Below are 72,089 nucleotides of genomic sequence, written 5' to 3'. Positions count from 1 at the left end.
AGGATAATTTAGTTTTAACCACTACTCATTTTCTTAATCCTTGTGAAAATTGCCAAAGAACTAATAAATTTAAAAGCTTAAATTGATAAGTAAGGTCCAAAAATAGTTTTTATTATTATTTCACGTGAATGCCCGACTTATGTATAACCAGTGGCAGAGTCAACCAAATACTCAGGATTCAATAGACAAAAATTTAGTAAGAAACTGATTTTTTTTGGATCTCAACGACGGAGACATTGATTCCAATTTCATCGTGATGTCAAAAATTTCACAATTTCTTCAAATGACAAATATAACGACATAATTATTATGTTTACACGAATAATCCGTTAGTATATATATATATATATATATATATATATATATATATATATATATATTTGTTATTTTCTCTCTGGAGCTGGACCTTGCTTGACCTTTTATATGTATGTCACTGTATATAAAACAAACTCATCTTATAATGTGTTAAAATTCTATTAGTAAATATAATTGTCAAGATTTAAACCTTAAGAGGCTTGATATTATGTTGAAGAACCAATTGACTAAAATAAAATTTATTATTATTATTATTATTATTATTATTATTATTATTATTATTATTATTATCAATCTATTATATACCCGATATGCAAATATGTCCAAATCCTTTTTTATTATTATTTGTTATGTGTTGAAATTTTATTAATATTGCAGAATTGGTTACCAAGAAGAGTAATGAATGCATAGAGGATAGCAGGAATAGTGCATTGTTTGGAAGGATGGAATGTGAACGAATGCGGTAGCAACCTTTTCGATGTCGACAAAGTTTGGAAAGCAACTCTCAAACACGGCTTTAAACCTCTTGTTACTCCTCCTGCTGTCTCTCCAAAACTATTCTAATATCATTATCGTAATATTATTATTATTATTATTATTATTGTAATATTATTATCGTAGTTCTATTAATTATTCTATTATTATCATAATACTATTTTAATTGTAGTATGCAATTATCTCTAGTTTCTTTTTCTATATGTACCGATGTTTATAGATGGGAAACTTTCTTTTATGATTTATGAGCAAATTAGTAATAAACCATTCAAGCGGTGACACATTTATATCACTATTGATGTGTTAACTTTTAAGTGGTTGAGAATCAATTGATTTCAAACTACAGTAGAATTTCTTAAAAGATGTGTTCAGTGGCGAATACAGAATTGCTCGGTTGGGGGGGACCGACTTTACATGTGGTGCGTATTTTTTTTCCTAAATTGATGTCTAATAAGTAAAAACGCTATCACAAGAGAAAACTCTTTGAGCCTATACTAGTAGAGATGGAGATTTTGATTGGTGTCATCATCGACATATATAATTACTTACAATAAATATCGGTGATGGGGGCAGAAATATTCCCGCTAATAATCACCTACACATTCTAGCAATGTGTAGGTGAGAGTGTAGATGATTTCTAACGGTTATTCCGACAAAAACATTCGATGTTCCATTCTATTTGTGATAGCGTTTTTAATTGTACTGTTTGTACAGGTTCCTTTTGTTCATTCATTTTTTAATTATTTAATTTTCAGAACTAAAAGCTAACAATTTTTCTCCAAGAAAAACATACAATTTATGATTAATTGGCTAAAACGTCAGAAGGAAAAAGAAAACTAAATACTAACAATTCAGCTCATAGTTGTTAAAATAAGACCGATTTAAAAAAAATAAAGAGTTAAAATTTTATTTTATTTTATTGGGTAGGAAAATGAAAAGAAATACAAACAAAACAACCCCACAAACCAACCCGGGATTAGCCAAAGGAAAGCTAACCCCCACAAGATCATCTGAGAGTAAAGAAAGGAGGATCTCCGGAGGAAGCGAGAATGTTGAGACCCCTAACATCCTCACATGGCCCTCCGCAGCAAGGCGGTCAGCAACCCTGTTCTGCTCTCTGAAGACATGTCCAAAGATGATGGACTCGAAGAAAGGACATAATCTTTTGATCCCTTTCACTAAATTTTGGTTACCCAAACACAAAGCCTTGTTATTAGAGATGAAATTAACCGCCTCAAAGTTATCAGATTCCACCAGAAGTCTTTTCACACCCAGACTCTTGGCAAGCCTAATCCCAGAGAAAATCCCCCAGAGATCGGCAGTGAAAGAAGAGCCCACTCCTAGATTCTGAGCTAAAACATTACTAAACTAAAACATTACTGAATTGAAATATTAATGAACTAACACATCACTGAACTGAAATATATTGAACTAAAACATCATTAAACTGAAACATCATTGAACTGAAACATCACTGAACTGAAATATTACTAAAACATCACTGAACAAAACTATTACTAAACTGAACTATTACTAAACTGAAACATTACTTAACTGAAACATTACTGAATTGAAACATTACTAAACTGAAACAATAGCCAACTGAAACATTATTAAACTAAAACATCACTGAACTGAAATATTACTGAACTGAAACATCACTCAATAGAAACATCACTGAACTTAAACATCACTGAACTGAAATATTACTGAACTGAAATATCACTGAACTCAAAGATTACTGAACTCAAAGATTACTGAACTCAAAGATTACTAAAATGAAACATTACGGAACTGAAACATTACTGAACTGAAACATTACTGAACTGAAACATCACTCAACTGAAACATTACTGAACTGGAACATTACTAAACTCAAACGTTACTAAACTCAAACGTTACTAAACTAAAACATCACTCAACTAAAACATAACATAACGTAATGTAACGTAACGTAACGTAACGTAATACGACATAATGTAACATAACTTAACTTAGCATAAGGAAACATAGCATAATGTAATGTAATGTAGCATAATATAATGTAATTTAACGTAACCTAACATGACGTAACTTGACATGACGTAACGTAGTGTAACATGATGTAACGTGACGTAACATAGTGTGACGTAATATGATGTAATATGACATGATGTTACGTAATATAACGTAACAGAATGTAACGTAACGTAACATAACGTAACGTAACCTAACATAACATAACATAATATAACATAATGTAACATAATGTAACGTAACGTAATATAACCTTACTTACCAAAAGGTAACATAGAGTAACGTAACATAATGTAATTTAGCATAACATATCTTAGCGTAACATATCGTAGCATATCGTAACTTTGCTCAATGTAAGGTTACATAACGTAACATAACATAGCATAATGTGACGCAACGTAATGTAGCGTAACATGATGCAACGTAACGTAACGTGATGTGAGGTGAGGTGATGTGGCGTAACGTAACGTAACATAACATCATGTAACGTGATGTAACGTAATATAATGTAACATGACGTAACGTAACTTGATGTAAGGTGACATGACGTAACGTAATATGATTTACGTAACGTAACATAAGATACCATAACATAGCGTAAGTTAGCATAAGGTAACAAAGCGTAACATAATTTAATATAATGTAACATAATGTAATTTAGCGTAATGTAACGTAGCATATCGTATCTTTGCTCAATGTAACGCAACTCAATTTATGAATCCTTAGGATTGTAAGCACAATTTGTAAATACTTAGCTTTTTTATTTCTTTAAGCTTTCCATTATTTATAAACAATCATTAAGCTTACAATCCCTAACATAATGTAAAGTGATAAATATAAGCTCAGATTATAAATCTTTAGGATTGACATTGTAAGCTCAATTTATGAATCTTTATTATTGTAAGCTCAATTTATAAATTCTTAGGATTATAAGTTCAATTTGTAAATCTTTAATTTTTTTTTATTTCTTTAAACTTTCATTTATTTATAAATAATCATTGAGCTTACAATCTCTAACGTAATGTAACATAACATAACGTAACAAAATATTATATAATTTAACGTAACTTAACGTAAGATAATGTAACGTAACGTAAATTATGTTTAAAAATAGAAGATTTGCATAAAGTTCAAAAGTTTTACATGAAAGTATCATTTTTCAGGAAAATTAGTGATTTTTTTTTGTAAACTAACAACTTACGTAAATTCAGTCAAACTTTACGTAAATTCTGTCTAAATGGATTACTTTACATATTTATTATTGTCATTAATATGACATCAAAATTGTATGCATTCTAGGGATTTAGGGATTGTAAGCTTAATGATTGTTTATAAATAAAGGAAAGCTTAAAGAAATAAAAAAACATAAGCATTTACAGATTGATCTTATAATCATAAAGGCTTATAAATTAAGCTTATATTTATTACATTATGTTATTTTACATTACGTTAGGTCGCGTTGAGTTGAGTTATGTTACGTTAAGTAATTAGAATAATTTAGGAGTGACAGAGGCGGCATGCATAACGAGAGGCTTAAAGCCATGTCGGAGAGTTGCTTCCCAAACTTTATCGATATTGAAAATGTTTCTACCGCATTCATTCACATTCCATCCTTCCAAACAATGCACTATTCCTGCTATCCTCCATGCACTCATTACTCTTCTTGGCAACCAATTCTGCAACATTAATCAGTAGTTCAAATTTAATTAGAATGAAATTCCGGGTTCTCTAAACTTAATTCAAAAAACCGATTTGATATCGTGAACTTGTTTAATATAGCATGGTTAGTTTCTGATTTCTATGTCGCAACATAAGAGGAGATTTGGCTAAATTGAAGAGCATATCACTTTAACCAAATTCAAAGGGTCAATAGGTCACTTTAAACAAGTTCAAGGAGTTAATCCATCGCTTCAAGTAAGTTAAGTGGTCACTAGGTCACTTAGGCTCTGTTCTTTTTGACTGAAAAAACTGAACTGAATCGAACTAAACTGAATTCTACTGAAACTGAAATAATAATATAATCCTTTAAAAATAGCAATAATTAAAATAAAAAGTTTATAAAAATAATAATGGTTCTAATAATAATAATAATAAATTATAAAAAATAATTATAATTATTATAAGTAATGGTAAGTTACTGAACTGAACTGATTGATACTGAAAGTAATAAAAAAACAGGGACTTAAAGTAAGTTTAACAAGCGCAAGGACTGATTTGGGGGGCAATGGCGGAACCATAACCAAAACACATACACAAAAATCGATTAAAAATCATGACGGAATAATACATAGCTAATTCAGCTGGTATTGCTGAAGTTGTGTATATGTAAGGGATGTAAGAGGGGGTTTGAGCATCCACTGGTCGATAAATTTAGAAGTCAAATCAATTTCTTCTTGAACCAGATTTAGAGATCCGTAATATATTTAGACATTTAATTACCTCACACGAATCCACATTTTCAAGAGATGGAGGAGCTTCCATTGCTGGTGTGGTGTAGTAAAAACAGTCCTTGCGGAATTTGTTTGGAGGAAACTGAGACATGGGAATAAAAATTGTTCCTTCTTTTGCCTTATTTTGCTCCTCGTCACTTAATTCATCCCCGACTAGCCATGTCTGTTACCTCAAAATATTTAATTCATATTAAATTACGTATGTATAAATAATTAATTAAAGGATCAATAAACATCCTATATTAAATTTAATATATAATTACACATTTAAATTTATAATAATTTTCGATTCCCATGTTCAATTTATGACGAGGCATACTTATTCGAAAGAAAATTTATTGCTTCCAATTTTCGATCCCCTTACATGTCTCCTACTCAATTTATTACGTATTATAATAATTTCACCAAACTTACTAGGGCTAATATGATAAATACATCACGTGTCATAAATTGAATAAGAAGGTCCTCCATAAATGGATGAACCCACACATCTTTTGACATGTGCGTGGTTAACTCACTAATAAAAAAACATGAAAAACAATGTAGGTCCACCGTACAAATGTAAAAAAAAAAGGTGTGAACCTCGTAATAATTTCTCTATAAAGATAATAGAAAATTCGTGACATCCGATTTTCTTCCTACTTATCCTACTTTAACCCAAGTTAATAGAGTTAAGATTTAGAGTTAATAGGGTTAAAGCAAGATAAATATGTCACGTGTCATAAATTGAATGAGAGATACATAAAGGGTAGATAATTAAGGACAATATATTTTCTTCCCTATCAAATTATTACACGTCTAAACTTGTAATTTTTGCCGTTTGTCACCACAAACTTATCAAATTTCGACCTTTGAGACTTTTATTTGAAAACTTGGCAAACTTACATTAAAATAACATTACATGTGCCTAATCAAATTCAAATGTGCCAAATCAGTAAATAATAAGGATGTCATAGTCCTAAAATTGACAAGTTCGGGATGTGAAAATGGCAAAAATTTACGAGTTTAAAGTGCGTAATAAATCCAAGTATAAATACAAGGTGCCAAATGGTAAAAATTTACAAATTTAGATTAGTAATTTATAGGCATAATTGACTCATGAACTTTAAAATGTGACAACTAACCCCCTCAAATTACTTTTTTTGGAACAAATAACCCCTCTCATGCTATATGGTAACGTGTGATTGGAACTTCAAACATTTACAACTAACCTATAGTTGCGACAACCTACACTACCAATCATACAATGCCACATGGCATTTGAGAGGGTATTGATTCCAAATAAGCAAGTTGAGGTGGTTAATTGTAACATTTTGAAGTTCATGATGTTAGTTGTACTGGTTTGGACAACTTCAGAGAGTTGTAATGTATTAAGCCTAATTTAAATTAAACATCTTAATTAATAAATTATTTATGATTTAATTAAATTCTAATGATGGATTCAAAAAAAATTATGGACTTACCTTGAGAGAATAATTGGAGGAAAAAAGTAGATTGTTGCTAGAGTTATCAGTTCCAAATGATGCCTTAAGTTTCTCATAGTCTTCCTTAAAGGGAGTTGTTACCTGAAAGAATTACATTCGTTTTAGTGTCCGTTTGTTTTCATTTTTCGAAACTACTTTTACTTTTAACTCTAAATAGAAGATAAAAATGTGTTTAGTAAAATTCCGAAACCACTGCTTTTACCAGAAAAAACAATTAAAATCTGATTGGAACAACAAACAACAAATAGCAAACAGGAACAGATGAACCAAACAGACTCTTAGGTAGTAGATAAATTCCAAAATTTCCACTGTCTTTTTTTTATGAAATACGAATTTACCCATAACGTATGAAATGATATAATTTTTACCCTTAACATTTTCAAACAAACTCAGTTTAACTCCTACATAACGGGGAATTTAAACAGAGTATTTACTATTATTTAACTCGTTATTTAACTGTCAGGCCAGACCTTTCGAACATCAATTATGTCTAAAATATTTATTATGTTATTAACATAGTTACAAATAACTTGTCATAGTGTCACTACTTAATTCTGTCAGATACAAGTTAATCACAAAAAACTATATAAAAATGTTTATTATATTATTAAAATAATTATAAACAACTTGCCAAAATGCACGAAACCGCTTCATTTATCCATAAATTTATTTGGAAGATCCAATGTGGCAGTCGAATAACTATCAAATAAGTCTATTAAAAAAATATATTAGGTATGTGTAAAATTGATCTTGTTTGGCAACGGTAGTGATAAAATTGCATTATTTCATACATTATATGTAAATTACACTTTCTAAAAAAAAGGATAAATTTCAAATAAAACCCATGTGGTTTCACTAATTTTCAGATAAAGGATTGTGGTTTACTTTTTGTCAAAACGAGGATTGAGGTTTTCAACTTTAGCAAAATAAAGACTTTTTCGATTGATACTATTAAAATCATCATTGACGACTTCAAAAATGACATATTTTAAGAACTACTAATATTCTAAGCAACTTTAATTCTTCAACTTTTTTATTTTGAGATTATTTAGATGATGTTTGGTAAAGAGAGAGAAAGTTAATGTTTAGAAAGAGAAAGTTCCAAAAAAGATGATTTTCGAAAATCGGAAATGTAGTTCCATAAAAAATATGACATTGAACAATTTTAATTCTTGAAATTTTTTATTTTAAGGTTGTTAAAGATGGTTTTAATAGCATTAATCCAAGTGCGAAACCTCAATCCTCGTTTTGACAAAAAGTAAACCAGAGTCATTTATCTGAAAATTAGTGAAACCATAGGGGTTTTATTTGAAATTTACCCTAAAAAATGATAGGAATAAATTTGTATCTTATCTCTAAGAAATTATATTATTAGGTGTCAAGATCATTAAAGAAGGTTAAACTCATGATATAAGAGGTTAAATATTTTTTACCGATAAAGAAAGTACGTACCTGAATTTTTCTCCGACACAGGCTCAAGACAACAGCACAAGCAACCTTAGTAAGCTTCCCCGTAAGAAGAAGTTGAGTTGTTTCTTTAGGAATGCTATTAACCACAATCGCTACTGCTAAGCTACTTCCATCCACGACCTTCGTCTTCAACCTCAGATGCCTCTCCACATATATCTCTCCATGTTTGTTCACCTCTTCTGCCTGATTTAACAGTCCAAGGCTCAATACTTTCACACCATTTTCGTCGGCTTTAAGTATGGCTTTCTCTATCATGTTATTGATGGGTTCATTTTGCCATTTCATGTAGTACTGTAGTGCAACATTTAAAAAAAATTAAATTTTAAAGTTAATCTTATAAATTAAAAGAATTAATACATCCACTACATGAAAATCAATTTTTTGACAACCGAAAATGTCGTTGCAAAAACTATTTTTCGAAACGACATGTTATATTTTGCAACAAGTTTTGATCGTTGTGAAAAGTTCTGTTGCTAAAGAGATTTGCAACGGATTTCTGTTGTTGCCAAAAATACATATTTGGCAACAACATGCTTGTTGCAAAAATCTTTTCGTTGCCAAATATGCAATACATTGGGAAGATGAAAGTTATATTTTGCAACAATATAACAACGTTGCTATTTATTTTTAACTTGAGCAACAACTTGTAATCGTACAAATAATTTGATTGACCATCTAAACTTTAGAAATATCTAATTAGTCCTTCAACTTGTTTAATGTAAAATGATTAACCACTTATATTATATGCGTGGCCAAAACAAAATACTCGGGGGTCAACAGACAAATATATGTTAAAAATTACATATCTTTTTGTAACTAAATATCATCGACGAATATTTTCATTTTAGATTTCGTCGTGATGTCAAATTCACACAATTTCTAAATAGGGAAATTACAGCGAAAACTACACATTTAATGACAAAAATTTCCGTAAAGAATAACAAATTACGAACTCTTAGTGATGGTCGTATATTAAATTATACTTCAAGTAGGACGCTCGTATATTAAGCCTAAAAGAATTGATGATCATACTTGAATTTTATACTTGGGTATAGCCCAAGTTTGCAATCTGAGCTTGTCAAAGCGATGCCTCTCAACGAGAAACGTTCGACCATAAACCCATGTCAAAGCCATGGTCAAGAGGGTAAGAGGCCACAATAACCAAATGTACCATTTGGAACAGAGGGGATTGGAGGCAAAGTGAGGAAATCCAAAGCGTAGATGGTAAATGGACTCGGGGGTTGTCAAATGGGTAAGGTGAACGACGTCTGCTACATCCTCTTGTCGTTTCAAGGAAATTTGAGAAACAATATCACTAGACTTGTCCATTGTCCCGTATATGTAGTCGTAGAAAGGCATGAATAGAGAGTAGTTGGTGCGGAATTGTGTGTGGTGCATAGAATGGAACCTGCAAATTAACATAGTATAACTATGTTACAAATAAACCGGAATAAAAATGGATATGAAAACTGAAAGGAAAATGAAAATCGGAAAACAGTATTTCTAAATAATATAAAAATTAGTTAAGCATAAGTATTTCAGACGAATTTTTTGTCTAAAAACTCAATCCCGACGGAATCTAATTTGTCAAAACAGTTCATGCCTCGTGATGGAATTTCATCTAAATCGTCAGAACAAATCCGACACAAAATCTTCAGAGTTCCTAAGAGCATCACCAAGAGATTCTTAGTACACTCTTTAAATATAATATAAACAATTATTTTTAGTTGACTAAGGGGGTGTTTGGTTGCTCCTTTTCAGGCTCCTTTTGCCTTTTCACTTCAAAAGGAAGAGTTTTAGGTGTTTGGTTAGTGACCTCATGTTCGCCTTTTACAATTGAAAAGCAGCATTAGGTGTTTGGTTAGTGGTCTCCTGTTTGCCTTTTACACCCGAAAAGCAGCCTTTTACAAAAGCAGAGAATCTCTGCTTTTTGGAAAAGCAGCTTTTTCCAACACCAAACAACAAACCGTAACAGCAACAGCAAACAGCAAACCGTAACAGTAAACAGCAAACAGCAACAGCAAACAGTAGGTAAAACAAACGGGCTCTAATACGTATCATCTCCAATAATACTCATCATATTCACTCTTTATTTAGTATTTTATCATTAAAATTAGTAAGTATCGTTATATTTACCAATAGTAAGAGGAGATAGACTACTCAATAATAAATTATTAATAAAAAAATGAAATAAGGAGGCACTAGGAGCTCCTCAATAATAGAGAGAGATGAAGATGCTTTTAGCGATTTGGTAAGTCGCTAAGAGGCTGTTGGAGTTGGTTTTTAACACTTTTTCTTCAAATTTTAACTTAAGAGTCCAACTAAGAGAGTGTTAAAAACCAACTCCAACAACCTCTTGGTGATTTAATGAGTCACTAAAAGGCTGTTGGAGTTGGTTTTTAACTTTCTTTTTTCAATTTTTAACTTAAGAGCTCACTAAAAATAAGGATCTTAAAATTAAAGTCACTAAAAGAATTTGTTTTTGAAACGGAGACTAGGGTTTTTTTGCGACAAAGTGAGGTTTTTCGCTTTACTAAAAATAAGAATCTTAAAATTAAAATGAGTATTGACGACCTCAAAAATGAAAAATTCAAAGACTTATTGTATTTTAAGCAACTTTAATTCTTAAACTTTTTAATAAAATTGAGGCCATTGAGGTCTTGTTTGGTGAGTGGAGAGAAAGTGAATGTTGAGAGATAAAACTCCGAAAAATGATGATTTTTTTAAGAACGAAAGTGATGATTTTGAAAAATATAAAATTTGGTTTCATAGTAAATGTGGGTGTAAATAACTTTAATTCTTGAAATTTTCCATTTTGAGGTCGTTGACACTCATTTATATAGTGTCAAACTTAAAGATCCTCGTTTTTAGCAAAACGAAAACCCCATGTCCAATTTGGACAAAAAAAAATCCAGACGGGAAAGCACATGTGTTTTTTGAACTTTATCCATAAGATAATCTAGAAAACATTAGTGATTTAATTGAATATAAGATTAAGATTTATCTATTTCTAAAATCACATTACATCTTAGGAAACGAGTTTGTTTCGAGACCTACGAAGGGGTGTAGATGATGTATTTGAGCGCAGGAAAGACGGTGAAAAGCCACTTCGGTATGAGCTCGAAATTGCAGTGACCCATATTGTTCATGAAATCAATGAAAGTAACGTAACCAAATAAAATAGACATGGATGAGGTTCCTGTAAATACTGTTGTCAACAATGGTATGGAGAAGATAACAAAGTAGGCTATGTGTTCTGCAAAAGGATGAATCACAGCTGCATCCAAAATAGACAACAATTAGTACTAAATAACATAAGAATTAGATTAGGTTGAGGGACGGATCCAAACGGTCGGGGAGGGGTTTGAGTATCTACTGGTCATTAAGGGGTGGATACAAATAGGGTTTGGAGGGGCCAGGCCCTCCGCCCACTGGAACCACCCCCTACCATGGATGGTTTCGGCCCCTGAATATCCATAATATGGATCATTTCGGCCCTCTATTTCAGAAACATTAAGGTTCGGGTGGTTAATTAAGTCATTAAGTTTGTATTTATTTACAAAATCCAACTTGACTAATATATGATAAATGATAAATTTTCCTAATTTCATTCAAAACGATTTAGTCTTATTTTTGTAATCAAATCTAGCTTAATTTTGAGAAGTTTTTAGTGGCATGTAAAAAATTGGTCCTCACCACTCAGATGATAACGTGTATATATAATAATAATAATAAAAAATTGAGTGGGCGAGTTTGATTTAGCAATTTTTTTACACACGCACGTGTAAAATTGCTTCCCTAACTGACCAATCATGTATTCGCCACTACTGTTTGTTGTATGTAAATATTCATTGAGCTTATGCATAAACTTTAAAAAATTTAGAGTAAAAAGTATCCAAAGAATTGTTAGGTCTCCATAACCTCATGAACTTGTTTAAAATGACATGATTAACCTCCAAAGTTCAGGTGAGAGAGAAAAAGATGATTTGGAAGAATTGAAATATATATCAGCTTAAGCAAGTTCATGAAAAGGCTAACGAGATACTTTATAAGTTCAACGAGCCAATCGTTGTTTTTATCAATGATGGAGCACCCTTATTCATGAATCGTGCATCCAATGATGGAGCCGGAATCGAATACTTGGAGGGTCCATGGATGAAAAATTTGTTAAAATTACATGATTTCTTTTGAAATAAGCATACCGACGGATAATTCTATTGCAAAATCTGGTCAATTTGTGACAAAACCTTAATAGAATGTAATGACAGATATTTTCGTCGGTAATTATTTTTTTCAGACTCAATGGGACATCGGACCCCTGCCCCCTTTCCCTCAGAGCATGCCTGATGGATCCGTCACTGTTAGATTGATGTAGTTAATTAATTACAAGTAATGGGCTCGGTGACGATTGAGGAATGATGGTGGGAATGGTATCGGGAGTAAAGGAAATGGTGGTGCAAAAGACGGTGAAGCCAGTAATAAAGAAACTCCATAGGCCCCACATGTAGTAGAAATACTATGATTACGCCATCCGTTCTCCAAATGGGAAAATGGGTGGCCAATGAAGGATATGTCGCTATAACGGTGTAAAATATGATCCCGGAGAACAATATTTGATCATCCCTGCACCGAAGTATTTCCATTATTTATACATATAAAAAATCATGAAAGAAATGAATAAAAATAGGGATAAAGTTCAAATTTGTTCTTAACGGTTTTGAAGAATTGTGTAGATATATCTTTAAATTAAGAAATAATAAAAATTTATCATCTGATTTTTGAATGTGGACTAACAGTGGGTCCCGACAATACCGGAGTCAGCCATTGACTAACTAGAGAAGAAAAAAATAAGCTCAACCCATACGGGTTGAGCTATTTTTCAAATACAGACCAAAATGACGTCATTTTGACATGGACCAAAACGAAAAAAATGCACAATGATTCATCTGTTGAAGTGTAATTAACACTTTGCAGGTGAAGATCACAAGGTAAGCAATGGTAGAAACCACCCATTAATCACCCTATAAGTTAAGTTCCCGATAACCAATGGTGCATCCACACCTCCATATCTTTTGCCCTCGTCTCTGAACCCTGGTAAAAGTCATGTTTTATGGGTTCTATTATCTGAGTCCAAAATTGCTCCGAGATTTATTTTTTGGTAAGAAAATTCACTAGTAGAAAAATGGATATTTGCATCGACCTTTATAAAGTGCGATGCAAGAGGTCTATTTGCATTAGCTTTTTATTTGGGGTCGATGCAAATATCAATTGAATCATTTGCATCAGCCTTTTAATACGGATCGATGGAAGCCCTTTTAAAAGGGCCAATGAAATATCAATTGAATTATTTGCATCGGTTCTTTATAAGAGAACGACGTAAATGTGTTAAATAGAAATTTGGATTTTAGGGTTAATGTTTATGGTTTGCAGCCGCCTCCCACCTCCCTCTTCTCCTCACAATACAGAAACACAGCTCCCTTCCATGGCTAGGTTTTCCACCTCCGACTGCCTCCCTCTTCTCCTCACAATACGGTGAACCCAGCCCCTACTTCAACCATTTGCGTCGGCTTATTGGCATCGAGAGCTTTTTCATCGCTCAAAAACCGATGCAAATAGCCCTAAATGCCCGATGTGAATGGTCTTTTTTTTTTACCACTAGTGATTGCTCCAAGTTGAAATGCAAAATTTTACCTTAAAGATATATTTACACTTTTCCAAAAAACATTATCCCGTAATTATATATATGTATGTATATACTGACTGACCAATTTTTTTCTCGGTCAATTTGATCAAACTCAATCGGCTTGTCGAGAATCCGGTTATTCCCTTTAGCGGTTCTATAGCGAGAAAGGCTAATCCATAGTTGATTGTGAAGCATCCTCCACAAAATGAGTGGAAATATTAGAAAACTTGAAAGATCATTTTCTCCTTTAATCAAGTAAGAGTAGCCATGCCCAATCACCCATGGAGCTAACACTATATGCTGCATATTCATGAATTCATAATCATAATTCTCACTAATTAATTTATAATTAATACATTTGCTTCCTGAACTTGTTTAAAAAGATTGATTGGCACCCTGAACTTTCCAAGTGTCTCAATGGCCCCTCAACTTGCTTAAAATGCAATCAATTAGTCACTCGGTTGCGAAGAAATACATTGTTTGCTAAGGGAATACGCATCGTGAAATGTTTTTACATAATTTACAAAAGGAACTATATCTATTTGGATCCTCAAACTAAAGTTTCAAAGTCCTAAACTATCAAAATCATCAATCAGGTTATTGAACTAAGCAAAAATCATCAATTGAGTCCTCATCCTATCCTAAAAGCAAAAACTATGGTTATTTGATATAGACTGTAATAATTTTTGGTTCAAAATGAGTTTGTGGAAGAGGGTATGAAACTGTTCAACCGAATGATTTTCAATGAGACCTCAGTTGATTATTTTTAGGAACTCAATTGATGAGTTTTTATTAGTTGAGGGACCTGAATGATGATTTCGATAGTTTAAGGTCCTAATTGACTTTGAAGCCTTAGTTTAGGGGGCTAATATTAGAACTTCATACCCCGACATTAGTCGTTTGACTTTTCTAAGGCGCACACAATATACCTTTCATATGCAACTTACTTCTTTGATACCAAATAATTAGTCGATTATATTTTAAGCAAGTTAGGGGATGATATTAAAACTTCATACCCCTACCTTGGTTGTTTGACGTTTTCAAGGTGCGTACATCACACATTTCCCCTGCAAGGGTACTAGTATACCCAGACATTTTAGACAAGTTGAGGGAACTATCGGGACAGTTTGAAAGTTTAGGAGACAAATGATATATTAACCCTAACATATAATTAAATCGAGATAATTACAAGAGATGTAGATTAGTTAAGGAGAAATTAAGCAAACCTTAAAACTTCCAAGAGGTTTCCATGGCCATTCTGTGAGAATTCCAGGAGTAGTAGCCATTTTAAAACTACTAAATTTGTTATGTGTTTCTACTATTCTTTTTATGGGTGTCTATATATAATATTTGGAGACATCCTCGTACCTCCATCATTAATTAGTCATTATTTGGATCAGTTGGCAGATGCTGAACCTACATTTGGTTGAGTCCTGAATCTACATTTGGTTTAAATTCAACAGACAATAGATCCGCAATTATCGTATTATCGTGTTCATATCGTCATTTTCAAGTTCTTCCAAAAACATTCTGTTCTGTCACAATCGTGTTAACCTATTCGGGTTAGTGTCGATTTCGTGTCGTGTTTTTGGGTTACATGTAATTTTGTTATGCATATATATTGATGATAATTTTTAAAATTATAAGAAGATATGGTACTATTTTTTATATATTTTATGTCATTTTTAGATAGTATTTAACAGTAACCATCGAAAAGTCCGATTTGGGGATGATGTAATGTGTTTATAACAATTTAGGAGTTTGAAGCATATTTTTAAATAATAATTATAATTTTATTATCTTTATTAATACAATGATATATAAAAAAACGAGAGAATATCATAATAATTTTAAATATTCGTGTCATTTCGTGTCTTTTTCGGATTAGCGCATATCAACCCTAACACAATCCAAAAATTTGCATGTTAGTTTCGTGTCAACCCAAAAATGACATTACCTGCTAAGCTAAACTTACTAAAATTATGTGTCAATTCCGTGTCGTGTAATCGGATCGTGTGTACTTTTGACACCTCTAATAGAGAAGGTTTTTGTTGTTAGGAAAGAATGTATATAAATAATAATTTTGGATGTTATTTTTGCGATAATGGATAAATGAAGTTTAGAACAATTTGAAATACCTCAACGTATTTTATGTAATGCTATCTTTTTAATAGTATATAATAAGTTAAAAACGGACAAGTAATGAATGTGATATTGATATTCAAAGTGTAAAAAAATTTCGAATCACATCCGGATCTGATGGGGATTTTTCTTTCTTCTTTAATGTAAACGCATTGCGCAAAAAAATTTTTAAAAAAAAAGTGAACTAATAACAGTATGAATTTATGGGAAGATACTTTGAATGTTCAAGTGTAAAAAAGTGACTAGAATATCTTAATTGTTATATTATTTTACTAAAAATGTTTCAGTAAATATTTTAGAATAATTATAATTTTTATTTTAGGGTTAAGGTATAAAAATATCCCTAACGTTTTGGATTAGGAGCAATTTTACCCCTGACATCTAAAATGATGCAATTTTACCTCTAAGGTTAGAAGCCAAGAGCAACTTTACCCAAACATTAGGTGCAATTTTATTCTGCACCAATTGCATAATAATTCGTTCTAAAAAAAGGATTTTATGTTTTTTATAATTTAATAATAGAATTAGAGATTGATATTTATAAATTCGGTGATTTTTTGAATTTTTTTTATCTAATTCGTACAAAAAGACGGTATATTTTTTGTTACTTTTTTTTCGCATCTTAACATATGTTTGTGATTTGTTACTGATAAAACAACGCACATGTGAAATGTAGACGACAAGATTCATGACCGAAAAGACAGTTTGATGAATTATTTCTGAAATTGACTCAATTTATCAACGTTAGGGGTAAAATTGCTCCTGATCCAAAATATTAGGGGTATTTTTTGCACCTTAACCCTAAAATAAAAATGGTTAGTATTCTAAAATATTTACTTACTGAAACAGTTTTAGTAAAATAATATAACAATTAAAATATTCTAGTAACTTTTTTACTCTTTAACTTTCAAAGTATTTCGATAGTCTCTTCAACTTATTTAAAATGTTTGCATAACTCCCTTAACTTGCTTAAAATGCAAGCAATTAATCACTCGGTTGTAAAGAAGAAAGTTGCATGCAAAATGTGTGTCAGAATGTTATTACATAATTCATAGAGTAGATTAAAACATATTAAAAAAAAAGTTCTTACTTGCTAAACTATAAAACTTGTCATCTCTGGTATTAGAACATCATACTACGACCTTGATCTTTTTACTTTTCTATAACGCGTGCAACACACCTGATGCATTCATGTGGCTTACTCATTTGCAACCAAGTGATTAGTTGATCGTATTTTAAACAAGTTGAGGGAACTGTTAGACTATTTTAACCAAGTTTGAGGGGCAAATGATGTATTAAATGGAGAAAACACATTATAAAATAAGGTTTATGAAATCGATTTTGATCACATACACCATAATAACCATGCAGAATTTGGTCATTCACCTTCAGATCTAGATATATTAGAATCATAACGGAGATTCAAATTATTTTGAAATAAAACAATATATAATAATTTGAAATAAATTTATATCCATACACACAAGTCTAACTCAATGTTGACTTTTGGTCCAAAAATACAAAAAGCATATAATAAAATTTGTGGGCGACTATATACCGCCCCTAAATTCCGGTTCACCGCACCCTATTGACCATTTTGCCCTTCTCATTAGTTCAAACAAGAATTTTGAAAATTCCAAATCCTCTCTACTTCTTTTTCGTTTTCAAAAAACCGACCTAAAACGAGATGGCACGAAAAGTAGGTACATGGGTATTACGGTAAGTTTTTCCGTTCAAACATTTAACGAATTAGTGATTTTAAGGGCTGAAAATCGGGATTAAAATCCCAGATTTTCAACCAAGCAGGTGCGACGCACATGTTCCACCTACGGTGGAACATGTGCGCGACGAGCGATCCACCGTATGGTGGATCGCGCGGCGCACGCGCTCCACCATATGGTGGATCGCTCGTCGTATGCGTTCCACCTAAGGTGGAACGCGTACAAGACGTGTGCTCCACCTTGTGGTGGAGCGCACGTCGCGCCCGTTTGGCCTACGGGCCAAACGTTTGCAGCGCACTAGTCGGCCCTAAGGCCGACTGGTGCGCCGCACCCGTTTGGGCCTTAGGGCAGGTGGTGTAAGCCACCCGCCCAGGCCAAAAAGGGCCAAATTTTGATTTTTTTTTTAAATTTGTACGGACCGGGCGTAGGCAGACCCGAACATATATAAAAAAAATTATGGTAAATTGAATATAATAAATAAATAATATTACAGGATCAGGAGGGATCTGACCCCAGACACACGTCTTCACGTCCTGTTACTGCATCTGCTCGGCGGGAGCGGGCGGAGCAGCAGCGGTTCATGGCGGACGCCCGGAGGGCACATGCAGCACAGGCGGAGCGTGCTGAGGGACAGGATGAGGCGGCTGATATAGACATGGACGGGGATGCCTCTATGCATCGTCCTAGTTCTGATACTATCCCCATACATCGTGGCGTCGTGACGAGGGGTCGAGACGGACGATTTTCTTCTACCGCAGCATCTTCTTCTGGTAAGAGAAATTTAAAAATGTGTTTATTTGTATTTGTTTTAATCGTGATTATTGAAAAATATACCAAAAATTTAATGTAAACCGTTTGCTGTAATTTCAGGTAGCAGCAAGCGATCGAGGAGTGTAGAGGATGACTGGGTTGTGAAGGACCCCGTACCTGGGGGTCCATTTGATTGTGCTGTGATCCCGAGCTTTCTGGGACATATTGCATGTGCTATCTGGGCCAGTCAGGATAGGGGCGTCCTTAGGTGTCATACCAGATCAGGGTATTGCTCGAAGCTGAGATCATGGTACAGTGGTTCTTCCAGGACGATTCAGTCGCGTATCGAGTCATCTGGCATGTTCCATTTACCTGGTATTATGCACAGTCACATAGATGCTGCTCTGATCACGGCATTTGTAGAGCGGTGGCAGCCAGACACGTCATCATTTCACATGCCACTTGGCGAGATGACCATTTTGATGCATGATGTGTGGAAGATATTGCGCATCCTCGTAGATGGTGCCATGGTGACTGCTGATGCGACTATTGATGAGCTTAAGGAGTGCGTGATGGATTTGTTTGGGATGACTCGGGTTCAGTTAGATGCCCGTCATTATTCTTCTGGTGGTATACGAGCCGCTTCCGTCATGGAGCACTATGGAGGTGATCGGATTCCTGAGACCCAGGCTATAGCTTGGACGTGGCTGATGCTCGGTTCCACCTTGTTCATAGACAAGAGTGGTGACCGCATCCGACCTTCTTGTTTGTTAGAGGTGCAGGACTCGGCGGCTGGAGCCGTTGGACTTTCTTGGGGATCAGCTGCACTAGCATATCTATACCGTCATCTTGGTATTGCTACCAGAGGAGATTGCGGGCAGATGACGGGTTGTATGACATTGCTCCAGTCCTGGATTTACGAGTATTTTCCTTGCTTCAGGCCACATCGAGAGGCAGTTACAGTTGACCCGGATCTTCCTAGGGCTTCGTTGTGGCCATCTATATCGATGGAGAAGAGCGATGAGCGGCTGAGAGCATTTCGTGCCCGGCTTGATGTGTTGACAGCAGATGAGGTATACTTGCTATATAATTATAAATACTGTTCAATTAAAACAAATTTGTATTACTGGTATGTGTTAATGTAATTTTATACATCTGTAGGTCATGTGGATGCCGTATGGCCCTGATGCCATTACGGAGACCCCGAGGACTCTATACGCTGGATGGATACGGTATCGGGATGTGATCGAGCCGTACATGCCGGGGTGATGCCTTCGACAGCTTGGACATGTGCAGACCATTCCTAGACCGATATTGCAGCCTTCTAAGGCTGTTCGCCCGTGGACCAGTTTGAAGTATCGTGTAGAGGTGCCAGCTGTGATGGTGCAGGGTATTTGGCACTCTTTTCCCCAGTCGTCCGTCCTTATATTGTCTGTATTCACTCCAGCACATACTCCATCAGATTGTGAGGATCAGTACATGCATTGGTACACCCGTCACTCACACCCTCGTCTACTTCCGGAGATTGTTGCACCCGGACCGACTGTTTATACTCGCTCGAACAGTGAGATTGTAAGTTATTTTTGGTTTTTCTTTACTGGTCTACTAATGTGAAATGATATTTACTGAAATGTGAAGTGATATTAACTTTGTTTTTTGTTCCTTACTTTTTACAGTGGGTTAGTCGATTAGCTGGCTGGGGTGAAACTGTGTTGGATCACATGAGTCATCTGGACGAGGATGCTGCGATTGTATATAGGCAGTCGTTAGAGCAGATTATGGGTGCTTGGCATTTGGCCAAGTGAGTTATGACTGTATTTCGAAGTATTTTAGTACTATTATGACTGAATTTGGTATTTTGATATTATCGTTTTTTGTGTGGTACGTTTTGTTATTATTGCAAATTTAAGAATACATTAGAACGACATAAACGGCATAAACTGGAAAAATACATTACAACGATAATCAAGCATCTTCGTCGTGCAATCAGACTTATTCAAAGTTGACACTATGCTTTTCTCGGGAGGAAAATTAGGGAACTCATTGGTAAAATCAGATGAAGCCATTTATGTTTGAGAGTTTTCGTTGAAATGAATTTAAAGAGTAAATGTGGATAACTGAAGTAGAAAAATTGTTTAATTTTATAGATGGAGAATATAGCCGTTGGAATATATCCGTTTGAATATAGCCGTTGGAATATAGCCGTTGGAATACTATGCTGTTCGAATATATTAATCAGAATTAACCTGTAACATTACAGAACAACACAGAATTAATCAGAATTCACCTGTAACATTACAGAACCACACAGAATTAATCAGAATTAACCTGTAACATTATAGAACCACACAGAATTAATCAGAATTAACCTGTAACATTACAGAACCACACAGAATTAATCAGAATTCACCTGTAACATTACAGAACCACACAGAATTAATCAAAATTCAACCTGTAACATTACAGAACCACACAGAATTAATCAGAATTAACCTGTAACATTACAGAACCACACAGAATTAATCAGAATTCAACCTGTAACATTACAGAACCACACAGAATTAATCAGAATTCAACCTGTAACATTACAGAACCACACAGAATTAATCAAAATTCAACCTGTAACATTACAGAACCACACAGGTTGAATCAGAATTCAACCTGTAACATTACAGAACCACACAAAATTAATCAGAATTCAACCTGTAACATTACAGAACCACACAGAATTAATCAGAATTCAACCTGTAACATTACAGAACCACACAGAATTAATCAGAATTCAACCTGTAACATTACAGAACCACACAGAATTAATCAGAATTCAACCTGTAACATTACAGAACCACACAGAATTAATCAGAATTCACTTGTAACATTACAGAACCACACAATATCAAATACTAATATCCCCTAAGTTTGGCCAATCTGGTCCACTGTGTCACCCTATCCTGATAGAAGCGCTCCCATCCTACCACGCTTTGGCCTCGGTGCACAAACCACCAGTGTACTATAGGGGGCACCGGAAAGTTAGGCGATAAATTTAAACGTATGTAGTGATGGCAGTGATTCCCTAAATGAGCTATACAAATCTCACGTGATGGTCTTGTAGTAGTGGATGCGGCATACAATGGTAAGATAGTACCACACAACGCTAATGTGTCCCCACCTGAGAAACCAAATAACATGATAGCAGAATTGTACATTGTAGCAACCGGCCACAAGTCATCCCAAACGATCATCCAATAATCCGGCGTACAACCTGCACCGTCCCAACTTACTCTACGAAGAGCTGCATCAACAGTATCAACAAACACTCTTTGATACAGACAACGGTTAGCAATTACTTCATTTCGAATGTGATGCCTAACTGTCTACCACGCTTCTTCGTCACCAAAAATGTAAGTTGCTACCGTACGGAAACCACAATTTCCATCACCTACAACGTCGTAGTATGATTCGACGTATGGTTTAATTATGCCAACTATTTTATCGGAATGTACGAAGTCAGAACCATAATACGTTTTTCCATCTGCATTCATGTATATTAGTGTAAAACAACTCTATATTGCAAAATAGTTATAAAAAAAAGTTAGGTTTATCAGATAAACATTACCTGATGAGGCAGCATTATGTACCGAGGATGACGAGCTAATTCTGCCACTTCTACCACGACTCCTAGATGAACTAGTAGAACGAGCCCGTCCACGACGAGTTTCATTGTATTCCCAAGAACTCGGCATACGTTTTGTGGATTTGCTCACCTTAGGTCGCCCTCGCACGTTAATTTTGACATCGGGTTCGGTGTACTGAGCTTGATCAGGGTGTAGTTGATCATGGATAAACATTGAAATATTACGCATTAAGGATGGGTCGGCTTTAGAGACTTGGTCCACTAAGGACTTAAAATATCGCTGCTCCTCGTTCAGATCATTACGCCCGTCATTTTCATCAGTGTGACCATGATTGATTAAAAGTGTTCTCCAAAACACGTGAACACTCTCAGTACTGATCATTTGTTCCAGATCACAAGCTCGTTTCAGCTCACATGCACATGGTATCTGATGCGATGTTCTTAATACACAATCGCAACGCACGTACACTTCATGGCTCAACCCTCTGATGCGCTCTAACTCTTGATTCAACAACTGCAGACAGTAGTGAGAGACTTTGAATACAAGTTGGCTTAATGGGCGTCCGGTGAAAGTGACTGCTTGACGAAGCCGGGACTGCTCAAGCATGTACCTGATACGAAGACAAAATTATTATTAGTTAGTGAAATGATACAACCATAAATGCAAATTCCAAAATTGCAGTAGAAGAAATTGCAAATACCTTATATTGGTTTCTTGTGATTCAATCTGCTTGTGAACCTTCTGCCATACCGTGTCAAGGGACCCAGTTGCCGTATTGAGCCATTGCTTTAGACTAGCATGTTCGCTCTCCACTCGACAAGTAATTGTGTTGCCAAAATGTAGGAACTCCTTTGTCCAAGCAACAACAAACTTCTCCTTATGCACCAACCACGTCTCCTCAACATACGAGATAACTCCTTTGAACCTGCTCATCTTTTCCTTCATCATCATAAGATTGGTCTCGTACTCCTCAATGGTTAATGATTCTAATATTGTTCTCCATTTGCCATTCTTGAATTTAGAGGCAAGGCCTTTATCTCCAATGATTCTATACACACGATCTTCCACATCCTTATTTATATGCCAAGTGCATAGCAAGTGCGCTGCTTGTGGAAAAACTTCTTGGATCGGCTTTAATAACCCAAGCTCCCTGTCACTAACAACAACGGTCGGGTTAAGATCATCCCCAAGTAAAATCTTCAGCCTTTGCAAAATCCAACGATAGCTCCCTTCGGTCTCGTCTTTAACAATAGCATACGCTATCTTGAAGTTATTATTGCATGGCGTCATCCCAACAATCTCAACAAACGGCATTTTGTACTTGTTTGTTTTGTACGTTGAATCAATGCCGATGTACCAGTGGTAAGTCCTGAACATATCAACTGACTCTGGATGTGCCATGAACACATGCGTTATCACACCTGAATCAGCCTGTGTGTAATTGACATATTTGTTCTCCACAACAATATGGTAGAATTCACTAGCCAGGTCTCTACCTTCAAACGCATCCCTCCTCATTTTGTCCCTGTAATTATATATGTGTTTAATTACTGAGTTGTCCTCTGGGTGTTTTTCTTTAACTGCTGCTAAAATAGCACAAGGCTTTGCTTGAGCTGAAGTCATATCACGCACAATTTGTTTAGATGCGATACTGAGTCCGCTCATTTACCGACTTCCCTCTGGATACATACGCATTGTATGGTTATGCATTCCAGTTAACCCAGCCTTAGCCTTTATCCCCCATCCAGAAAGGTCTGCATGTTGATAGGCTTTAATCTGAAATTTATAGCGGCACGCTTTAGTTTAACTTTTCCTAATTGCAGGATCTTCATCAATTTTCACAACACCTCTATATCGTTCACCCCGTGAACATCGCAACAACTTCTGTTTTCCCCCATGTTTGTGCGAAGATATTACAATCTCAAACCCATTCTGAATAGCTATCTTTTTTGCCCAATCAATAGCATCCTGACTTGAGGGGAAAACGGTATCCGTTATGAAACGCGAACTATAATCAATGTTATCGGGGTTCCAATCTTCTATCGGTACCTGAATATACGAAAAATTGACATTAAAATTAAAAAAAAATACTTCGGGGCTATTTCTCCCGTTCAAAATTAATTCGGGGCAATTTCTGCCCATTTTGGCCTGAACGGGCAGGCTGCCCGTTTCACCATAGGTGGAAACGGGCAGCGCGTACTGCCCGTTCCAAAGGTGGAGCGGGTGGCGCGTACCACCCGTTCCATGCGTGGAGCGGGTGGCGCGTACCACCCGTTCCATGCGTGGAGCGGGTGGCGCGTACCACCCGTTCCATGGGTCGAGCGGGTGGCGATTACCACCCGTTCCTTAGGCCGAACGGGTAGTTCATCCGTTCGGCCTAAGGAAAGGGTGGTATGCGCCACCCGCCCAGGAAAAAACCGAATTAAAAAAAAATACCTAAATAACGTTTTTAATAATCATAATATTACCTCGTGTTCGAACTCATTGTCTTCGGGAATGCTTTGATCCATTTTTGTCAAATCCGGGATTTGTGCTCGGGAGAGAAAAGTAGAGAGAGTTTTGAAGGTTTTGGGGAAAAAAAATGAGAAGGGTAAAATGGTCAAAACGGTGCGGTGAACCGGAATTTAGGGGCGATAGCAATACCCTAAAATTTTGGTGACTTCATTTAATTAAAAAGTGTGTTTGATGTATAGTTGGACCATATAAATAAAAAATTAGGTGTTTTTCAAACATGCCAATGTCGTCTTAAGCTCTACAATCAACAATCTCCATTAATGATTTAATTAATTATTTGAACTTTAATTTGTCGGAAACAGGAAATCGAAACCATCAGTTTCAACTGTTGGGCCGGAAGATATTCATATTAGGGGTGTTTCGGCAGCTAGGGGCATGAGCCCTCCAAACCTCCCTTGTCTCTGCCCCTGCTGATGAACCTCGAACCTAATAATAAAAAAAAATTTATAATTTTTTTTAATTAAAGCCATATATAATTTTAATTAAAGCATATAATTAAAGCCATATATGATTTTAATTAAAGCCATAGACTCATCAAGAAGTCTAACTCAATGTTGACTTTTGGTCCAAATACAAAAAGCATATAATAAAATTTTGGTGACTTCATTTAATTAAAAAGTGTAATCGATAGTATATAGCTGGACCATATAAATAATTAGGTGTTTTTTTTTCAAATAATAATTAGATGTTTTTCAAACATGCCAATGTCCTCTTAAGCTATACAATCAACAACCTCAATTAATGTTTTTAAAGTTCCTCAAATATTTTATATAAAAAAAAAGGAAATACGTGTCTCCAAGAAATTGATCCGCAAATCTAAGTGTTCATTTGTTTTTTTTTTCCGGAACTGCTTTTTACTTTTTAATTTTGTTGGCCCGTAAAATAAATTTTATTTTTAAGAAGCATATTATAATTTTATAGTAAAGTATGAAAAATAAAAATAAAAAGAAAAATAAAGTCCCTTCGGCACTCACAGGCCTCCAGCTCGACGAGCTGGAGCCCAACAAGCCCTTGAGAACATTCTGATGGCCAGCTCGACGAGCTAGAATTCCCAACTCTAAGGAAAAAGGAAGAAGAACACAAAGACCCATTTTTCTTATTTTTCTAGCTATACCAACGTCACTTCCACTGAACATTTGGAGCATCAAATAGACGGATTTTTCATGAGGTCAAAAGTTTCAGAAACTAGACATCCCAAGGAATATGGGACATATTCGTGGGCATAATTCGGATCTATATAGAGGGAGAAATAAATTTTGGAAGTTAGAGTACGTATCTCCTGTACTAACATCACTTTAACTGACCTTTTGGGTATCAAACATATGATTTTTTTTTCATGAGGTCGAACATTTCAGAAAGTAGACATCCTGAGAAATCTGGGATATATTCTTGGACCTAATTTGGATCCATATGGAAGGAGAATCAAAGTTTGAAAATTAGAGAATATACCTAGAACATGAGCAGTTTATAGTTAAGTTAGTTGGTATCCCTACTCTAAGTCTAACTAACTTAACTACCTACATTCCTAGCAACTAAATAAACTAAAATAAGGGAAGTTAGTAGTTAGTGGAGGAAAGTTAAAGGGTAGTTGCAACCATAATCAGTCTCTTCAACTATAAATGGAGCCCATGTCCTACTTAATCCAACACAACAAACACAATTCTCTCTTCTCAACTCCTTGAGTCTTTTTCTTTAGTTTTTTGCCTTAGTTTTTTAGTTTTCCCACCTCTAAGGGAGCAATTCTTAGCTTTGTTTCTTTAGTTCATCTATTCCAAGCCCATTTTTACAGTTTTTCATTGTTCAATACTTATAATTTCCGCATTTTGTTCTTCTTTTACACATTCTGCCCAACCATATTTGTGGTCTTATTTTGATCATTTCAAGTCCACTTTAGTCATAAATTTTGCTTTATTCTTTTTTCTAACATCCTGAATTTCAATTTAGGCTCTCGTTTTGCTCCGCCCCGTGTCTAGAAACTCATTTTATACACGTTTTTTGTATTTTGATTTTTCTGTCTCAGTTTTCAAAAATTTGTTTCCATTTAGTTTTGTGATACCAAGTCAATTCAATCTCGAGTGGTCCATGTTGCTTTATTTAACATCATTTATGTTCTCATACTCGATATCCAATTCAAAATCATTTTTCAATCCCCAAACATCCAATTCATTCACTGTCAAATCAAAATCAAGCTTTCGCATTCAAGGCGTTCATATCAATAACCGTTCGTTCAAAACGCTCTTACCACTATGCCAAAAAGCCCTTCAGACGATATTTCAAAACCGGCGTCCTCCAAAAAATAAAACTGTCACAGGACTCGATGCCGTCTGATGGACCTTCACACGACGGTTGGGTTCTATCAGGTGACGGCACGTCATATGACATAAGCCTGTAATGTATAATAATATCAAAATATCCATCCTCTGGATCTGTATACACACACAACTATTATCACAACTATCAACTTAATACATACTTTTCCAAAATCGAAAACCACAACAGTATAAATAAACACAGGAACAAATTGCAGAGAGTCATATTCAATACAAAAATAATACTTTTTCCATATAACGACACTTTTACCTTTTTTTAACGAAACACTAAACACTTTTACAACCATAATTTTTAAGAGACGGGAAAGAGAATCACTGACATTCCATCGCTTACGAAATGTCGTCTAGAGTTCGATCAAACAAGACAAAAAAATCCCAGGAATCCTTCTCCTTCTCTGGATAAACATGCAATGAAATAATGATGGGGGAATGATAATCAATCAAAATGCTCTATCATAGCATCGATCTAAGAACGAAGTAGATGAAAAGATAGCTGATAGTTTAGCTTCAGTACTGTTGTATATTAGTCTTTAATATTGGTGTTGTGGGAATTCCACATGGAAAGAATAAGAAGGAAATCTGTATTTTATATTGTCTAGAGACATCTGTATATTCCAGAGACATCTGTATTTTCTAGAGATATCTGTATTGTCTGGAGACATCTGTATTTTGGATAAAGATAAAACAGTTTTATAACTGTTTGACAACAAACTTTTTTGTTATAAATATCCGCAATCCTTCATACATTTTCACTTACTGTTTTAATTATTCAAATACGTTCATAAGGAAATTAATGAAATTGCTATCATTACTTTCATGTTAGAAAAATCCTAGAGGAAACTTAGTCAGAAACCCAATAGCAATTGATAGTGGGGGCTAATATTTCCTTAAGGACAGTGATTAATCACGTCCCTATTTTATGTTTGTGATCCCACATTTCTAACAATCTTAAGGAAATATTATGGAGAACGCGCTGAAGAATGTTGGTGATGCTGGTAAACTTGATCGATTTGATGGGACGAATTTCACTCATTGGAAGGAGACTATGAAATTTTTTCTGATCACTCTGAAATTTTTTTACATTCTGGACATTGATTTGCAGTCTATTCCAGAACCGAGTGGCAAAGATACTGATGGAATTGTGGCTGAACGTAAGAAGCGAGAAGAAGACGAGGCGCTATGTAGAGGATATATTCTGAACCATCTCTCTGATCGTCTTTATGATTTGTACATTCCTGTACAAAAGGCAAAGGATATATGGATATCTCTAGAGACAAAGTATAATTCAGAAAAGCAAGGGGCAGATAAGTTTATCACTATGAAATTTTTTGAATTTACTATGAATGATTCTGCATCTGTACTTGACCAAGTCCATGAATTTCTTATCTTGGCCTCTAAATTTAAGGATCTTACTATAGACATTCTAGAGAAATTACTTGTGGGGGCAATCATAGCCAAATTACCTCCAAGTTGGAATAACTATAGAAAGAAACTGTTGCACACTTCTGAGGATTTTAATTTGGAACAAATTCAGAAGCATTTATGAATTGAAGAGGAAACTCGAATTCGTGATAAGAAACATGATGTTGCTTCTAGTCTAAAGTTAATTATGTCAGTAATAATTAGAAGGGGGGCAAAAAGAGGAAAGGAAATTATCAGAATAACTCCAACAACAACAAAAGGTTTAAGAAGAATTTATTTGATGTTGTTTGTTATAATTGTGGTGAAAAAGGACACATCAAAAGATTCTATAACAACCCCAAGAAGAAGGATAACAAAAACCAGAATAAGAAGGAGAGTGAGGAAAAAGCAAATGTTGTTGAACATGTTGATAATAATGAAATTATTGCCATGGTTTCTGAGTTGCAGATTGGTATGATCCAAGAATGGCATATGGCATCTCTTTCCATAAGCAATGATTGGTGGTATGATTCTGGTGCAACTACTCATGTTTGCAACAACAAAGGACTCTTCAAGACTTATATTGATTCTTCTCCAGACCATGAAGTTATGTTGGGTGATCATCACTCTTCCAAGGTTCAAGGAACCGAGACTGTTGAAATTCAGTTTTCTTCTGGAAAGAAAGTTATTCTCACCAATGTTCTTCATGTTCCTCAAATTAGGAAGAATTTAGTTTCTGGTTTTATGTTATATAAGAAGGGGTTAAAGGCTGTAATAGAATCTGATAAAATAATTTTGTCTAAGGCTGAAGCATTTGTTGGGAAAGGTTATGTCTGTGATGGAATGTTCAAATTGTCTATCAATAAAGTTGAGAATTCTGCTTATTTTCTTGTGCATGCAATTGAATGTACTTCTTTTCATTTGTGGCATAATCGTTTAGCACACACCAATTATAGAACCATGAAATATATGTCTAAAAATGGAATGATATCTTATGGTAATGATCATGAAGATAAATGTGAGGTATGTGTTAAAGCAAAAATGAAAAGGAAACCATTTCCTAAAATTGAAAGAAGTACAGAAATATTAGAACTTATTCATTCTGATATTTGTGAATTTAATGGAAATTTAACTAGAGGAGGTAATAGGTATTTCATAACTTTCATTGATGATAGTTCTCGTTTTACCTATGTTTATTTGTTAAAAACAAAAGACCAAGCATTTGAAATGTTTAAATGTTATAAAGCCATGGTAGAGACACAAAAGAATAAGAAAATTAAAATTCTACGCAGTGATAGAGGTGGGGAGTATTTTCCTACAGAATTTTCTTCTTTTTGTGAATCTAGTAGAATTATACATTAGGTTAGTGCTCCTTATAGACCTCAACAAAATGGAGTTGCTGAAAGGAAAAATGCTGTTTTAGGGGATATGCTAAATGCAATGCTTGTTAATGCAAATTTGCCACTTAATTTGTGGGGAGAAGCTTTGCTAACCGCATGTCATATACACAACAGAGTACCTTCTAAGAAATTTAAGGTTTCACCTTATGAAATTTGGAAAGGAAGGAAACCTAATATAAGTTACTTTAAGGTGTGGGGTTGTCTTGCATATTACAAGGTTCCAGATCCTAAGAAAACTAAATTAGGACCAAGGGCTTTGAAAAGTGTTTTTCTGGGCTATGCTGAAGATTCAAAAGCATATAGGTTTTTGGATTTGGATTCTAATGTTACAGTGGAATCACGAGATGCTGAATTCTTTGAAAATAAATTTCGTGGCGATTCCACAGGAATAGAAACCTCAATAGCACCACAAATTTCTTCAAACTCAAATGGGAAAAAGAGTTGTGCCTGATTCTTCTAATGAACCTAGAAGAAGTGAAAGAACTAGAAAAGAGAAGAATTTAGGTCCAGATTTTATTAATTCTCAAGCTATTCTCTTTCTGGTGGAGGGAAATAGAAATGATGTTACTAATAAAATACCAATTATACTTACTGTAGAAGATGATCCCAAAACTTTTCAAGAAGCAATGGCTTCTAGAAATTCAGCTTTTTGGAAAGAGGCAATCAATGATGAAATGGATTCATTGATATCAAACAATACTTGGTATATTACGGACTTGCCTCCGGGGTCCAAAACTGTTGGATGCAAATGGGTATTTAGGATTAAGTATAATACAGATGGATCTATAAATTCTTTCAAAGCTAGATTGGTTGCACAAGGCTTTACTCAAAAAGAAGGGGTAGATTATTTTGACACTTATGCACCCGTGGCTAGAATTACATCCATTAGAGTACTTATGGCTTTAGCTTCTACTTTTGGTCTATACGTACATCAAATGGATGTGAAAACAACTTTTCTAAATGGGGATTTAGAAGAAGAAGTGTATATGAAACAACCTGAGGGTTTTGTTCTCCCTGGAAATGAAAATAAAGTTTGCAAATTGGTTAAATCCTTGTATGGATTAAAACAAGCGCCTAAACAATGGCACAAAAAATTTGATTCTGTTATTTTGTCACATGGTTTTACTTATAACTCAGCAGATAGGTGCATTTACTCTAAATTTACAAAAGATTATGGTGTCATCATATGTTTATATGTTGATGACATGTTAATCTTTGGAACCAATATGAAAGGAATTGATGAGACTAAGAACTATTTGAGTTCATGTTTTAAAATGAAAGATTTAAATGAAGTTGATACTATCTTAGGTATCAAGGCTATAAAACATAGTGGGGGTTTTGCATTGAGTCAATCTCATTATATTGAAAATTTGCTTAATAAATTTGAGCACTTAAAGTTTAAAAAGGCTAATTCCCCTTATGATTCATCTTGTAAACTTAGTAAAAATGAAGGAAGAGGTGTTGCTCAACTTGAGTATGCAAGTGCGATAGGAAGTATGATGTATGCATCACATAGTACTAGACCAGATATTGCATTTGCTGTTTGTAAACTTTCTAGATTTACGAGTAATCCGAGTCATGAACATTGGAAAGAAATTGGTAGGGTTTTAGGTTACTTAAAAAGAACCAAAAACCTTGGATTATATTATAATAAATTTCCAGCAGTTTTTGAGGGTTATTCAGATGCTAGTTGGATAAATAGTATAGGTGATAGTAAGTCCACAAGTGGTTGGATTTTTATGCTTGGTGGAGGAGCTGTTTCTTGGGCTTTAAAGAAACAAACTTGTATTACTCATTCCATAATGGAGGCTGAATTTTTGGCCTTAGCAGCAGCAGGAAAAGAAGCTGAATGGCTGAGGAATATGCTATTAGATATTAAGTTGTGGCCATAACTGATGTCAGCCATTTCTTTGAACTGCGATAGTGAAGCTACTTTGTCTAGAGCTTATAACAAGATATATAATGGAAAGTATAGACATATTAGCTTAAGACATTCGTATGTATGACAGTTAATATCATATGGGATTATTACCGTCATATATGTTAAGTCTTGTAATAATTTGGCAGATCCTTTCACAAAAGGACTTCCAAGGGACATAGTATATAAAATGTCCAAAGAGATTGGTTTGAGACCTGTATGATTACATCAGCAACAACAGAAACCCAACCTATGTATAGTATTATCACTATGTAAAGGTTCAATGTGGTAAAAACAAGTTGTTGATAACTGATTGATATATTAACTGTAATAATAAATTTTATAGTATATGATTATTAGGGTGAGTCTTAGACTCTTAATGAAGCTTCATGTGTTATATTTGAACTTCACCTATATGGACAGAAGGAGTGGTGCCGCTCCTAATGAAAGCGAGGTCTACTTTTATAACTGTCCATGAAGTCTAGGATGAGCACATGGCCATAATAGTGCTACCATTTCTATGAACGTACATTTATATAGAAGTTATGTGTGTAATACTTCTGGTATAACAAAAGGGATTATGGCTCAAAAGCAGCAAGCCGCCATTAATTTCGTTTTTCCTTAAAGGATTACACTAAGTGGAGGTCCAAATCGCAAGATACCAACATTTATGCATAACTCTAATGAGATTTATTTAAACACTAATACGTAAAGCCTAAGTGGGGGATTGTTGTATATTAGTCTTTAATATTTGTGTTGTGGGAATTCCACATGGAAAGAATAAGAAGGAAATCTGTATTTTATATTGTCTAGAGACATCTGTATTTTCCAGAGACATCTGTATTGTCTAGAGACATCTGTATTTTGGATAAAGATAAAACAGTTTTATAACTGTTTGACAACAAACTTTTTGGTTATAAATATCCGCAATCCTTCATACCTTTTCACTTACTGTTTTAATTATTCAAATACGTTCGTAGGGAAATTAATGAAATTGCTATCATTACTTTCATGTTAGGAAAATCCTAGAGGAAACTTAGTCAGAAACCCAATAGCAATTGATAGTGGGGGATAATATTTCCTTAAGGACAGTGATTAATCACGTCCCTATTTTATGTTTGTGATCCCACATTTCTAACAAGTACTCTTCGCACAAATCGTACTGCTTTTCGTTACTGGCTTTCGTTAATGCTTCAGTAATGTTAGGGTTTTAGGAAGGTTTTATGGAGGAGAAATTGAAGAACAAGGCTGTCTGTCTTCTGAGAGATGAAGCGTGAGTAAGAATGTGATGAAACGTGAAGTGAAAAGGCGAGAGAAACCTTTGGATTGATATGATAAGTGGTGTTCTAATTCCAATGTTTAATAAGGGTAAAATGGGTATAAAATGTTTAAGAAATGAGGAAGGAGAGAGACAACCGGTTAAAAGGGCGTTAATAGTTGAAAAAGGTTGATCAGTGGCCACCGATATAACAAAATGTAAAGTTCAATTGCCATTCCGTTAAGAATTGAAGTTCAGTGACCATGGGTGAATATAGGGATATTTTTGCACCTTAACCCTTTATTCAATAAATAAACAAACAAGAAGTACATCCAAAAAAAGTATAAGGAATAAAACCTTACAAGATCCATAAAGGGACTAAAATGACCACAAATAGCAAAAATAATAATAAAATGTATTAAAAACACAAAAGAACAAGAAACCGTATACTTCTCGTAAATCCAAATTCGTAGAAAAGTATCTGCAATCCAATCATCGTCATTTAGGCCATTTCGAACATTCGGATGTGAATCCTTTTTTTCGTTGCAACCACGTAGATCAATTGATCCATAGACAAGATAAACTGTTTCGACTCGTGCTAAATTCGAAAAAGTTATAAACTAAAGAATAATAGAGAGCAGATACAATTCAAACGAATAAAGAGATCAGATTAAATATATGAACATAGACAGAAAAGAAAATAACAACAATAAAAAAAACACAACAAATCTAATCCGGTGGGAGGACGAAGACGGAAGACAAACTTCCCTCTTCCCCTTCAAAATAGATTCACAAAATAAGAAAAGTTGTGTATTTGATAGATGATGAGGCTTTGAGAAAAGAGGGGAAAGAGACGAGAAGAAAAACAAAAGGGAGATTGCAGGTGTGTGTGTGTATGTGTGTGTGTGTATATATATATATATATATATATATATATATATGGGGTGAGATCTAGTGTGACAAGGGCTTATAGTGTGGCAAAGAACTTATAGTATGACATAATAAAACTATATAGTTTTGGTAAAGAATCTCAACACAAAAACACGCTAACCTAAAATGCGGTTCCAACAGAAACATGCCTCCTTCCTCCCTCAGACAAAAAACGCGATTCAAACATTCCTTCGTCATCATTATCGATCGATTTTCTTCTCCTCAGCTCACACAGATCACCGATTTTATTATCTAGCTTCTTCACCAATTTTCTGAGATTTATTTAATGTACACTAAAGTAAATCTATATTCAGTTAATCAAAAATGACAACTTTAATGAACCATATAGCATGCATTATTTATATTCAAATAAACAGTAATTAATATTTCATTTGATTTTCTATTTTACAGGATGAAGCATCAAAAGCAAACTGATTTCAAAAGAATACTTTATTATTCCGAATTACTGATCCCTTATTCCAGAAGAAAACATGTATTGTTCCAACTAGAATTTCATATTGTTCCAAGGGAAATACTTAAATTCTTTAATATAGCATGTTTTTTTAAAAAAAAATTACTTGTTCCAACATAATCCTTACATTGAAAAGAATACTTATATTGTTCTTATACATATTCTTATGCTACATTAGACATGTATAAATGTTATTAACTTTTATTTTCTTTGCATTTATATAAAAGCAAGAATTTTTTTATTTACTGCTCCTCTTGTTCCAACAGAATACTTATGTTGTTAAAAAAAGGAACCTTATATTGTTCTAACAAAAACACTAATATTATTTTATGTTCCAACATTATTTTTATATTGTACAATCCAACAGAATACATACATTCTTCTACTAGGAATCACATATTGTTCCAACAAAATACATATTCATTGTTCCAACAGGATACATACATTGTTCCATGATGCCCTGATAGGGGCGTTTCGTCTCTATCTTTTAGCGTGATTTACGGTCTAATTCTAGATGAAATAAATAAGTTAAATTACAAAAATAGAGTGTGTTAATAAAATAACGAAATAAAAATAAATTCCGTACTTTCGGTTAATTTTCCTTATTTTTGATTAATTTAGAAAATAAAACGTCAAGCTAACTCGGCTCTCGAGAATTGTATTTCAGGTACGAGCAAGGGGCGAAAATCCACCGACATACGCAGGGCGTATCACCCTTCACGCGGGGCGTGGAACACTTGGTCAGAAATAATTGTTCTATCCATAGGCACCATGTGGGATCTAGTCACCGATACGCGGGGCGTATCAACCACCACGCGAGGCGTGCGACATATGTCAGAAATGATAAGCCTAATCCTGAAAGTCAGACTGCATTGTCTCCTAAGTCAACCATCGGTACGCGAGGCGTGTTTCAGGATACGCAGGGCATAAATGGTGTATTTCGAGCTCTTTTAAGCCAGGAGCTCAAACACGCACGGCGTACATCAATATACGCGGGGCGTGGTTGAGACAACAAAATCCGATTTAGGTCCACATGTAGGAAATTATTGAAGGCTATGTTGCTCCATGCTTGTACCTTGTGAAATTATGATTTTGCCCCTAGCTTGATGTGTATAAATAAGAGTGACTAGCACTCATTTCACACCTCTCTTTTGATATACAAAACTCTTGTTATAGATTAAACTCTTGTTTCATAGTTTTAGATTTTGTTTTTAGGCTTTATATAGCTAAACTCTATCACCTTGAGAGCTTGTTCGTCGATTCCGGCATCCCGTCAAAGTTCCATTCCACCTCCGTTCACCAAGCTCGAAAGTTCCACCTCCAAGTCCTAAGAGACGGCCTTGAGTCCGGTTAGCTAGTTCCGAGGGTGGATTCTTCCCTTTTCACTTGCTAATTAGCTTGTACTCTTCCTATGTACCAGGCTTGGTTGTATTTCATATTTATATTCTCCATATTTATAATTTATGATTCATAATCTCTTTTTCTATATATGTGTTGATGTTTGTTACTTGTTTTGATACTCGTAATTGATTATTGTGTAGGAGAACGCGATTTCCGACGCCATTCGGGCTATCTTTAGGGATTCATATAGGTGTTGCCTTACCGGAAGTGACGCTCTGGAAACCGTAGGAATTGACAAGCCACGGAACTTACGGGCCCTAATTTCTGATCCCAAGCATTAGACACGCCTTGACTAGGAACCACGTAGTCTAAGTACTTCACGGGTCGGTCACACTACATGTAGTCGTCATTGCAAGAGTAAATCATTAACCGTATATATATTTGGAGTCATTGTTTGTCATATTTATAACTTATCGCTATCCATATCATCTCGTAGAGTTTTGCTATATAAACTTGTCTCACCCGTATATATATTTGTAGGAGTTTTGCTATATAAACTACTCCTAACTACGGGTGAGACAAGTTTATATAGCAAAACTCTACGAGATGATATGGATAGCGATAAGTTATAAATATGACAAACAATGACTCCAAATATATATACTGATGCGGAGCATCTTTCCCTAGGATCGAGTCCGAGCGAGGGAAGCCGGAGGAAGAACCAAGTGCGAGCAACAAGCGATTAAAGAGGCCAAAATAATACAATGCATCTGCTCAGACACGCCCCGTGTGTAGATGAACACGCCCCGCGTGTTCTTGAGAGTGATCCGGAGAAAGTCCAGAAGGTCACTTACGCAGGGCGTGGATGGGGCACGCCCCGCGTGGAAGAAAACACGCTCCGCGTGTAAAAAGGGAATGATCTGGAGAAGAGTCATCAGCCAAGACACGTAGGGCGTACTGTTGGACACGTCCTGCGTATTGGAGTGTCTGATCCTGAGAAGAATTCATCAGCCAAGACACGCAGGGCGTACTGTTGGACACGCAGGGCGTAGTTCCACTTTTCAGCAACTTGCTCCTTACTTCAGCTTCCTTGTTATTTACACATTTGGTCCCTCAGCTCCTCTCCCACCTTCAAATCAACCCCCTCCACTTATCTTTACCCCATTTACCCTTATCTTTATGCTTTAATTAATTATGTAATTCTACCCTTTATGTAATTAGGCTATTAGGGTTTTTGAGATGATATAAATTCATCTCTTCCTTGTAATGGTTTTTCAACTTTTTATCAATCAACTAAAATTCTTCTTCAAGAAGCTTGTTAAGGTTCATCCTTCAACAATGGGGATTTTGTTATTCCTATGGATTTAGTCCATGAATTTGGGATCCACTCCTTCTAGTTAGCTAGAGAAGTTGTTAGCCTTTGTGAGTTTATGGTTTAAAACTCTCAGATAAAATTAATCCGTATCATATACGGTTAATGATTTACTCTTGCAATGACGACTACGTGTAGTGTGACCGACCCGTGAAGTACTTAGACTACGTGGTTCCTAGTCAAGGCGTGTCTAATGCTTGGGATCAGAAATTAGGGCCCGTAAGTTCCGTGGCTTGTCAATTCCTATGGTTTCCGGAGCGTCACTTCCGGTAAGGCAACACCTATATGAATCCCTAAAGATAGCCCGAATGGCATCGAAAATCGCGTTCTCCTACACAATAATCAATTACGAGTATCAAAACAAGTAACAAACATCAACACATATATAGAAAAAGAGATTATGAATCACAAATTATAAATATGGAGAATATAAATATGAATTACAACCAAGCCTAGTACATAGGAAGAGTACAAGCTAATTAGCAAGTGAAAAGGGAAGAATCCACCCTCGGAACTAGCTAACCGGACTCAAGGTCGTCTCTTAGGACTTGGAGGTGGAACTTTCGAGCTTGGTGAACGGAGGTGGAACGGAACTTTGACGGGATGTCAGAATCGACGAACAAGCTCTCAAGGTGATAGAGTTTAGCTATATAAAGCCTAAAAACAAAATCTAAAACTATTAAACAAGAGTTTAATCTATTACAAGAGTTTTGTATATCAAAAGAGAGGTGTGAAATGAGTGCTAGTCACTCTTATTTATACACATCAAGCTAGGGGCAAAATCATAATTTCACAAGGTACAAGCATGGATCAACATAGCCTTCAATAATTTCCTGCATGTGGACCTAAATCGGATTTTGTTGTCTCAACCACGCCCTGCGTATATTGATGTACGCCGCGCGTGTTTGAGCTCCTGGCTTAAAAGAGCTCGAAATACACCATTTACGCCCTGCGTATCCTGAAACACGCCTCGCGTACCGATGGTTGACTTAGGAGACAATGCAGTCTGACTTTCAGGATTAGGCTTATCATTTTTGACATATGTCGCACTCCTCGCGTGGTGGTTGATACGCCCCGCGTATCGGTGACTAGATCCCACGTGGTGCCTGTGGATAGAACAATTATTTCTGACCAAGTGTTCCACGCCCCGCGTATGTCGGTGGATTTTCGCCCCTTGCTCGTACCTGAAATACAATTCTCGAGAGCCGAGTTAGCTTGACGTTTTATTTTCTAAATTAATCAAAAATAAGGAAAATTAACCGAAAGTACGGAATTTATTTTTATTTCGTTATTTTATTAAAACACTCTATTTTTGTAATTAAACTTATTTATTTCATCTAGAATTAGACCGTAAATCACGCTAAAAGATAGGGACGAAACGCCCCTATCATGCCCCCACGCGTTTTTTTAGAATTTCTATTTATTTACGAAATTGCTACAATCTCCATTCCTTGTCACACCTTAAGGCTTGTCACACCATAAGAAAGCTGTCACATCTGATCTCTTATTTATATATATATATATATATATATATAATTTAATTTTACAATCCTTTATTTTAATACTTAATGTCCTTCCCGAAGCAACGAGAGGGATTCTCCTTGTAATAATAATATATTTAGAGAGTGTGTTTAACTAATTAAAATAATTTGGGACAGATGGAGGCGGCATGCATAACGAGAGGCTTAAAGCCATATCGGAGAGTTGCTTCCCAAACTTTATCGACATTGAAAATGTTTCTACCGCATTCATTCACATTCCATCCTTCCAAACAATGCACTATTCCTGCTATCCTCCATGCACTCATTACTCTTCTTGGCAACCAATTCTGCAACATTAATCAATAGTTTAAATTTAATTAGGATGAATACATTACGAGTTATCTAAACATAATTCAAAATAATGATTTGATCTCGTGAACTTATTTAATATAACATGGTTAGTTTCTTTTTTCTATGTGGCAACATAAGAGGAGATTCAGTCAAATTGAAGAGCATATCACTTTACCCAAATTCAGAGGATCAGTAGGTCATTTTAAACAAGTTTAAAGAGTTAATTGGTCAATTTAAGTAAGTTAAGTGGTTAGTAGGTCACTTAAAGTAAGTTTAACGGGCTCAATGACTGATTTTGGGGAAATGGCGGAACCATAACCAAAAACACACACACAAAAAATCGATTAAGAATCACGACAGAATAATACATAGCTAATTCAGTTAGTATTGTTGAATTTGTGTTTATGTTGATAGTATAGCGATAGGATTTTTCATTGGTAAATATAATTTTTCTCTATTTTCTCTAGGACAATCGATGGATCCTCCGTGACCCACTGTAATTCCATCCATGCGAGGGATGCGAAAGGGGCTTGAGCATCCACTAGTCGGTAAAAAATTAATTGCATTAGCTGTGTCTGGAACATTAATTTTTTAGGGTAAAGAAAAAAAAAATCAATTCAGCGCCAATAGGAATTAGAGCACTACTGTTAATGAATCTTAGATCTATCACTGACACATCTCAAAAATTTAGAAGTCAATCAATTTCTTCTCGAACCAAATTTAGAGATCCGTAATATAGTTAGGCATTTAATTACCTCACACGAATCCACATTTTCAAGAGATGAAGGAGCTTCCATTGCTGGTGTGGTGTAGTAAAGACAGTCGTTGCGATATTTCTTCGAAGGAAACTGAGATATGGGAATAAATATTGTTCCTTCTTTTGCCTTGTTTTGCTCCTCTTCACTTAATTCATCCCCAACTAGCCACGTCTGCTATCTCCAAATATTTAATTCATATTAAGATTAGGTATTTTTAATTAACTAATGGATCAATAAACGCCGTAAACATAATTATACATTTAAACTTGTAATATTTTTGACGTTTAACATTTGATACTTATCTATCAAATGAAACTAACATTCTGTACTATTATTTGTCTCCTACTCAATTCATAACATGAAGCATATTCGAAGTAGTCAAGGATTAATCAGGAATTAATTGCATTTGTATTTATTTATTTTTTATATATTAATTAACAAATCATTATATAAATTCAATTAAAGTATACTATCTAAAAAATACTAATATAAAATTATTTAACATATATTTGTATAAATTTTAAAAATGTGCAAATATCAAAATTTCAATAATAATATCATTGAAACAACTCAACCGAATAAAATATAATGTTCATACATAATTCATCAAAAGTTATGAAACAATGTACTCCTTCCGTTCCACAATACATGTCTTTCTAAAGAACTTTTTTTTGTTCCACAATATATGTCATTTTGCTTCAATCTATACACATTAATTTACTTTTACTAAATATATCTCTATTTAAATTGACTTTTGCCTTGGGAATAGATAAAATTACTAGCAGATCCAATTAATACAAGGATAACAAAGTCTTTTATTTAAAATTAATTGCATTTCTTAATTAGTGTGCATAAACCTTAAAAGACATGTATTGTGGAACAAAGTGAGTATTTAATATCTTGAACCATATCATGAAAACAAGTCAAGAACGCATTTAAACAAAATATCTAAAATTAATAAATACAATTCACAAATAATAATGTAACAATATTCAAAAGTGAATTATAATAAAACAAAATAATGAATAATAAAAACACTTTGTTAATCGTTACTTAGGCGGCGTCGATGCGGTATAGGTGGAACTTAGACGACTAAAAATCACTTAGTGGCAAAATCAAAATATCCAAATAAACTAATCGAATAAAATCGAGCGAATTCTCAATTTCGATCCCGATGAGATGAAATATTTATGATAATCATGGATTCTTATTTTAACTAAAATATTCAAATCGTTAAATAATTGTGGACGTACCTTGAGAGAATGATCGGATGAAAGAAGCAGATTGTTGCTAGAGTTATCGGCTCCAAACAATGCCTTAAGTTTCTCATAGTCTTCCTTAAGGGGAATTGTCACCTAAAGGAATTAGATTCATCTTAATTAGGAAATTAGAGATAAATTCCAAATTTACCACTATCGTTTTTTTTATGAAATGCAAATTTAAATGTAATGTATGAAATGACGTTTTTTACTCCTAATATTTTCAAACAAAGTCAAGTTAACTCTTACTTAAGAGTATCTCGAAGAGGCTTTTAGTGCACTCTCTAAAAATAATATAAATAATTGACTCTTAGTGATTCAAGAGTGACTAAAACATATAATCTCCAACAATACTCCTCATATTCACTTGTTATTTATTATTTATCATTAAAATTATTAATTAATGTTATTTTTACCAGTAGTGAGAGGAGATAGACTCTTCAATAATAAATTATTAATAAAAAAAATGAATTAAGGAGGCATTAAGAGGTAGATGGAGACTCTCTAGAGATGATGAAGAGACTCTTAGTGAATTGATGAGTCACTAAGAGGCTATTGGAGCTGATTTTTGACTCTTTCTTCTCAAATTTTTAACTTAAGAGTCAAACTAAGAGGCCGTTGGAGATGCTCTAACAGAAAATTTAAACAGAGTGTGATTTACTATTATATTTGACTCGTTATTTAACTGTCACGTCAGATTTTTTGAACATTAATTATGTCTGAAATATTCATTCTGTTATTAACACATTTACAAATAACTTGTCAGTTTCAATATTTAAGTCTGTTAGATACAAATTACTCACAAAAAACTGTGTACAATATTTATTATACTATTGAAATAATTATAAAAAAAACATGCCAAAATGGATGAAATTGCTTCCTTTATCGATAAATTTGTTTGGAAGATCCAATGTGGCAATCGAATAACTATCAAATAAGTCTATTCAAATATTTTGTTAGGTATGCGTAAAATTAATCTTGTTTGACAATGTCAGTGATAAAATTACACTATTTCATATGTTATAGATAAATTTACACTTTGAAGAAATTTGTATCTTATCCCCAAGGAATTATATATATTATCATTAAAGAAGGTTAAACTCGTGATATAAAAGGTTAAAAAAAACATCTCGAGGCTCTTGACCTTTCCTTCTTTTTTTTTTTTGAATCAAGTCTCTGATTTTTCATTTGGACACGATCTTTTATTTTCTGTTATATTAAGACTATGATGACCATAAAAGTTAGTTTTGAATATAAAACTCGATTAACATAAGGATTCATTTCACATGTGTTATAAATTTTTATTTTTAACAGTTCGAAATAATTTTTAATTTGTGTAATGTGGCTATAGGAAAACTATAAAGCTTTATTTCGAGCTGTAAAAAATATAATTTCAAACAAAAATGAAATTAATAACATTCTTTTAACTATATTAGATTTTCACAGTTAACCAATTTGATAAACAATGACTTAATGTGATAGAAATAAAAGATCACGGGCTGGATGCACCAAAACAAGAAAGATCAAAGGCTTCAGGAAGCTTTTTACTGATAAACAAGTACGTACCTGAATTTCCCTTCGACACAAGCTCAAGGCAACAGCACAAGCAATCTCAATAAGCCTCCCTGTAAGAAGAAGTTGAGTTGTTTCTTTAGGAATGCTATTAACCACAACCGCTACTGCTAAACTACTTCCATCCACAAGCTTCGTCTTCAGCCTCGGATGCCTCTCCACATATATCTCTTCATGTTTGTTCACCTCTTTCGCCTGATTTAACAGTCCAAGGCTCAATACTTTCACACCCTTTTCGTCAGCTTCAAGTATCGCTTTCTCTATCATGTTATTGATGGGTCCATTTTGCCTTTTCATGTAGTACTGTCGCACAACATTTAACAAAAATTTAAATTTTTAAGTTAATCTTATCAAATAAAAAGAATGACTTACTACATCTACTACGAGAAAATCAATTTTTGGCAACGAAAAATGTCGTGGCAAAAACTATTTTCGCAACGGCATGTCATCTTCTGCAACAATTTCTAATCGTTGTGAAAAGTTTTGTTGCTAAAGATGTCTGCAACAACATGCTTGTTTGCAAAAGGCTTTTCGTTGCCAAATATGACATACATCGGAAGATGAAAGTTATATTTTGCAACAATATAATAACGTTGTTATATATTTTTAAATACACCAATCCTATAATCCTACAAATATCTGATTGACCATCTAAACTTTAGAAATGCCTAATTACTCCTTCAACTTATTTAAAATAAAATGATTAACCACTTATATTATATTTGTGGCAAAAAAATACTCGCGGATCAACAAACAAATATATGTTAAAAATTGCATATCTTTTTCGAACTGACATTAGATCTTGTCATGAATGTCAAATCCGCAGAATTTCTCAAAAGAGTTACAATGAAAACTTTTCATTTTTAATGACAAAATTTTCTATTAAGAATAAGAAATTACAAACACTCAGTGACGGTCGTATAATAAAGTGTAAATTTCAAATAAAACCCATGTGGTTTCATTAATTTTCAGATAAAAGACTGTGGTTTACTTTTTGTCAAATCGAGTACTGAGGTTTTCAACTTTAGCAAAATAAAGACTTTTTTGATTGATACTATTAAAATCACCCTTGACGACTTCAAAAATGACATATTTTAAGAACTACTAATATTCTAAGCAACTTTAATTCTTCAACGTTTTTATTTCGAGATTATTTAGATGATGTTTGGTAAAGAGAGAGAAAGTTCCAAAAAAGATGATTTCTAAAATCGAAAATGTAGTTCCATAGAAAATATGACATTGAACAACTTTAATTCTTGAAAATTTTCATTTTCAGGTCGTTAAAGATAGTTTTAATAGCATTATTAAAAGTGCGAAACCTCAATCCTCGTTTTGACAAAAAGTAAACCACAGTCCTTTATTTGAAAATAAGTGAAACTGATAGGGGTATTTTACCCCTATCTTTTAGCGTGATTTACGGTTTAATTTGAGACTAAATAAATAAGTTTAATTACAAAAATAGAGTGTTTTAATAAAATAATGTAGTAAGAATAAAATTCGTAGTGTTAGTTAATTATCTTTGTTTTTGGTTGAATTTATGAAATAAAACGTCAAGCTAACTCAGCTCTCGAGAATTGTATTTCAGGTACGAGCAAGGAGCAAAATTCATGCCAATACGTGGGGCGTATCACTCCGTACGCAGGGCGTGAAACATTGAGTCAGAAATAATTGCCTTATCCGCAGACATCACGTGGATCCAACGCATAATACGCAAGGCGTACCCAACTTACGCAGGGCGTAGAAAGCAATAATTGGCCCAATCATAAATGTCAGACTGCATTGTCTCCTAAGTCAACTATCATACGCAGGGCGTGTTTCAGGATACGCAGGGCGTAGTTGGTGTAATTCAAGCTCTTTTTAGCCAGGAGCTCAAACACGCGCGGCGTATGTCAAAGTACGCAGGGCGTACTTGGGATAGCAAGATCCGATTTAGGTCCACATGCAGGAAATTATTGAAGGCATGGGCTAGTACGCGGGGCGTACCCTACTATACGCAAGGCGTGTTATGGGAATTCTGCAGAAATTAATGTTGCTCCATACTTATACCTTGTGAACTTACAATTTTTCCCCTAGCTTGATGTATAAATAAGAGTGATTAGCACTCATTTAGGCATACCTTGTACATAGCTACATTTTACTTCTTTTGATAGAATTCTTGTTGTTTTAGTTTTAGATTCAGTTTTTATGTAGTAAAACTCTACCACCTTGAGAGCTTGTTCATTTGATCTGTCATTCGTCAAAGTTTCGTTCCATCCTCGTCCACCAAGCTCGAGAGTTCCACCTCCAAGACCTAAGAGACGGCCTTGAGTCCGGTTAGCTAGTTCCGAGGGCCGATTCTTCCCTCTTGACTTGCTAACTAGCTTGCACTCTTCCTATGTACTAGGCTTGGTTGTATTCTATATTTTTATTCTCCATATTTATAATGTATGATTTGCAATTTCCGTTTCTATATACGTGTCGATGTTTATTGCTTGTTTTGATACTCGTAATTGACTATTGTGTAGGGAACGCGATTTCCGACGCCATTCGGGCTATCTTTAGGGATTCATATAGGTGTTGCCTTACCGGAAGTGACAAACCAAAAACCGTAGGAATTGACACACCACAGAACTTACGGGCCCTAGTTTCTGATCCCCAGCATTAGACACGCCTTGACTAGGAACCACGTAGTCTAAGTACTTCACGGGTCGGTCGAACTACACGTAGTCGTCTTTGCAAGAGTAAATTGTCAACCGAATATATTCGGAGTTATTGCATATTATATTTATAACTTATCGTCACCCATATCATTCCTTGGAGTTTTCCGTTACATAAATCTGTCTCACCAATAGGTTAGGAGTAGTTTGTAGTTGTGTCTCACACCAACTCAAAGTATTCACCGCTTAGATAACGTATAAAGCCGAGTCGGCCAATACTTGCAGTTATAAATCCCGTGGATTCGATACCCGGTCTTAACCGGATTATTACTTGATACGACAGGGTACACTTGCCCCTAAGTAGTGACGTCTAGTAGATACAAAGCACTTAGAAAGACCACATCCATAGTTATAACGTACTTATCATAATACACATTTCGTCGTTAAAAAGAACACCACTAGACTTCACACATCAAGTTTTTGGCGCCGTTGCCGGGGATTTATAATTTCTTGCAATATTAGACAAAAACGTTTTATTGTTAGTCTAAGCATTTGTAGATATTACTTTCTGTGTGTGAATAATTTATTTTGTTTCTTGTTGTCACTAATGATTTGTTTCATGGTATGATGCTCCATAGTCGTCATCGGTGGGACGACCGCATGGATGACGAATGCCCACACTCAACCTTGCAATACGATGTGGTAATCTCTATGCTTAAAGATATTCAAGTGAGATTATCTAACAATGAGGCATATTGTAGGGATTTGGGAAATCAAGTCGCTAGATTGATGTCTCGTATCGATTCAACCGCGGGCGAATCGATTAGAGACGCCAATCCGGTTGATCAAAATGTAGAGCTCGAGTTAATTGAGTTCTCTCAAGAGGAGTCCCTAAACTGTGTAAGTTGTCTCAACCGCGAGGAACTGGAAGTCCTAATCGATGAGTCGGTTGTGTGCGGGCCCATGGAAATAAATCCACAACTAGAAGAGTTTGAAGTTCCTTCTACCTCGGGTTATTTCACTCTTTTTGAGCTACCCAAGGAGTCAAAGAGGGAGCAAACTAAACTCTTCAATAATTTCTGTAAATATAGTTTTTGGTTTTTGTTAAATTTTTTTGAAGCTAACAATTCGTTTTGTAGGTACGGATTGTTTATTCAAGAATTTGCATTTCTAACGCGAATGGAAGCATACACCTAGGAGGAAATGCTAAGTCGAGCTCACCCACTATAACGTAGCGCTTCTTGGGAGGCAACCCAAGCTCGAATAAGGGAGTTTTCTTCCTCAATTTTTATTTCCCGCATTTTCTTTTCCAATTTCGTTTCTTTTAAATAAAAATCACCGGAAAAACAAATCCCAAAAAAAAAGCCACGCGGAGCGTACACACCAGTACGCCCCGCGTAGCTACGTTTCTTTTCCATTTCCATGCTCGTAATTTCTGTTTTTGCGTGAGTTAATAACGTTCACGCGGGGTGTATCCCTTTTACGCCCCACGTGCCCCCACCTTGTCCCAGATCAAAAGGCCCAGAGCTCGGAACACGCGGGGCGTCCCTCTACGTGCGCCCCACGTATTTGAGTCTCTGGCCAAAAATGGATTAAACTGCCCCTCCTACGCGGGGTGCCCCCTGGACACGCCTCGCGTAGGACCTGGCCTTCAAGGGTCTATTTTTTTCCATCTTTATTTTTATTTTTGTTTTTGTTTTCTTTTGCAACGCCCTTGGAATAGGCGTCATTTTAATAACGCGGAGGGCCGTGCAACCCCGCACTCTTAGTTTGGTTTGCACTAACAAAAACAAAAATAAAAATTAAATAAACAACAAAATAATTAAACTAATTTATTGATTCTTAAATCTATCCCGACACACTACTTCCCTCCGAAATTAATTAAAGTTCCGTTATTTGTCGTTAAATCTAAAAGCGTCGGAACACAAAGGAATGGTTCAATTGAGAAATTTTAGTCTTGGTTTTGAAGTTAGGGAGTTTATGCAAAGCCTAGGTTCGTACTAAACGAAAGCATTGAGTCCTAACCCAAAGGTTATCTCCATAATGAAATTTAAAAAGGCAATAAAAACAGGATGTTTGAAAATTTAGCGAAGACTCGATAGTACACAATATAACCCGAATCTTTTGTGAGATATTTTTGAGCCTAAAAGAGTTCGTACGAGAACTCTATTTCTTTCACAATTTTCGAGAGATTTAACTTCACTCGACTCATAGAGTTTGCACCTAATACCGGGTTTAGTACACTTATTTTGGTATAAATGGCAATAGATGATAAAACGAACCCACTTAGGCTAATTCTTTTCTTAAATTATTTCTCTCGCTTTCATTAACCTCTAGGAAACCCCCTCGAGCCTATTAACCAATTTTTTGTTGTTAATACCCTTTTTAACATTTAACCCTTTTTCCTCTTGTTTAAATACCATCAAGATCAAATCGCACCAAAATTATCTGAAATAAGCCAAAGGCCTTGACAAGTAAGCACCAAAAGCTTTCGAAATCGTTTTTGTGCCGCTCTCAAACGAAAAATAAAAAATACAATAAAGAGCAAAAGGCATTTTCAAGCTCCACCCGAGCAATTTCGAGTCATGTTTCACGAACTCGCCAAGGCCAAAATAAAAATACGGTGCGATCGCCAAAATGGTATTTAAACTCGAGTTTCCAAAAAATTAACCACTAAAAAAGCCACCCACATTACAACCCCACTCCTGGTTCATTTTTAATATTGCCTAGGCCATAACATAGGAGGAAAAACCCGGATAAAAATACAAATTCAAAGTGATCTCGAGTAAGTGCAAAGAAGAGTGTTAAAACACCGACCCACCAAAGTTTGAGCGTAAGAGTGAAATCCATTAGTGAGGTACTATCGGGTTCTCAAAAGATAATCGACCCCCGTTAATATTGCCTATTAATTTTGATTATGGAGGTTTCAAACAAGTTTTGGTCACTCGATTGTTTGCGTAAGTACTTACCGAAAACTTTGCATAAAACTTTAACTTTGAAATCACGCACTTGGTAAAACCAACCGTCGGTTTGTTTCTTAATAATCTCAATCCCTTGTCTTTCGATTTGTTTTACTTGAGGACAAGTAAAACTTTAAAGTCCGATGAGGTTTGATAGGGGTATTTTACCCCTATCTTTTAGCGTGATTTACGGTTTAATTTGAGACTAAATAAATAAGTTTAATTATAAAAACAGAGTGTTTTAATAAAATAACATAGTAAGAATAAAATTCGTAGTGTTAGTTAATTATCTTTGTTTTTGGTTGAATTTATGAAATAAAACGTCAAGCTAACTCGGCTCTCGAGAATTGTATTTTAGGTACGAGCAAGGAGCAAAATTCATGCCAGTACGCGGGGCGTATCACTCCGTACGCAGGGCGTGAAACATTGAGTCAGAAATAATTGCCTTATCCGCAGACACCACGTGGATCCAACGCATAATACGTAAGGCGTACCCAACTTACGCAGGGCGTAGAAAGCAATAATTGGCCCAATCATAAATGTCAGATTGCATTGTCTCCTAAGTCAACTATCATACGCAGGGCGTGTTTCAGGATACGCAGGGCATAGTTGGTGTAATTCAAGCTCTTTTTAGCCAGGAGCTCAAACATGCGCGGCGTATGTCAAAGTACGCAGGGCGTACTTGGGACAGCAAGATTCGATTTAGGTCCACATGCAGGAAATTATTGAAGGCATGGGCTAGTACGCGGGGCGTACCTTACCATACGCAAGGCGTATTATGGGAATTCTGTAGAAATTAATGTTGCTCCATACTTATACTTTGTGAACTTACAATTTTGCCCCTAGCTTGATGTATAAATAAGAGTGACTAGCACTCATTTAGGCATACCTTGTACATAGCTACATTTTACTTCTTTTGATAGAATTCTTATTGTTTTAGTTTTAGATTCAGTTTTTATGTAATAAAACTCTACCACCTTGAAAGCTTGTTCATTTGATCCGTCATTCGTCAAAGTTCCGTTCCATCCTCGTCCACCAAGCTCGAGAGTTCCACCTCCAAGACCTAAGAGACGGTCTTGAGTCTGGTTAGCTAGTTCCGAGGGCCGATTCTTCCCTCTTGACTTGCTAACTAGCTTGCACTCTTCCTATGTACTAGGCTTGGTTGTATTCTATATTTTTATTCTCCATATTTATAATGTATGATTTGCAATTTCCGTTTCTATATACGTGTCGATGTTTATTGCTTGTTTTGATACTCGTAATTGACTATTGTGTAGGGGAACGCGATTTTCGACGCCATTCGGGCTATCTTTAGGGATTCATATAGGTGTTGCGTTACCGGAAGTGACAAACCGGAAACCGTAGGAATGGACACACCACGGAACTTACAGGCTCTAGTTTCTGATCCCCAGCATTAGACACGCCTTGACTAGGAACCACGTAGTCTAAGTACTTCACAGGTCGGTCGAACTACACGTAGTCATCTTTGCAAGAGTAAATTGTCAACCGAATATATTCGGAGTTATTGCATATTATATTTATAACTTATCGTCACCCATATCATTCCTTGGAGTTTTCCGTTACATAAATCTGTCTCACCAATAGGTTAGGAGTAGTTTGTAGTTATGTCTCACACCAACTCAAAGTATTCACCGCTTAGATAACGTATAAAGCCGAGTCGTCCAATACTTGCAGTTATAAATCCCGTGGATTCGATATCCGGTCTTAACCGGATTATTACTTGATACGATGGGGTACACTTGCACCTAAGTAGTGACGTCTAGTAGATACAATGCACTTAGAAAGACCACATCCATAGTTATAACGTACTTATCATAATACACATTTCGTCGTTAAAAAGAACACCCCTAGACTTCACACATCAGAAACCACAGGGGTTTTATTTGAAATTTACCCAATAATAAATTATACTTCAAGTAAGCAGGACGCTCGTATATTAAGCCTAAAAAAGTTGATGATCGTACTTGAATTTTATACTTGGGTATAGCCCAAGTTTGCAGTCTGAGCTTGTCAAAACGGTGCCTCTCAACGAGAAACGTTCGACCATAAACCCATGTCAAAGCCATGGTCAACAGGGTAAAAGGCCATAATAACCAAATGTACCATTTGGAGGAGAGGGGATTGGAGGCAAAGTGAGCAAATCCAAAGCGTAGATGGTAAATGGACTCGGGGGTTGTCAAATGGGTAAGGTGAACGACATCTGCTACATCTTCTTGCCGTTTCAAGGAAATTTCATAAACAGTATCACTAGACTTGTCCATTGTCCCGTATATGTAATCGTAGAAAGGCATGAATAGAGAATAGTTGGTGCGGAATTGCGTGTGGTGCATAGAATGGAACCTGCAAATTAACATAGTATAACTATGTTACAAATTGCTTAAAAGAAACTATGTTATAAATAAACGGGAACAGAAATGGATATAAAAACTGAAACGAAAATGAAAATCAGAAAACGACTAAATGATATGAAAATTAATTAAGCATAAGTATTTCTGACGAAATTTTTGACAGAATCTAATTTGTCAACAATTCATGCCTGTCAATGTAATTCCGTCTGAATCGTCAGAATAATCCATTAGAAAATTGTCAGTATGTTTATTTTCCGTCGGTAATCATCAAATTTCTAGTAATGGTGGGAAAACATGTAAACTATAACAAAAAAAAAATATATATATATATATATATATATATATATATATATATATAAAATAGTAACTTTTAAAAATTAGAAAAATATAGATATATGTTTTTTATTTTATGTATATATTAGAAAAGCGTAAAGCCCAGTTAGATCCTTAACATATACCTTAAATGTTAATTTGGTCCATGATTTTCTAAAATCAAACAATAAATCTTAAATTTATACTTTGAAAGTCAATTAGGCGTTCAACCTTCTAAAATCGCCAATTAAGTCCTCAACGTACATTGAAACTGCTAATTGTATCTCTTCCTTAATTGAAATAAAATTTTAGTTTTTCTTTATGTATATTTGATTCGGTTTTTATTAGTATTTTATGATATTTTCAGTTTCGATTATTGATTCGGTTGTTCGGTTTTGATTAGTTATGTTATGATATTTTCAGTTAGCAGCTCTGATTTATTAAAAAAATAATTAGTTAAACCTATCCAAAATAAATATTATATATATAGAAATATTTTGGTATAATTTATTAATTTTGGTTCTATTTAATCAATTTCTTTTACTAAAACGAACTAATGATCGAAACCTAAAATATCACATAATACTGATTTAACCGAAATGGAGATATAAAATAACCAAAACAGATTTTATTTCAATTATGAGAGGTTGAATTGACGGTTTTCAACATATGTTAAAGTTCTAATCAATGATTTAATTGACTTCAAGGTAAAAGTATAGATTGAGGATCTAATTGATGATGTTGGAACTTTAAAAACCTAATTGACTTTTAAAATACAGTAAGAAAACCTAATTGATGATGTTGGAACTTTAAAAACCTAATTGACTTTTAAAATACAGTAAGAAAACCTAATTTGGCTTTTAAGCCAATAAAAAGATCACATTCAAGTTGCATAATTGAGAGAAAAAAGAAAAAGAACTATAGTGTGCTTTCAAGTTTTATCAAACCTGTATCTGTATTTTTTTTTCCCAAATGGATTTTTTTTTGCGATCAAAGATCACGGAGGTTTTTCGCTTAACTAAAAACAAGGACTTCAAAATTAAAATGATTGTTGACGAATTCAAAAATAAAAAATTCAAAGATTTGATAATATTTTAAGCAACTTTAATTCTTCGACTTTTTAATTTTTATTTCATTTAGGTGTTGTTTGGTGAGGAGCGGGAGTGAATGTTTAGAGAGAGAAAGCTCCGAAAATGATGATTTTAGTAAATAAAAAATTTGGTTCCATAGTAAATGTGTCACTAAACAACTTTAATTCTTGGTATTTTCCATTTTGAGGTAGTTAGTAGTCATTTTTATAGTGTCAAACTAAAAGATCCTCGTTTTTAGCGAAACAAAAACCTCACTCCTCCTTTGAACAAAAACAAATCTACTTTTGACAAAACGTGAAAGCACGAGCTTTTGGAAAACATTAGTGATTTACGGAATACAAGATTAACATTGATCTATTTCTAAAATCACATTACATCTTAGGAAACGAGTTTGTTTCGAGACTTACGAAGGGGTGTAGACGATGTATTTGAGCGGAGGAAAGACAGTGAAAAGCCACTTCGGTATGAGCTCGAAATTGCAGTGACCCATATTGTTCATGAAATCAATGTAAGTAATGTAAGCAAATAAAATAGACATGGATGAGGTTCCTGTAAATACTGTTGTCAACAATGGTGTGGAGAAGATAACCAAATAGGCTATGTGTTCTGCAAAAGGATGAATCACAGCTGCATCCAAAGTAGCCAACAATTAGTACTAAATAACATAAGAATTAGATTAGGTTGCGGGACGGATCGATCCAGACGGTCGGAGAGGGGTTTGAGTACCAACTGGTTGTTTGTTGTATGTAAATATTAATTGAGCTTAGAGTAAATTATATACGTGGTGTACAACTTTTGTTCTATTTCACACTTTAGTGTACAACCTTCAATTTCGTACACAAAAGTGTACAACCTTTTGATGACCTTCCACTAAAGTGTACAGCTGGTAATTATGACCTGCCAACGCGAAATCAATGCGCCACGTCAGCAAGTAGACCTCCATAAAAGAAAAAAAAATGCTGAGATGGCGCGTTGACTTTGCGTTGACCGGTAAACGTTTGACTATTATGGAGGTCAATTTGCTGAGGTGGCACGTTGACTTCGTGTTGACCGGTCATAATTACCGGCTGTACACTTTAGTGGGAGGTCACCAAAAGGTTTTACACTTTTGTGTGCAAAATTTAAGGTTGTACACTAAAATGTGAAATATGACAAATGTTATATACCACGTATGTAATTTACCATTGAGCTTATGTATGAATTTTTAAAAAATTTAGAGTAAAGGTATATGATGCTTAATCATCATGAGCCTCTGAATTCGGTCCAAAAAATGATTGGTCATTTAAATTTACAGAGCGTCTTAAACCTCCTGAACTTGTTTGATATGATTAACCTCTAAAATCTATGTGATAGAACAAGAGATGATTTGGACAAATTGAAAAGTATATCATTTTAAGCAGGTTCAGGTTTAGGGAGCAATCACTGTAAGCAAATTCAGAGAGCTAGAGTAAATTACATGCGTGGTGTACAACCTATTTCACACTTTGGTGTACAATCTTCAATTTTGCACATAAAAGTGTACATCCTTTTCGTGGCCTCCCACTAAAGTGTACAACTTGTAATTGTGACCGCTCAATGCGAAATCAGCGCGCCACGTCAATAATTTGATGTCCATAAAAGTCCAAATTGCTGACGTGGCATGTTGACATCGTGTTTATCGGTCACAATTACTGATTGTACACTTTAGTCGGAGGTCACCAAAAGGTTGTACACTTTTGTATGCAAAATTGAAAGTTGTATACCAAAGTGTGAAATAGGATAAATGTTATACACCACGTATGTAATTTACCCATTGAGCTTATGTATGAACTTTTAAAAAATTTAGAGTAAAAGTATCCAATGCTTAATCATCGTGAGCCTCTGAACTCGGTCCAAAAAACTGATTGGTCATTTGGATTTACATAGCGGTCTTGTTAACCTCCAAAACTTGCTTGATATGATTAATCTCCAAACCCACGAGACAGAGTAAGAGATCATTTGGACAATCACTTTAAGCAAGTTCAGGAATCAATCATTGTAAGAAAGTTCAGAGAGCTAACGAAACACTTTATATGTTTAACAGGCCAATCGGTTTGTTGGACTAAGTTCAAGGATCGTGATGTATTAAACCAATTTCAATTAAGCATCCATAGGATGAAAATTTCGTTAAAATTACATGATTTCTTTTGAAATAGGCTTAATACATCATTTGCTGTTCAAAAAGTTTGATTAGCCCCCTGAACTTTCAAACTGTCCTGATACCCCCTGAACTTGCATAAAATGTTCAGTTAGTACTCTGAACTTGCGTAAAATGTAATCGATTAGTCACTCGGTGGTAAAATAAGTAAGTTAAATGCAGAAGATATATTACACACATCTTAAAAAAGTAAAACAACCAAGGTCAGGGTATGCGACATATCTTCAACATTTAACTTAGTTTTTTACAACCTAGTGATTAATTGATTACATTTTACTCAAATTCAGGGGACTAACTGAGTATTTTATACAAGTTCGGGAGGCTATCATGACACTTTGAAAGTTCAGGAGTCAATCAAGTTTTTTGGACAAATTCATGGACAAATAATATATTAAGCCTTTGAAATAAGCATCAAGAACGGATAATTCTGTTGCAAATTCTACCAGTCATGTCAATCTGTGACAAAACATGAATGATGGTGGGAATGGTATCGGGTGTAAAGGAAATGGTGGTGCAAAAGACGGTGAAACCAGTAATAAAGAAACTCCATAGGCCCCGCATGTAGTAGAAATGCTATGATTACGCCATCCGTTCTCCAAATGGGTAAATGGGTGGCCAATGAAGGATATGTCGCTATAACTGTGTAAAATAAGATCCCGGTCAACAATATTTGATCGTCCCTGCACCCAAGTCAATAATAGGGATAAAGTTCAAATTTGTTCAAATTTGTTCCTAACGGTTTTGAAGAATTGTGTAAATATATCTCTAAATTAAGAAATAATAAAATTTTCTCCTTAGACTTTTCAATATAGACGAGCTGTGGGTCTGACAATAACGGAGCTAGTCGTTGATTCCCTAGAGAGGAAAAAAATAAACTCAAACCCATATGCGTTGAGCTTTTTTTTCCAATCCAGACCAAAATGATGTCATTTCGGCGTGGATCGAGATAAAAAAAAACGCACAACCCGTCATATGTTGAAGTGCAATTAACACTCTGTGTGTGAAGATCAAGGGTAAAAGTAATGGTAGAAATCACCCTTTAACCATCCTATAAGGTTAGATTCCAATAGACGAGGGTGCACCCACACCTCCTTATATTTTGACCTCGTCTCTGAACAAGGGCGGAGCCAGGGGGCGGGGAGGGTCAGCCGACCCTCCGACCCCGCCGAAAATCCCATGGCTGGAGCCCCTCCAGCCATGGCGGCTGTCTTCTTCTTCGTTTGCCCAGATTAGAAAATGGAAAGGGCAAGGGCAATTTCCCTTTCCATCTTCTTCTTTTTTTAACCTAAACATATAGCCCAACCCGTAGCATTTAATTTTTTTTCCACAGTCTTGCCCCCTCGACCTATAGGTCATGGCTCCGCCACTGTCTCTGAACCCTGGTAAAAGTCATGTTTTATGGGTTTTGTTATTTAAGCCCAAAATTGATGTGTTTACCATTATCTGGACCCGAGTTGAAATGCAAAAGTTTACTATTTCTTATGTTAGAGATATATTTACACTTTCAAAAAAATTTTATAACCATAACTTTATACGTATATATGTGTATACTGATTGACCCGTTCTTTTCTCTGTCAATTTGATCAAACTCAATCGGCTTGTCGAGAATTCGGTTATTTCCTTTAGTAGTTCTATAGCGAGAAAGGCTAATCCAGAGTTGATTGTGAACCATTCTCCACAAAATGAGTGGAAATATTCATTTTCTCCTTTGACCAAGTAAGAGTAGCCATGCCCAAACACCCATGGAGCTAACACTATGTACTGCATATTCATGAATTCATAATCATTTCCCACAAATTAATTCATACTTATCTTAAATTTTCAATTGCTCTCCGAATTTTTAAAAGTTTTAAATGATCTTTTATTCTTGTCCAATTGCATTCAATAAGCTCATATTTCTCAATAATAAAAAATTGAATGTAGAAATGGGAGCCATGCTCCGTCTCATGTCAAAATGGTCGCCCCATTCAAAAACGAAAAATGTCAAATAAACAAACAAATAAGAACTTTTGAAAGTTTAACTGGGCACTAACTACACAAAAAAACAGATCTTTTACCGACGCAGTTTAGTTGCTATAGCGACGGTTTTTTCTGTCGCTAGAACTTTTACCGACGGTTTCTAAAACCGCCCCAAAACCGTCATTACAACATGTGTTGCTACTCTAGCGACGGTTTTTGTAAGGCATCGGGGTAAGGTTCTGTTGCGACGGCTAACTTGAAGTTTTGGGCAGTGGCGAAAATATAGGATAGGTTCGATAAGGGACCAATTTTACACGTGCGTGTGCGTAAAAAAAGGGTAAATTCCAAAAAAACTCCTGTGGTTTGATGTTGTTCCAAAAAAACCCTTGTGGTTTGGTTTTACAAAAAAAAAAAAGACCGTGGTTTCGCCGTTACCCGAAAAACGGAAATTGGCTTAACACCGTTAAAAATGCTGACGTGGCAAGGGGCAGAGTTGGAAATTCGATTTTTTTCTTTTTTCTTTTTTCTTTTTCTTTTTCTTTTTCTTTTCCTTTTTATTTTTCTTTTCCCTTCTTCTTCCTTCTCTCCTCCTCCTCCTCCTTCTTCTTCTCTTCTTCTTCTTCTTCTTTTTTTTTTTAAATTTCTGAAATTTTATTTTTTTTAATTTTAATTTTTCTTTTTTCTTTTTCTTTTTCTTTCCCTCCTTTAACAGACTTAACCTTGCACTCCTTAGCGATCTTAGCGGAAGCCGACGGCGCAACAGTGACAGAATTACAGACGACTAAGGAGCGAGATTTCAGGGACGGAGGAAATGAGGGATTATATAGGTGGAGGAGGAGAAGGAGGAGCTTCGGAAAGTCCGCCGAGAGGGGGCGATGAAAGCAAGCGGAGTCTTGAAAGTTGAAACAGGTGGTTTTTGGTGGTTGATGGGAAGGACGTTGGCCAACTTTTTAACCCCTTTTTCCCATGATTTAAACGATTTTTATTTTGGAATAAAACGTTTTTTTACCCCTTTTTCCCATGATTTAACCCCTTTTTTCCATGATTTAAACGATTTAGAAATCTGGAAATTTTCCAGATTTCTGGAAAATTTCCAGAAATCTGGAATTTTTCGGAAATCTGGAAATTTCCGAAACTTAAAAAAAAAATAAAAAAAATAAAGGAAGAAGAAGAGGGATGAAGAATGGAGGAGGGGAGAAAAAGGAAGAAGAAGAAGAAGAAGAAGAAGAAGGGAAGAAGAAGAAGAAGAAGAAGAAGAAGAAGAAGAAGAAGAAGAAGAAGAAGAAGAAGAAGAAGAAGAAGAAGAAGAAGAAGGGAAAAGAAAAAGAAAAAGAAAAAGAAAAAGAAAAAAGAAAAAAGAAAAAAGAAAAAAAAAATAAAAATAAAATAAAAAAAATCAAATTTCCAACTCTGCCCCTTGCCACGTCAGCATTTTTAACGGTGTTAAGCCAATTTTCGTTTTTCGGGGTAACGGCGAAACCACGGTCCTTTTTTTTTTTGTAAAACCAAACCACAAGGGTTTTTTTGGAACAACATCAAACCACAGGGGTTTTTTTGGAATTTACCCTAAAAAAATTGCTAAATCGAACTCGGTCAATTTTTTTAGTATATATATATGTTATCATCTGAGTAGTCCCGAACCAATTTTTACATACCACCGTAAAACTTCTCAAAATTAAGCTAGATTTGGACTACAAAAATAAAATTGATTCGTTTTGAACAAATTTAGAGGAATTTATCGTCTATTGTATATTAATCAAGTTGGATTTTGTAATTAAATACAAACTTAATGAGTTAATTAAGGGTAAATTACATCCATGGCCACTGAACTTTACTCATTTTAATATTGTGATCACTGAACTTCAATTCTTAACGGTATGGCTACTGAACTTTACACTTCTTAACATCAATGGCTAATCAACACCATAAAATGACCATTGACGACCTCAAAATAAAATATTTGAAGAGTTAATGATATTCTAAGGAATTATGAAAATTTTCGTTTTGAGCTCATTTATGTGTTGCTTGGTTAGGAGAGAGTGAATTTTTAGAGAGAGAAAGCTCCAATAAAGATGATTTTGGAAAATAAAAAATGTAATTTCATGGTAAATGTCATCCTGAACAACTTTAACTGTTGAATATTTTAATTTTGAGGCCATTAACAGTCATTTTGAGGAGTTAGTTAAAGTTGAGTGGTCACTGGTGTTAAAAGGTGTAAAGTTCAGTACTGTTAAGGATTGAAGTTCAGTGGGTATATGTGTAATATATCCAGTTAATTAACCATCCCGAACCTTAATTTGTTGAAAACAGAAGGCTGAAACCATCATAGTAGGGGTAGTTCCAACTGCCGGGAGCCGAAACCATTCATAATATAAGTGGTTCCGGTGGCAGGAAGCCCCCCTTAGTCTCCGCCCTGGTTTTGGGGTTATTGAATGTAATTTGATAAAAAAAATATAACGTTATTGAATGCAATTGAACAAAAATAAAGGGTTATTAAATACAATTAGATAAAATTTTGCCTTTTCTTCCTGATAATCTTTGGTTGAAAGTTCATGAACAGTTGAAGTTTTGTGCAAAATACAATACGCAACAAAATGTATTAAGCCATTAATTTATGTTTAAGACTATCATAACATATAATTAAAGAGAGATAAATGTAAATGTAGATTAATTAAGGAGAAATTAAGCAAACCTTAAAACTTCCAAGAGGTTTCCATGGTCATTCTGTGAGAATTCCAGGAGAAGTAGCCATTTTACAACTACTTAAATAATAATTTATTATGTGTTACTACTATTCATTTTTTGGGTGTCTATATATATAATATTTGGAGACATCCTCGTACCTCCATCATTAATTAGTCATTATTTGGTATAGTTGGCAGTTCCTGAATCTACTACATTTGGTTGAAATTCAATAGAGAAGGTGTTTGTTGTTAGGAAATAATGTATATAAATAATACGTTTGGATGTTATTTTGCGATAATGATAAATGAAGTTTAGAACAATTTGAAATACGTCAACGTATTTTATATCATGAGAACTTTTTAATAGGTAGTGAAGCTTTTAGTATGTTGGTTGAGAGCTTACCTATGACTGTAGAGGTCATGAGTTCGAATCACATGGGTGAAGTGGGTTGAGGGGACTAGCCGTACCCTGTATAAAAGGGTATGGGATTAAAACCATTACCCGTTAGGGTAATGGAACGGGTATGAGAATACCCCCGAGGGTACTCGGTATACCCGTCATAACGTTTTGATATATTAACAAAATATTATTGTGTTTTAGATGTAAGATGTGAGATTTGAACACCAATCTTTTGTTCTTCGACCGTTAAGTGATGCCACTAAGCTGTTTTATTTTTATTGATTAAGGTTTAATTTGTACAATTTTTATATGGATGATTTATTAAATTTATATTTTGTTAAATTTGTAATATTTTTTATTTTATTTATTGATTCTTAACGGGTTTATTTTTTATTTTATTTATTGATTCTTAACGGGAAGGCGAGCCTTGGCGCAACGGTAAACGTTGTTGTCGTGTGACCAAGAGGTCACGGGTTCGAGTCTTAGGAGCGGCCTCTTGCCAAATAAATTGGCAGGGGAAGGCGTAGTGCGACCGGGCCGCCCTTTTTATTGATTCTTAACGGGTAAGGGCATCCGCGGGTACCCATGAATTAAATGGGACGGGTATGGGATGCAAAACATATACCCATTATGGTAATGGGAAGGGTATGGGTAATTAAAAAATAAACGGGACAAGTGGTGAATGAGATATTGATGCTCAAAGTAAACTGATAATAGTGTGAATTTCCTTGGCCGAAATCTCTTCCCTGAGGTGCCGTTGGGATCAGCGGGAACACTCGGATGTCAAAGTTAGTATATAGTTGGAGAATAATAAGAGTAATTGACAAGAGCTTTATGAGAATTAGTGAGCATACCTCGAATACATTAGAGTTAGGGTATTTATATAGATTTTTGAACCTTCTATCATTAATAATGCTATATCTAAACAGTCACGTCGTTAATGCCTTTAACGGCTATTAAATGTCATATAAATACATTAATTACCATCTTTTAACGGCATTAATAATAGTACTCCTTGGTTTATTCTGAAACTGTTCAGAATGGACACGATGGCGGATGTACGTTGAATGAGATGGGATGACAGATTCTTCTCATTCAACTTTCTTTATCGTGTCTTGCTCGGATGGCGTATCTTATTTCTTTCCATGTGGGATGGCATTATGTTGGAGATCCTTTCTCTTCCTTCAATATTACCCTTTTACCCCAAGGATAATATTCGGTGTTATCATGAACCATGCATAATTGTTTTGAAGAAGATAAAAGGAATTAAAGCTAAACTAAGCTTCCACATCCCACAAAAAAAAAGTGAGAATTTCTACTAGTTTATAAGTAAAAGTGGTTTACAAGTATTTAACCAATTATTAGAGGAAATGTTATCTCACCTGTAGAGGGATGTAGTCGAACTGTTTAATTTTAGTCACTGAGAATGAAATTCCATTTTTTCACTCTAAGATTATTTTGTTTCATGTTCATTCATACTGTTGTAATTTTCTGCTCGGCGATAACAAATTTACACACAATAAGAGTTTGCTTATGTAATCTGTTGTATCTTGGGAGAAGATTGCCAAAACCTGGAATCTAGGTTTCATATTTCTCTACTCGTGTTCTTCTGAACGGTTTATAAGGGTTTCATACAATTTCGTATCGTCAATAGCGATACAATATGTCTTGAGGAGACTATCAATATAGTCTTCAGATTTGTCTACGCGTCTTCTTCCGAACGGTTTATAAGTGTTTCATACAATTTCGTATACTTTCACTTTATTTCACTTGTTTTCACGTATTATCACTTAATTTTTGTAAGTCCAATTTTTTTATTATTGCTTATTTTTATATCCGGTTTTATTTTTTGTTTAATCACATCTAACACTTGTAAAGGTGATCCCGAATTAGTCTAACTGGGTGGTATTTTGAAGGATATTTTGGAGCGTGGATGAGCGATTTTGCTATCAATATTTAAATTGGTGCTTGGCTTAATGTATTCATTGGTTCGACCGACCGACTCACTTGTATTCTCGGTTGATTTTGTGATGTCAACATCTTTGTCCATTCTTTGAGGGAGGATAATAGAGCTGTGGACTGGATTGCAAATTATGTGGGACCTTTTCTTTAAGTGGTCACAAGTGTGGTATGTCTCATGTAGACATTCAAGATAATTTAGTTGAGGACTGTCATGACTTAGTCGTGGACGTAGTTTTCAGATCTAAACCAATTCAAGCGGAATTGTTCCCTATTATTGGAACAGTTGATATTAGAATTTATAATTTTACGAACCGGTAAGAACCTCGAATTAAACGGGTTAATCTCGGATCACTTGATCCGGCCCTGATTGGACAATTTGGTATTGTCAGCTCTCATCCAAATTTACTTAAGAAAATAGATTAAATTCCAAAAAAAAATGATTACACTTTTTGTCAATTGCATGCCTCTAGGTTTGTTTGTTCAAACAAGGACTAAAGTTTTCGCTTTGCTAAAAACGATGAACTTTTTTTATTAACACTAAAAATAATCATTAACGACCTCAAAATGGAAAATTCAAAGAATTAAAGTTGTTTGGTAACACATTTAGGCTCTATTCTTTGTCACTTAATTTCAGTATCAGTAATTTTCAGTTCAGTAATTTATCATTATTTATTATAATTATTTATTATTATTAGAACCATTATTATTATCATAAGCTTATTTATTTTAATTATTGCTATTTTTAAAGTTTAATATTATTATTTCAGTTCAGTAGCATTTAGTTCAGTTAAGTTCAATAGCATTCAGTTCAGTTTACTTAATTTCGGTCAAAAAGAACAGGGTCTTACTATGAACCAAATTTTTTATTTTCAAAAATTATCATTATTCGTGTTTTCTCTGTCTCAACATTCATTTTCTCTCTCCTTGTCAAACAACACCTAAATTACATCAAAATTAAAAAGTTGAAGAATTAAAGTTGCTTAAAAATATCATTAATTCTTGAAATTTTTTAATTTTAATATCGTCAAAGGTAATTTTAATAGTGTCAATAAAAAAAAGATCATTTTTTTAGGAAAGCGAAAAAACTCAGTCATCTCCTGGTAAAAAAATTGGTAAATAATTTAAATTAGTCTCTTAATTTATACCCAACACAATATTTAGTCCCTTTATTTTGAAAAACACATTACAAAGTCTATATCCTTTGTCATTATTAACTCCTTGGTCATTTTTGTTGAAACACAATTTCCACATTGATTTTGATTATGACAAAAATATTTAATTAAATTAATATCTCCATAATTAATAACACATTAAAATAAAATGTTGATTTATTTATACTAATGTGTTTGTTGAAGTGTTTGATTAATATAAGCATTCAAAGATATTGAGAATGGACCTTAAGGCTTAAATCCAAGCCCATTTCACAAAGGCTTGTGAAAACAAAGCTTGAGCCTTGCCTTTAGAAGGATCTAGAAGCCTTCCAGCTTATCTCCAAGATAAGATCATTTCCGGAAAACCAGAATCAAGCCACGTTGGATAAGATCAACAACGCTGGACAAGACAGAGTTGACCTCTAGACAACTGACATTGCCATACCAGATAAGGAAAGTTTTTAGAACCACATACGGTTTGTCTCCTGGTCAACCTGAGAACTTTGTCTGATTTAGCTAGACCAAGAAGTCTACCTCCAACCAACTCTGGACAACAACGCAACAGACAAAGACAACGGTAAAGGCACTGGCCTCTGAGTACTGAAAATGACAGTCGAATGTTTTCCCTTTCAATGGTTATTTCGAATTTCGAATACAACCCTACCTCAAGTGTCAACTATAAAAGGCCTCTCATTTGCAACTTTGGAACTTGATCTTCAACGCACAAAAACTCTGAGTGATTATCCCTTGAAGTTCTAAGCAAAGCAAAAGCAAGAACTGTTTACACACACCTTCATATCTTTCTATGTACTCTTTTCTTTACGTTCATTCAAAGTGTTCTTAGATTAGAACAAAATTATTAATTCTTTAGAATAGTTCGGAAGCTGTTTGTTCCGTATTTAGCAAACAGAGTTAGATAGTTCAGAGTGTAGGATTATAGAGGAAGGTACTCTGTAATTGCCCAACAACTATTGTAAGGGTTTGTGCTCTACCAGAAAGAGCTCAGTAGTGGATTAAAGCTCGGAAGACGAATTCCGGGGACTGGATGTAGGCAGGAGGCCGAACCAGGATAAATCTACTGAGTATGATTTTCTAACTCTTACTCCTTATAACTGATTGCTTTTAATTCGGAATCATTAAACTAATCAGAGTTACATTTTAAACGTGCAAAGCTCGGAAGTCACCTAAGTGTTATCTTCCGAATCTAGGACAGAAGCAATCTTAGTTGGTAATCAACTAAAGTTGCCTCTGAATTTTAATATTTGCACTCTGAGTTGTGCTGTTGTGCTATGAGAAACATTTTATGCTTGAAAATTTTTTTAAAACTTAAATAGTTCCATTAAACCCTCTCTGGAACTAATTCTCACATAACTAAGGGACCAAATTTTTTTAGATTTTTAACTATTATATTTGATATAAACAGACAGAAAAATAATAATAATAATAATAATAATAATAAAAATAGAGTAATATGGTTATTTTATATTGTACTATGGCTATTCTGAAAGTTAAGATATGTTTAGTTAAAAATCTAAAAAAAATAGATAAAAAATTAAAGAATTGATATTGATACAAAAATATGAATATTAAAATATGATTCTCAAAATAAACAAACTAAACCGTTTTTACCTAAAAGATAGGAACAAACTTACAATTCACTAAAAGTGTAACCATATTTTTTTGGAATTTACTTGGATATAAATTGTGTAGTTGACGAAGTCAATCCTTCCTCTCACTTAAAAATATCTGTTTTGTAAATTATTGATAAAAATATCTTTTTTACAATTATAGCATTTAATAAATTATATAAATTATTAAATTATTAAATATACTTTTTACAATTAAATTAATTTATTAGAATTAGAGGAGCGGCTAGCAAGGCTACCCGCATCCATGTTAAAGATTTAATTAAACAGTTTATTCCTTCTTGCTTTGCTTTGCTGGAAACTAAGATCAGTGGAGTTAAAGCTGATGAGGTGGTTAGAGTGTTTAGGAAGTAGAATTGTGTTAGATCGGAGGCTACTGGTAGGTCGGGTGGGATTTGGCTTTTCTGGAAGCCTAATCTGGTGCAGTTTGATATTATCAAATTTGATAAACAGTTTATTCATAGTAAAGTCACCTTCCCTGGTAATGAACCTCTCTTTATCACTATCGTGTATGCGGATCCGGTTCTAGCTAATCAGAAACGAATGTGGGAGGCTTTGTTTTTTGTTAGTACGAATATGGTGGAGGCCTGGTTGGTTGCTGGGGATTTTAATGATATTGCTATTATGAGTGATCAAAGAGGGGGTGAGAATCACTACATCAATAAGTGCCTTAATCATAAGAAGGATATGGACCTGTGTGGCCTAACTGATCTTGGGGCTGCTGGCCACAAGTTTACTTGGAAGCGTAATAGTACCTTTGTTTGTCTGGACAAAGTCTATGCTAACATTATGGCTCAGAGCAGTTATCCGGACGCGACTGTGTTAAATATCCTTTTCTGTCATTCGGATCACTGCCCTATCCTGTTCAGGTTGATGAGAGCTCCTCGGCCGAGAGGGGAGAGACCCTTTAGATATCTGGTGGCGTGGGAAACTCACCCTGACTTTAAAAACTTTGTGCATGATAATTGGAAACCTCATTCAAATCTCTTACAGGCTGCTGAAGGTTTTAGAAGTAAAGTGGTTAGCTGGAACAAGAACATTTTTTTGCCACATTTTCAGAAGAAAGTAGAAGATTCTTAGAAGGATGGAAGGTATCCAACGTTGCTTGGAGATCAGATTTGATCATAGCCTGAGTTGTCTTCTGAGATCCCTCCAGAATGAGTTGGAAGCAATTCTAAAGCAAGAGGAGCTTCTCTGGTTCCAGAAATTGAGGAAAACGTGGATTAAGGAGGGAGATCGTAATACAAGGTATTTTCATCTTTCTACGGTTATCAGAAGGCAAAGGAATAGGATTGATGCTGTTAAAGATCCGAATGGTACCTGGATTTATGAGGATGAGGAGATCCGGCTATTGGCTCTCAATTTCTATAAAGAATTATATAAAGGTGACCCGGTGGACTTAGATTGTGCTCTGGCTATGTCTACCTTTCCGACGGTTGGGGAGGATAAGGTTTTGGAAGCGTTTCACCCGATTGACCTGAAAGAGATTAGCAGGGCTATGTTTAGTATTAGTGCTTCTAAAGCTCCTAGGGTTGATGGGCTTCCGGCTGGCTTTTATCATAAGCATTGGGAGACTGTTAAAGAGGGTGTTCACAGTTTTGTTAAAGGGGTTTTTGAAGGCTCTGAGGATATTAGGCTTGTGAATAAGACTCTTCTTGTCCTGATCCCTAAAGTGGAGAAGCCTTCCTCTTTCATTCAGATGAGACCTATTAGTCTTTGCAATGTGATTTATAAAGTGGTCACCAAAATTGTGGCTAATAGACTTCGGTGTATTCTCCCAGAGATTATTAGCCAGAATCAAGGAAGCTTTGTCCCGCGAAGACAAATGATTGACAATATTGTTATCGCACAAGAGATGGTTCACTCAATGAAGGTCAAGAAGGGGAAGCGTGGTATTGTGATTCTCAAACTGGATCTGGAAAAAGCTTATGATCGGATCAACTGGGGGTTTCTTCTGGATAGTTTGGAGAAAGCTAGGATTCCGGAAAAGTGGAGGAAGTTAATTGAGGATTGCATTTCTTCCCCGGTCTTTCAAGTTCTAGTTAATGGGGATATGTTTGAGGAGTTTTCTCCTGCCAAGGGCATCCGCCAAGGAGATCCTATGAGCCCTTTCCTATTTGTAATCGCCATGGAGAGACTTACTCACCTCATCCAGGATGCTGTTAATACTGGGAAGCTTCACCCAGTTGCCATTAATAAATTCTGCCCTCCTATCACTCATTTGTTCTTTGCTGATGATGTGATGATCTTTGTGGATGGAAGTGAAGAGCAAATTGGTGTGATTATGGATATCCTTAATAACTTTTGCTCTACTTCTGGCCAAAAACTTAACATTCAGAAGTCTAGGATGTTGTGCTCTAAAAACATGGACCAAAGGGTCTGTAAGAGGTTGAGTGAGATTTCGGGTATCCCTCTGACCAGGGCTTTTGGTAACTACCTTGGAGTCCCCCTCCATAGTGATAGGGTTTCAAAGGCTTCCTTTAAAGAGATCTTTGATAAAACTAATAATAAGTGTGCTAATTGGAAAGCTAACTCCCTTTCGTTGGCAGGCCGTCTTACTCTAATCCAATCAGTGAACTGTGCTCTTCCAAGTCATTTAATGCAAGCTTGTAAGCTGTCGGATCCTGTTCTTAATGGCCTTGATAAAATCAATCGGCGCTTCTTGTGGGGGAATTCGGAAGAAAGAAATAAAATTCATCTGGTTCCTTGGAAGGAAGTCTGCCAGCCTAAAGATAGGGGAGGTTTAGGAATCAGGCAAGCTAGAGATAACAATAAAATTCTGCTGATGAAGCTTTTGTGGAGAATGTGGCAGTCCCCGTCTTCTCTTTGGGTCCGTTTGTTATGTGGTAAATACAGGAAAGATAAGGTTTTTGGGGGGCCTAAAGATAGAGTTCCTTGTTGCTCCTTATTATGGAAAGGGGTTAATGCAGTTTTTTCTGAGTTCTGCTCTGGGATTGGTTGGTCGATAGGTAATGGCAGAGCTATTAGTTTTTGGAATGATACCTGGTTGGGGGGGAAGTCCTTATTAGAGGAGTGTGTGTCTCCTCTGCCTCTGGAGATTCACCACTGGAGTATTGTAGATGTGGTGGACTCTGAGGGAGACTGGATTTAGTCCAAATTTGAGGCTTACCTTAATCTAGAGTCGCTCCTGAAAATCCGGGGTGTAAAAGTGAGAAGTGAGGAGGATGATAAGGATAGTGATTGTTGGTCCCTTACAAATAACGGGGCCTTTTCTTGTAAATCTGCGTTTGAGGCGTTCTATGTTAACTCGGATTATCCTCCTTCAATGGAATGGAAGAGCATTTGGGCCCTGAAGGTTCCCTATCGTATCCGGAGTTTCTTGTGGCTTGGAGCTAAGAACATGCTTCTCACTAATGTGGAAAGGAAAAGATGTCATTTAGTGGAGGCTGATACTTGCAGTAGATGCAAAGGTCAGGCTGAAACTATTTGCCATTCTCTTAGGGACCGTGAAAAGAGCAACAAGATTTGGAGGGAAGTCCTTCCGAGCTATTTGCTTCCTAAGTTCTTAGCCTATCATGTTCAGGATTGGTTTATTGATGGGGTTAAAGGTTTGTTATTACCGGAGGTTGAACATGATTCTATTCTCTTTGCTGTTGTGTGTCACCAGCTGTGGAAGTGGAGGAATGCGGACATCTTTAGAGAAGGAGCACTTATCTGTCCTAACTTACTTGCCTTTTTTTCTAAAAAAATTAATTCTATTATTGAGAGCTTTAAGGAGGGGGGTTTACCTTCTTCTTGCCAGAACAAGGTGGTTCAGTTATTGGGTTGGAGGAAACCCGAGGAAGGGATTGTAAAATTAAATACTGACGGTTCATATCTCTCGGATGGAAGGATCGCAGCTGGTGGAGTCTTGAGAGACGCTGGCGGTGCTTGGGTGTTTGGCTTTGCTCAGAACATAGGAGTGGGTTCTTCTTTCTCTGCCGAGCTCTGGGGTATTTTCTCAGGGCTTAGGCTCGCTAAGAACCTGGGTTTAAAAAGATTGAGTGTGGAATCCGACAACCTTGAAGCTGTAAAAATTATCTCTGATAATAGGTCCTTTTGTTTAGGTAGCCGAAATTTACTTAATGGCATCAAAAGGCTGTGTTCTTCTTTTGATACGATCAGTTTTGGGCATGTGTTCAGAGAGCAGAACAAGGTTGCCGACCGCCTTGCGGCTGAGGGCCAGGAAAGGGTGATTGGGATCTCTACCTTCTCGTCGCCTCCGGACTTCCTTTTGTCCTTACTTTCTGCTGATCAAGTTGGGGTTAGCTTTCCCATGCTAATCCCGGGTTAATTTTTTCTGGTTTTTGTTTTTTTTCTTCCATTGCCTACCAAAAAAAGAATTTTCCCTTACCCTCTCACTTGCAATAAATAATTTATTATCAATATACATATACATATAACAAAATAAATATTTAAAATATTATTTTTTATTATTTTTTATTTTTTATTTCAATAAATATTATAAAAGTATATATTTTTTTAATATGAATAAATTTTAATTAGTATATAAATTTTAAATATATATATATATAAAATTTTAATTAGTATATCTGTCTTCTTCCTCTCAGATCTATCTCTCTCTTTTAGATCTATCTTCTCTCTTTCAGATCTGTCTTCTTTCTCTCAGATCTGTTGTCATGGTGAAGAATTTTTATGAAGATGGAGAGTTTTGAGATCTATCTTCTCTCTCTCAGATCTATCTCTCTCTTTTAGATCTTTCTCTCTCTTTTAGATTTATCTTCTCTCTTTCAGATCTGTCTTCTCTCTCTCAGATCCGTTGTCATGGTGAAGAATTTTTATGAAGATGGAGAGTTTTGAGATCTATCTCTCTCTCAGATCTATCTCTCTCTTTTAGATCTCATATCTATCTCTCCTCTCTTTTATGATCATGGCTCCTCCTACGGATGATTTCCTTAGTATCGAAGTTCTCTTCAATCCTAAGCTCCGTTTTGCTTCGGATCTGCCTCATCAGCCTCTTACTAGTGATAAACCCGTGCCGTCTTTCTCCTCTGTTGTTAAACGTGGCATTCCTGAGGTTATCAATCCTCTGCTACGGTTACTGACATTGGAGGCCTGAAATCCATTCGGATTTCGCAATCTGCCTATGAGAGGAGATTAGCTCTCTGCTCACACGCTCTTATCGGAAGACTTGTTCTATCTAAAGGGGATTCCCCTTGGAAAGTGGTGGACCTCAAGGCGAGTTTAACCAAAATTTGGGGAATCACTGCTCAGTGTAGGCTAATTGCGATTGGTAAAGGATATTTTCAAGTAATCTTGCCTTCCAAAGAAGCACATGATATGGTTGTCAACAAGGGGATTGTGAATACCCGTCCGGGCACTTTTCGTCTTCAACCTTGGGTGCCGGATTTTGATCCTTAGGCCGAACGTTCCACTAATGCACAAGTTTGGGTTCGCCTCTACTCTCTTCCATGGGAATATTGGGATAGACAAATTCTTTCAGACATTGCAACAGGGATTGGGGGATTGATTCGGTTTGACAAAGCCACCCTTGAGGGTGATTTTGGGCATTTTGCTAGACTGCTGTTGGATGTGGATTTGGCAGGAGAACTACTGACGAAGCTTGGAGTTGAGAGAGCAGGGAAAACATCTGGATTGAAGTGGTTTATGAAAGGCTTCCTTAATTCTGTAGAGTTTGCTCTTCTATTGGTCATTTGGCATATGACTGCAGGAAAAATAAAAAACCACCGGAGAGTCGATCTTTTCAAAAACCGCTAACTAAGAAACCTTCTCCTCCTGATGAGAATCGTGCAATTGTCCCGGTGGTAATTGCCACGGCCAGAATTGTTTCTGACCTTGCTGAGAAAATTGATGTTGAGAAGGTCAGCCCTGACAAAGAGCTTGTGTTCGCTGGGAGCCCCTTGGGACAAATAGAGCCGATTGATGAAGTGGAGAGGCCTGACTCTCCTGGCAACAACAATATTTCTCCCACTCTTTCCTGGGCAGACCAGGCAGAGCAAGAAGATCAAATGTGGCACACTGTGACATCAATTAAAGCATGCAAAGGTGGAAAACATGAGGCAGAGAAATCCCGGGCGAAACGGGCCATCAAACCCCCTATTCGTTTTGAATGACAGTTTTGTTCTGGAACTGTAGGGGGCTCCTCAACCCTAACACTCAGAGGTACCTTTCTGATTTATGTAGGCAACATAAACCTGATCTTCTTTGTTTAGCAGAACCAATGGATGATTTTGAGGCAATCCGTCCTTCGTTTTGGGCCAACATTGGAATGAGACTGATCTCTGTTAATCTGCGTGATAAGCCAACTCTTTGGATTCTTCAAAGGATTGCTATGACTGATGCAATCTCTGTAATTCTTCAGCATGAACAGTTTGTGGTTTTGCAACAGGATGTGCAATGCATTAAGCATTATTATGGAATTGTGTCTGGAAGTATTTGGGCAAACAGATGTGTTGACCTCTTTTTGACTCTAAATGCTTTCAAATTGAATTTACAAGGTAGATGGTTGTTAATTGGGGACTTCAATGCAATCCTTGGGGCTCATGAGAAAACGGGACGGCCTCCAGCTACGAGACCTTGTCGTGACTTCAGGAATTTTGTGGATGATGGGGATTGGTTGAATATTCCCTCTACAGTTTGTTTCTTCACTTGGTGTAATGGGAGAACTGGTGAGGCACGTGTCAATTCTCGGCTTGACAGGGCTTTAGTTTCGGCTGATTTTGTGGAAACTTGGAATTCATATTGTGTGGGGCTGACACGTCATCACTCGGACCACCACCCCTTCTGTTCAAATTTTCGACTACTTCTGGTAGGATTTCTCGGTTCAGATTTCAAAAAATGTGGGTTAGTAATCCTGAGCTTTATGGGATAATAACAATTCATTGGGATGGCCCTGGCCCTGCTCTTCTGCCGGCTCCTTTGTTGTGTCATAAGTTACGTGGTCTGAGGAATATTTTGAGAAATTAGAATATTAATATTTTTGGTAACTTCAATGCTGACATTGATGAGGCGCGCAGCTCCCTTGCAGATATTCAGCAGACTATTCAATCTGCTGGATGGTCATTGAATCTTCAGGAACGTGAGTTGGCCGCTCATGAGAAGTTGGACCTTCACTTGCTTCAGCAAGAAACATATTTGAAAGAAAAAAGCCGGGTGCGGTGGCTTGCTGAGGGTGACCGTAATACAAGCTACTTTCAACGTGTCTCTTCGATGCGAAAATCGTATATGGGAATTTCTGCCTTAACAATTGATGGGGTTTCTCACACTGACCCAAATATTATTTCTAATCATATTATCTCTTACTATGATAACCTGTTCGCCAGCACAAGTGGGAATCCGGTGGATTTGTCTCTGGTTTCTGATATGGTTCCTCAGGTTGTGATGGATTTTGAGAACACTTCTCTAACCGTCTGCCCTGATGAGGATTGCATCTGTCATACGGTTTTTTCCATGGATCCTTCTAGCTCTCTGATAGGGGGTCAAAAACCCCTATCTTTGGGTACGGTTTTAGGACAGTTTTTAGCGTTATTTAGTTAATAAGCGAGCAATTCTCGCATTTAAATGCTTTTGTGTGAGTTAGTTAGAAATTGGAAATGTTTTATTTACTTTTCGTTGTTTAGGCTCGTTTTACGATCAATTTAGGCAAATACGGCCAAAATGGCATGCATATTATAATTCCGTTATCTTTTGAAGCTAATTGATCCGTCAAAAGTCGCACCAAATGAAGCGTTTGCTCAAAATGAGCGATTGGCGGGTCAATTTAGCCTTTGGACTAATGCTATCTGGAGTTTTGTGCATGCGTAGGGATAAGTTCGGGCGGAAAACACACACTTTTGGCATTCAGCGACCGCGCAGAGGCATGCCGGGCAAGACTGCTTGACGAACTGGCCTATTTAGGCCTGCTCGCCGAGCAGGCCCTCAAAGGCCTGCTCGGGCGAGCAGGGTGCCTGCTCGCCGAGCAGACCTACGGGAATTGGTCAAAAAGACCAATTCCGCCCCCACGACTTCACGACCGGTCCCACGACTTCCCACCTGCATAAGGACACGAAATAGGTCAAGAAAAAGGCCCGAACCGCGTCTATAAATAGGATTTTTCCAATGTAAATTAGAGATCTTTTATCTTTGTAATTTTCTTAGCTTTTCACCTTGAGAAATCCTCTCCACCTTCTCCATATCCTTCAAACCCCCATTGAAGACACCTCCGAAGCTCCGCTCACCGAGGATTGCTCAAGCTCCATCCTTAA

At 35.5% G+C, this 72,089-nt stretch overlaps 2 protein-coding genes across 6 annotated transcripts; both read right to left on the bottom strand.

Annotated features, from left to right (window-relative positions):
- Positions 1-4,098: 4,098 nt before the first annotated feature.
- Positions 4,099-15,214, bottom strand: LOC136217022 (very-long-chain aldehyde decarbonylase CER1-like). The gene is made up of 9 exons (XM_066003590.1): positions 15,140-15,214; positions 13,996-14,213; positions 12,618-12,853; positions 11,288-11,507; positions 9,263-9,638; positions 8,213-8,521; positions 6,740-6,841; positions 5,266-5,439; positions 4,099-4,502 (listed from the first exon to the last, which is right to left on the bottom strand). The coding sequence occupies exons 1-9, from the start codon at positions 15,197-15,199 to the stop codon at positions 4,314-4,316; spliced, it is 1,884 nt and encodes a 627-aa protein (XP_065859662.1). The 5' UTR covers positions 15,200-15,214; the 3' UTR covers positions 4,099-4,313.
- Positions 15,215-38,385: 23,171 nt separating this feature from the next.
- On the bottom strand, positions 38,386-58,798 carry LOC136220958 (very-long-chain aldehyde decarbonylase CER1-like). Of its 5 annotated transcripts, none has more exons than XM_066008815.1 (9): positions 58,714-58,798; positions 55,591-55,823; positions 54,506-54,742; positions 52,294-52,513; positions 50,100-50,475; positions 42,513-42,821; positions 40,941-41,042; positions 39,685-39,858; positions 38,394-38,925 (listed from the first exon to the last, which is right to left on the bottom strand). In XM_066008815.1, exons 3-9 carry the CDS (start codon positions 54,621-54,623, stop codon positions 38,737-38,739), a joined length of 1,488 nt encoding a protein of 495 aa, XP_065864887.1. In that variant the 5' UTR covers positions 54,624-54,742; positions 55,591-55,823; positions 58,714-58,798; the 3' UTR covers positions 38,394-38,736. The 5 variants fall into 5 exon arrangements, with proteins under 5 accessions (XP_065864892.1, XP_065864887.1, XP_065864888.1 ...); XM_066008816.1 differs by having other exon boundaries at positions 55,598-55,823; XM_066008817.1 differs by having other exon boundaries at positions 55,622-55,823.
- Positions 58,799-72,089: the final 13,291 nt, after the last annotated feature.

The sequence above is a fragment of the Euphorbia lathyris genome, chromosome 2 (genome assembly GCF_963576675.1).
Source record: "Euphorbia lathyris chromosome 2, ddEupLath1.1, whole genome shotgun sequence".
Classification (NCBI taxonomy): Eukaryota; Viridiplantae; Streptophyta; class Magnoliopsida; order Malpighiales; family Euphorbiaceae; genus Euphorbia; species Euphorbia lathyris.
Note: the sequence above shows the minus strand (reverse complement) of the source record. Positions and strands in the feature narration are given on the sequence as shown.

Excerpts from the sequence above, each read along its gene's own strand:
- LOC136217022 (XM_066003590.1), bottom strand. The coding sequence starts at position 15,199 with ATGGCTACTACTCCTGGAATTCTCACAGAATGGCCATGGAAACCTCTT. Across the intron at positions 11,508-12,617 it reads CGTCACCGAGCCCATTACTT|CTGTGATTCATCCTTTTGCA; the intron begins GTAATTAATTAA and ends TTTTGGATGCAG. Across the intron at positions 4,503-5,265 it reads AAAATGTGGATTCGTGTGAG|AATTGGTTGCCAAGAAGAGT; the intron begins GTAATTAAATGT and ends TTAATGTTGCAG.
- LOC136220958 (XM_066008815.1), bottom strand. The coding sequence starts at position 54,623 with ATGCGGGGCCTATGGAGTTTCTTTATTACTGGTTTCACCGTCTTTTGC. Across the intron at positions 50,476-52,293 it reads TACATCGTCTACACCCCTTC|GTTCCATTCTATGCACCACA; the intron begins GTAAGTCTCGAA and ends GTTAATTTGCAG. Across the intron at positions 41,043-42,512 it reads TGTGTCGAAGGGAAATTCAG|GTGACAATTCCCCTTAAGGA; the intron begins GTACGTACTTGT and ends TAATTCCTTTAG.